Below are 71,855 nucleotides of genomic sequence, written 5' to 3'. Positions count from 1 at the left end.
GAATAAACCTGCCAAAATTCACCTATCTTAGTACCAATTCTCCAAAACAAATGTATAGGTTTACATTGTACTAGCAATGTAAATCTTACATGGTAGACCAAACAAATGCATACTATGTAAATTAAGAATCTTCATTTTTTGGTTTTTTTAAAACAAAATCCTAACCTGCGAAGAAAGTGGTAGATATTCAAAACAGTGCTACAAATCATGGATAAGACAAGAGGGCTCGAACAAGTCCCGTAGTGAATCAAATGATGAAACAGGTCGTCTTGAATCATCCTCAAAAGCTTCGAATGCCTCCCAATTTCTTCTCCGCTCAATTCAATGGCAGAATTGATCAAAACCAGCGCGAAATGCTGAACGTCTTCATCTGGGTCCTGAAATGTAGACCCTTCCATCTCCACAACTCGAACAACATTGAGCAGAGAGCACAAGAAATGAAAGATATCAACTGCAGATCGAATGCCATACCCGGAATTCAAATCAGCATCAGCATCACCACCAGAAGAATCATCCATACCAGTCTCAGATTCAGATCCAGATCCAGATTCGGATTCGGGTTCGGATTCAGAATCCTTAATGGCGAGATCAGGCAAGCGAGAGAATATTATCTGAATCAGCTCATGCAATGCATACCTTGCATTGCGCTGAAGCAAATCACCTCTCCCTGCCGAATGTTGCACCACTTGAAAACATGTATTAACAATGTTACAAACCACGTGATCGGTTAGCAAAACCGAGGCACAGTGCTTCATTATGGCGGTTAAAACCTGTAAAATCCTCATCATCACGGCATCCTCCGTAGAAGAATCTGTTTTCTCTAACCGGCAGCCAGCGATGGCGGTTACGATAGAATTGATAGCCTCTTTAGCTCCTTTTGTCTTCTCATCGAAGATTTCGAGGTTGAGGATTTTCAACAAGGCGTAGAGAGCCACGCCTGTTGCGGCGGCAGGAACGTCGTCGCCTTGAATGACGTGGAGGAATGGGGAGATGTAGATGGCGGGATCGATGTTGTGCCATTCTTGCTGGGGATTGAAGATTAAGGCTCGAAGGGATTTCAGAGAATGTAATGCGGCGGAATCGAAATGGTCGTCTGAAGAGAAGTAGTATGGAGAGGTCGGTTCTGGAGGACGGCGAATTACGGCGAGAAGGGCACTTACTTCTGTGTTTAGCATGCAGGAAAGTCCCAGCTCTTTCCTTTTTGTTTTTATTTTCTTTCTTTCTCGGTTGTTGTTTTCATATGCGTCTTGATTTTGATCCTCCATTGTAATCAGAGGACGGAGGTGACGAAGAAAGAAAGAATGGAAAACTTTTTTTTTATTTTTTATTTTTTATTTTTTGGAGTTTAAAAAACGGTTTGGGAACGGAAAGGGAGTGGTTTGGGGGGAAAATAGAATTTGTGGGCCCAAGTTTTCTTTGCAGCTAGTTTTTTCAACAGTAATGAATAAAATCAGGATCTTTCTCAGGAAAGAAAAAAAATAAATAAAAAAATTTGACAAAATATTTTGTACTTGTTAATGTGGCATATTGTTAATGGTTAGTAAAAAAAAGTTATGTTAATGGTGAATCCAAATGAAAAGCAATACAAGTTTGTCAATTTAGTTGTAAAAAATTTCTCAAAAAAAAAAAAAAAATGTTGTAAAAAAGATTGACAATTTTGTGTGTGTATATACACTACTCAAAAAGGAAAAAAAAAATAATAATAAAAGAAAGAAAGAAAATAAAACCAGGAGTAATAAATGGTAGAAATATTCTGTTGATTTACAACCATACAAATTAAGTAAAAAGTAGATTAAACCAGGTAAGTTAAATTAACCTCTTGTCTAGAGGATAATCGGGCAATCATTCAATTTCCATGTTCTTGGCCTAAATCCATTCTATTCCATTTCATCTGAAACATAGTCAAATAAACCAAAAAAAGAAATGTCTATACAAAAATACCCCTAATAATTTACTCATATTTCCTCACTCCTCCAAATATCATACTACCAAAATGATTACAATCCCATAAACACACCTAATTTTATGAGTAATTATAGGGTGCTCCTAAAATATAATGACGTGATACTTACTCCTCTCACATGTACAATGGAATGTACTATCCACCATGAACATGAGAGGAATGTGCACCACATCACCATGGTTAGAGATCTTCCAATAATTTTCCTAATTTTACACCCTATTGAGTTATTAACTTATGATAGGAGTTTTCTCAACCAAAAAAAAAAAAGACCTATGATAGGAGTTATTATCAAAATAAATAAATAAATGAATAGGAACTTATGTTTGGAGCAATCTACTATTGACATTATTTTTATTATACACCAATTACAACTTAACATATTTATTAGTTGTAAAATTAAGATAATTATAGAATACCCTACAATAAATACGTACCTATTCACTCACGTTATGCTCAAAATAAACAGTTAAACAACATAGATTGGCGGAAACTATAAAGCCATAATTCATACTGCCATATTTACATCAGTAAAGCCATATTTAAACACACCATATTTTTCGTTTCCTTAAAATGCTTAATGTAATAATCATTTTAAAACTTGATATTTACAATGTCAATCCAACGGTTTTCTTTCTTTTTGGTTACCCGATCCAAATGAGCTCTTTAGTTCATGCCACAAGCTAAACAACGTATCAAGAGCATCAATGTCGTCCAAATTACAATTTCCAGTTTTGGAGACTGGAATTAGCATCAACATATCATTGCCACTTGCAAGTTGCAACCCATAGCTCTCTGGGCATGCTAAAGAGGTAAGCCGGTATAGAAAAACAAGCTCCTGGTCACTTCTATAATAGCAAATTCCTTTGTAAACGGGTGGTATTATGTAGCAAATAGTAGTCAAGTCGACAATTAACCTTTTCGATCATATGGTGGAATACCTAGACAAGTACTAATGATTAAAATTTAAAAAGTAAACGTGCTGAGACACTTCTAAGTCGTAGTTTGGAATGAGGAAAAAGAATGGAATAAAAATGAATGAAAATAATAATAATTTTAGAATATTCATCAATTTCCTTGTTTGAGAGTTTTAATGAAGAGAATAAAAAGTCTATTCCTTATTTGGGAGTTTAAGTAGAAGGAAATGAAATTGGCAGAAGAGAATACTCGTTCTTCTCTATTCTCTCAAAACCTCAAATTTTCATTTCCCCCAAAATTAGGAGAAATTGGAAGAAATGTAGTTAAATTTAATGAATTATTTATTAAAATTTCCAAAATACCCCTATGTATTTAGCCATTTATTTTAAAATAGGAGTTTAATAGTAATATTGTTATAAAATGATTCTATTATTTTATCTCTATATTACTCCTAAACAAAGTTACTTATCTTTCATTCATTTCCATTCCTTTATTTTAAAACATCTAAACATGGTTATTTAATTCAATTCAATTCAATACATTTCTTTTCCATTCATTTCCTTTTCTTAAATACATTCAATTTTATTTCATTATTTTCCAATCCTTTGGGTACGTTTGGTACACTGAATAGGGATTATGACAGGAATTGTACTCTTTATTACTATGAATAAAATGTGTTATAATGTAATAACTAAACTTATTCATTAGTTTGGTTGCAAGTTATAACATTAGAATGAAACTTAACATTTATTTTAGGAAATTTCTTACTCATACAATTATATTTCCTTAAAAATTGTTATTCTTAAATTTAAAAGAAATATGTGTTATTTTTTATAATTTTTTATTTTTATAATTATTAGATGTATATGGAAAGTTTGTTTACATGGAAATATATTAAGTTTTGAAATTATTGTACTTACTAATGAATAGCTAATACAACCTTTTAAAGAGGAATAGCTATTCCTCATTTTGAAGAATAACTATTCATATGGAATGATTATTCCTTGTAATAAAAACATAACCAAACTAAAGAATAACTAAACCATAAGAATAACTATTACATTACAGCACCTATTACAGTCTACCAAACATGCCCTTTATGATCATTCCATTCAATTTCATTCCATTCCTTTACGAACTCCCAAATGAAGCCTATATCAAATAGTTAATAACATAGTGGTATATATAGTTAACGACATAGTGGTATATGGTTACCTAATAACCATCGGTGGCTATACAAAATAGGATGGACAAGAATTTCAGATCATTCTAGGTTAAGGTAATTACATGCTGCCCCAAAAACTACATCCAAAATATGTGCATGTGTGCCCCGGTGTGGTTAATATAATTCCCTTTTTTTAATGTAAAATAATTTCATTTCAAAGACAACTTTGGCATGATACTAATGGTTTCATAATAATTAAGGCAATGAATCAACCAAGATGCTATTTATCAACAGCTTGACCTCAACTCAAGGAAAAAAAAAAAAAAAAACTTGTTTCGTAATTCTTTTTTGTTTTTTTTTTTTTTTTTTTTTTTTTTTTTTTTTTGGGAGACAACCGATAGTGTTTTGTAATTCTTTAACACATGCACAAAACTCTTAAGTTTAAGCTCAACAATTAAACAAGCCAAATTCAAACTTGATAACGTGTTTGTGAACAATTTTGTGAAAATAAAACTCGATAAAATATATATATATATATATATATATATAATATTTTATGTTGATATGTACACATATATAACATATAAAATTATACTTATAGACTTGGTATTGAATTGTATAAATTTGTAAATAAGTTCACAAGATATGAATCAATATTGATAAATCAAATTTTTATAAGTTCATAAACACTAATTAACTTAAATAATATTGTAAGGATGCATTTTGGACCCTAGACCCAAAGTATGATGGGATCCAAGCCCAATACAATGAATTTGTAGAGGGTGGGTTGAAAAACTAGACTCTAATGAGAATAACAGTTAGAATGGATTTTAACAGATAATCAAACAGAAATGGACTGGAGTTATCTAAGTAAATTCATCCTTGGCACAATCCGAAGAGGTTTGCTCTAGTATATATTGATTGAAAATAATTACAGATATGGGTCAAGCTGCTACAGTGCTTTCTCTTACAAATTTTTGATCCCTTCTTCATGAAGGGTCTTTTGTGTTATATAGTTCCCTTTGAACGATCATGATCCTACTCTTGTTGATCATCCAAATTACTACTTGAGTGCTTGTCCCATCAGACACCCCCTTAAGCCCTCTATGAGTTGGGATAGCCAAGACAACACTGTTCAGGGGTCTTCTCCACATTAATGCAGCCAGAAAGTTAGCTGCAGAACATTTAATGCAGTGGCAGTAGTCTTTCCTTAGATTTTTTGAGCTTCCATCTCTTTTGTACGTTCATAATGCACGTCCCTATCAGTGGAATTTCTTGGAAGGTCACTTTGAACAATAGGATATTCGAGGAGATACTCCTTCTTGGACCACCTCACTCAACCTTTCCATTTGCCATATACTCATGGAAGTTTAAAATCCTCACTACTGTCTATTCGCCCTCGGACCAACCAACATCCTCGGCCCAAACCCAATGCCCAATATATAATTTTGGGCCCTTAACTCTACAATAGCCCCTCAAAACTCTGATTTTTCCCTCTTATCCGAGGAGAAAAAATGGGGTTTTAATTTTTATCAGTTAAGGCCACTCATTTCTCTAGTTTACACACATGGGAGTACCGTTTTGCACGCATCATAACTGTCACTAACACTTTGGAGCCCGTGATGCATCATTAATTGCTCCATGTGGCGCTTTGTCCCCTGCATCTAATGGTGAGATGCAGATCGCATGGTTGACATTTCTTCTTGAATTTTGAGCGGGATAACTCCCACTCAATTCTCCCTCCTATATAAGGCACCCGAGAAAGTCATTTTTCTTCATTTCACAACTCTTCAAACTCTCAAGAATTTCTTAGCTCTCAAACCTTCAAGGCTTCCTAGATTTCTAAAATCTCCAAGTCTTTTTCTTTAAGAAATTGAAACTTTTAAGAAGTATCAAAAGCAATACACGTGCTTATTCTTGTAAGTTTCTTCCTTTCTAGGTTCTTTTCTCCTCAACCAGTCTCCTCAGCCTTCCATTCTTTATTTCCTTTCCTTATAAACTTCACTTATTTTTCTTTAGTTGAACCCAATGGGTAGGTTTAAGCACCTTGTAGATTCTACCACCGGTATGGAGGGTTTCGGGGCCAAGTACCGCATTCCACAAGGAGTAGGCCTACGGTATTGTGCTCCAAACCAAATAATTACAAATAGGAAGGAAGGGAAGGTTGTCATTCCCGTGATCGCTTTCATAGAGGGAGGAATTACACTTCCTATGGGTAAGGTGACTCGAGACTATTTAATCAACCATAAGTTGTGTACCCACCAATGCGCCCCTAACCTATTTAGGGTCTTGGGTAGCGTAGCTGCTCTCAACGAGCAAATGGGCTTGGGACTCAGGTGGCATGATGTCGTCCACATGTATGAATGCCACAAACTTGCCGACGCGGGATATTACCTCAAGTCTCAGTCCAACATCGTAAAAATGGTATCATGTCTTCCTAAGTCCAATAAGGGCAAGAAGGATGATTACCTAATCGCATCTAGAGAGTGGCATGACGGTCTTCACTGCCTAACTCGGGAAGGAGACCAGATGGGGTACCCTAGGATTAGGTCCCTTGGCATGGGATTTAGCACTTTTAGTTTTACTACCTTTTCCTTTTAACATTTTGTCTTCCTTTGATGGAAAATTTTGTCGGTCTAACCATGATTTCCTCCTCGGATGTTTTTGCAAATAAAGGGCATATTGCTCTGAGACTCAGCTTGGTCAACGTACTGGGTCTTAACAAGTTGTTGAGGTCGGAGATATTTGTAAGTGAAGACCAACAGCTGTGAGTTAATACTTGATTTTGAGCCTCTGTCAAACGCATTCCAAGACGTGGGCCAAGCAATAAGAGTCGATGATCCCAAACTAGCTTGGATAAACGTTTCTGTGCCCGGCTTCTTGGCCCAAAGAGATCTTCCACCGGTGGAATTGCCTTTTCAACGTTCCCTACAAGAAGTAGCCATTCTGAGGGAGGAAACAGCCTCTTCGCATCTATCCCTTAAGGCCGAAATTGACCAATTTCGCCTCAAAGAAGAAGGAGAGGCGCCAAAAAGGCTTGTAGAGCTATCGGATTCTGAAGCTGAATTTGATAGATCTTCCGCAGCTCATTCTCCCAAATTTATGGTTGCCCGGGTTGATACCAACACCGAAGAAGAGGAAGAAATGGCCTTGAACTCAAGGAGAGGCCTTAAAGATCTGGTAGCTGGGAGGAAAAGGTCGTCATCTAAGAAGACCTCGAAGACTCAACTTCCTCCCAGTCTCCGCCCTCCTCCTCCTCTCCCTGTAACAATGGTCAAACTGCTCCCTTGTCCTGACCTAAAGAAGAAAAGAAAAATGCAAGAGGTGGAGAAGGACGAGGTGGTTCCTCCGAAAGGGGCAAAGTAGCCCAAAAACGCCAAAGACAAACAGGCCTTCTCCAAGGATAGTAGGGAGGACCCCGTTAGGCCTGAGGTGCACCGACCACAGTGCACTTAGGTTCCAAGGTTGGAGCTAAATGGCACTGCCATCCCCTGGGACACCTCGGTGCGGGAGTTCTAGAGAAGGCACTTCGCCTACATTGCTAAAGCCCTGGAGTAGCCTCTTCTCCTTCCTAAAGACATGGATGCTCTCAGGTGCATGAAGTGGCCCGATCTCTTCCTGTCCTTGAAGAGGGACCTCGCTATGGTAAGCTATCCAACACATCTCTGAATTAAATGATAGGTTGCGCTTTTGTTCATCCTTTTTTTTTTTCTTTTTTCTTTTTTCTTTTTTTTTTTTTACATAAGGGATTCCTTCGTTATTTTTATGCAGGTTACTCAACAAGTTTTTGTGGTTGAGGAGTGGGTTTGGGACACCCGTAATGAGGTTAGGGTTGAGACCCACTCTTGCGTCGAGATTGAGAAGGCCCTAGGAGCCCTCAAGCAAGAGCATACGGAGCTGGAAAACAAGTTAATCGCCAAGGAAAGGGCGAGAAAAAGTGCTGAGGCTTTCTTGAAGAGTGCAGAGACCCAAGCTGAGGACCAGCGCAAGCAGCTTCATATGACTGAAATAGAGTTGGCCACCTAGAGACAATCGGTCTTGGATCTCAAGGAAGCTTCCGAGGCTACAGAGATTGCATCTTATGAATGTGGGGTGTTAGACATGAAGGTGCGGTTGGCTGAGGAGGTGGCAGGAATGTGCAGGGACTATTACACCGAGGTTTGGGTAGAAGCGCTCAACCGGGCGGGAGTCCCTGCTGACTCTGAGTTGAGGAGCGCTGAGAGCATTTTCTTTCTTGAAGACATTCGAGAGACTCCAGCAGTGCTCCCTCCTCCTGAGCAGATCTCTACCATCCAAGCCGCTTCTCTTGATGTTAAAGCTTCAACAAGAGTAGGCAAGGGTAAGGAGGTCCCGCCATCGGCCAAAGACACTCACTCCGAGGATGCCTTTACAATCAAGAATGTGGTCTCCCAAGCTAAGGATGCTAAGTCCAAGTCTAAAGATGGGGATGTTAAGCTTAAAGCATCTGATTCCAAGAAGGGCCATCACCAAGCCAAGGCATAGTTATAGGAATTTTTTTTTTTTTTTAATTTCATCTTCTTTTATTTGCTCTTTATGGTACTTAATCATTGCTTGTAATGTACCTTGTTTTTTATTAATGAAAAAACTTTATTTTCCATCTCATGCATCTTTCTTTTCTTTGCAACCTTTATTTCCCTATTGGTGTTGTCACTGTTCTACCCCTTAAAGAGATTTAAGAGTGATAAGACTGCTAACAATAATGGCTTGTTATTAATCACATTTTAACAAAAGCTGATGGTAGTGTATTACTGCTACTTCAGATAGATTAAACGCGCATAAACGATAAAGAAAGTGATCACATACTTGTATTGAGAGTTGGACCTTCCGTAGAGAAAGCTGAATCTCATAGAGATGAACAACATACTTAGTAGAGAATAAATAGGGTAGGCAACCCTTATCCTGTTCAACACTTAGATAAATATCCAAGAGAATTGACTTATTCAGGGCTAATGATCCGAGGAATTGAATTCAACCAGGGATCTACTTTGACACTTAGAACAATTAATTTTCCTGAAGCATGTGGTCTGAGGATCTAAGCATGACTAAGGTTCTGTTTAATATTTAGAAAGATGTCATTAAGTATTAATTTTCTCAAAGCATGTGATCCGAGAAGCCAGGCATGACTAATGTTCTATTTAATACTTAGAAAGATGTCATTAAGTATTAATTTATCCAAAGCATGTGGTTTGGGGAGTCACACATGACTAAGATTCTGTTTAATACTTAAAAAGATGTCATTAAGTATTAATTTTCCCAAAACATGTAGTCCAAAGAGCCAAACATGACTAAGGTTCTATTTAATACTTAGAAAGATGCCATTAAATATTAATTTTTCCAAAGCATGTGGTCCAAGAAGCCAAGCATGACTAAGGTTCTGTTTAATACTTAGAAAGATGTCATTAAGTATTAATTTTCCCAAAACATGTGGTCCGAGGAGCCAGACATGACTAAGGTTTTGTTTAATACTTAGAAAGATACTAATGGGAAGCATAATGTATTACATAATAAATGAGAATACGACGAAGGAAACTTTCATTAATAATAGTATCTTTTCAGGTTGTTTCCATTTAAGGGCATGATATTACATGTTCATTTAGGTTTTCAAGAAAATATGCTCCTATACCAACCACTGAGGTGATGTGATATGGCCCCTTCCAATTGGGCCCCAACTTTCTCTATACTGGATTCTTCGTAGTACCTAGAACTTTTCTTAACACCAAGTCACTAGGTGCTAATGGTCTCAGTTTCACATTGACATCATACCCTTGTTTGAGCTTGTATTGGTAATATGCAAATTGGACAATGGCATTTTCTTTCCTTTCTTTAATCAAGTCTAAACTCTTCTCTAGCAATTCATTATTATCACTCGGATTGAAAGAACTTGTTCTCAGCATTGGGAAGCCAGTCTCCAGCCTCTCCATAAGTCATCGAAAAAGGTGTCTCCCCTGTTGACCTACGTCGATACATCCAGAGGACGTGAGACAACTCTTCCACCCATATGTCTGTTTACTATGACCTTGATAACGGTTTTGACTTGTCCATTTCCTTGGAAATAAGCTGGGGTGGAATATCTATTTGTAATTCCAAGATCACAACAGTATCTCCTGAAGGCTTTGCTATCAAACTGAAAGGCATTTTTCGAGATAAAGGTACGAGGGACCCCGAACTGAGTGAAAATGTTTTTCCAAACAAATTTTTTGGCATCTACATTCCTGATATTTACCAAGGGTTCAGCCTCAACCCACTTGATAAAATAATCCATGTCGATTAGCAAGTATCTCTTATTCCCTGCCGTCTTGGGGAAAGGGCCTACAATGTCCAAGCCTCATTGAACAAATGGCCAAGGGCTAGACAGAGGATTGAGGACTCCCCCTAGTTGGTGTATGTTTGGTGTGAATTTTTGGCACTGGTCACACTTCTTTACATATTTTTGGCCTTCCTTTTGCATGTTTGGCCACCAATAACTCTAAGTAATGGCTGTGTGAGACAAAGATCTGCCCCTAGTGTGGCTTCCATAAATCCCTTCATGTAACTCCTCAATGAGTAATTCTGATGCCTCGAGGTGTATGCATAGCAGGTATGGCTCAGAAAATGAGTGTTTGTATAATTTTTGGTCCTCGAATAGCCAGAACCGAGGAGCCTTTCTACGTACCTTGTCAGCTTCTGATTTTTCCTCAAGCAAGATATTCTCCTTCAAGATAGTACTATGGGGTCCATCTAGTTAGGACCTACTCTAACTTGGTGAACATAGACCACATCTCTCTTCACCTCTGTGGGATTGTACAAGTCTTCTACAAGGATGACCCAAGGTAGGCTTTGCGCCAAGGAGGTTGCAAGTGTGGCTAGGGAATCAGCATCTATGTTTCCACTTCTAGGGATATGCGATAGATTGAAAAATTCAAACCCTAATTGCAAATGCCTTACTTGACTCAAGTACCCTTGCATTCTCTCATCTCTCGCTTCTAACTCCCCCTTTACTTGGCCAACGACCAACCTCAAATCCGAGAACATTTCTACTGCCTTTCCGCCTATTCTTTGAACCATGGTCATTCCTATCAGTAGAACTTCATATTCAGCTTCATTATTTGTGGCTAAGAAGTCCAGTCTCAAAGATTTCTCAATGGTAATCTTCTCGGGGGATACTAGAATTAGTCTCACTCCGGATCCCCTCTGGTTTGCTGTACCATCAATGTATACTCTTCAGGATAAGGGATCTTGTAAGGAGATTATGCCAACTGATTTTCCATTCATGCCTTGCTTCTCTGCTTCTATTTCCAATGGGGATTCAGCAAACTCAACTACCAAATCGACGAGGACTTAACCCTTGATAGAGGTACAAGACATGTATTTGATGTCAAAAGCTCCTAGGATTGTACCCCATTTAGCAATCCTTCTCATATAATTAGCACTTCGGAGCAGAGCTCTAAGCGAAAGTTGAGTTAGGACAACGACCATGTGTGCCTGGAAATAATGGAAGAGTTTACATGTAGCATGTACTACCGCCATAATGGCCTTCTCCAGTGGTAGATAACAAATCTCGGCCTCATATAATGACTTGCTCATATAATAAACTGACCTTTGTATGCCACTATCAACTTGTACCAACACCAAACTTACTGCATGAAGGGCTACAACAATATAAGCGAACAGAACCTCATCCATCTCAAGGCTGGACATAATAGGTGGCCGAGAGAGATATTCCTTAAGCTGTTGGAAGGCTAAAGCGCACTCCTCGGTCCACTCAAATCTCTTCCATTTATTCATCAACAGGAAAAAAGGTCTGCATCTATTCACTGACTGAGAGGTAAACCGGTTCAAGGCAGCAGTCATTTTGGTTAACTTTTAGACTTCCTTGGGGTTCCGAGGTAGTTGTAAACTGTTAATTGCCTTAATCTAATCGAGGTTAACCTTAATTCCCCGGTGAGTTACCATGTAGCCCAGAAACTTGCCTAACCCCACACCAAAAGAGCATTTGGAAGCATTAAGGCACAACTTGTGTTTCCTCAGAATTTCAAAAATGTTCCCAAGGTCTCCCACATGCTCGAACACTACCTTACTTTTTACCACCATATCGTCTATATAGACCTCAATACTCTTGCCCAATTATGGTTCAAACACCCTAGTCATCATCCTTTAATAGGTAAATCCTGCATTTTTCAAACCATAGGGCATCACTTTGTAATGGTAGTTTCCGGTGGGAGTGACAAAAGCTATCTTTTCCTGATCGCCTAGGGCTAGTGGTATCTGGTGGTATTCTTGAAAAACATCTAAGAAGCTCATCCAAGGATGGCCTACAGTTGCATTAACTAACTGGTCTATCCTAAGCATAGGGAATGGATCTTTTGGGCAAGCTTTATTTAGGTTTGTGAAGTCCACACACACTCGCCACTTCCCACTCTTCTTCTTTACCTCCATAGTATTGGCCAACCACTCAGGATAGAATACCTCATTGATAGCCCCTACCTGCTTAAACTTCATCACTTCGTCTTTGACAACATCGAAATGATCTTTGGATGAGCGTCGAGGTGGTTGCATTTTGGGGGTGACAGATGGATTAACATTTAAATGATGGCAAATGAAACTCGAATCCACCCCCGAGGCTTCATAAGCGTTCCATGCGAACACATCAACATTTCTCCTAAGAAACTCTATCAGTTCTTCCTTCTCTTGAGGAGGCAGCTAAGCTCCAATCTAAAAGAACTTCTCCAGATCATCACCAATGACAACCGTTTCTAAATCTTCACATTTCGCCTCCTCGGCTAGTCTATTAATAAGCAATACCGGAGCTTTTGATTGCTATAAGCCCCTTTCAGCAGAGGCCGAGAACTCAGTTTCAGGTTGATGTAAGATGGCAACCACCAAGCACTGCCTAGCCGTGGACTGACTCCCAACAATCTCTTCAATCTGACCCTCCGACGGATATTTTACCTTCTGGTGCAGAGTACTCTTAAGGCATGAAGCCAAGGTCTGGCCACAATAGTCGTGTAGGGGGAATAAGCGTCCACCACGATGAAGTCCACCTCAACCACTTCTGAACCAGCCTGCATAGGTAGTCTAATCTGATCCTTCAAGATGACAACCTTCCCATCAAAACTCACTAAAGAAGAATCGTAGATTGTTAAGTTCTCGGGTCTTAAGTTTAGCCCCTTGTACAGATCGGGGTACATGATTTCAACACCACTGCCCTGGTCCACCATCACTCTCTTCACGTCATATCCCCCAATCCTAAGTGTGATCACCAAAGCATCGTCGTGTGGCTGAATGGTTCCAATCTTGTCCTCGTCCGAAAAACTTAGTGCCAGTTGGATATCCAATCTAGCCCTTTTCAACTCCGAATTAGTATCCTTGGCAGACAATCGAGCCACAGACATCACTCTGGAGGGATAAGAATCAGTCCTCCCTGGGGCAACAAAGATGACATTTATCATGCCCAAGGGAGGTCTTAAAGAAGTATCTCTCCGGGGTTCTGAATTTGCTTGGCCCTGCTGACCGTTGGAATGATGTAAAAACTGCTTCAATTTTCCTTCCCAGACTAGCTGGTCCAAATGATCCCACAAATTTCTACAGTCCTCCGTAGTGTGTCCCTGGTCCTAGTGGTACTGGCAACAAAGGCTCTGATTGCGCCTCATGGGATTTCCTACTATCTTATTTGGCTATTTGAAGAATGACTCATTCTTGATTTTCTAGAGAACCTAGGGCACCGGTTCTCAGAATACCACATTAACTACTTGAGCATTGGTAGGCTCTAGTTGCCCAACAAAGTCTCTCCAAGGTCAGTTGTTATTGTACTGGTCCAACCTGAAATCCCTCTTCTTTTAAGAGATAACCTTAGCCATGCCTTTCTCTTACTATTGGTCTTCCTCAACCCTCTTATACTTGTCAATCCGGTCCATGAGTTGGCGCACATTGGTGACAGGCTTTCCCTTCAAAGACTTCCTTAAACCGTGCTCGGCTGGGCGGCCAACCTTGAAAATACTAATGACCACGTCATCAAAGTCACCATCTATCTCATTGAACATCTCCCAATATCGGTTTGAATATGTTTTTAGCATTTCCCCCTCTCACATGGATAAGGACAGTAAAGAATCTAAGGGCCGAGAAACCCTGTTACAAGTAATAAAACAAGAGCCAAATGCTTAGGTGAGCCCTTTAAAGGAATTTATGGAACCTGCCTCCAAGTCATCAAATCATCTCATCGCCACTGGTCCCAGATTGGATGGGAATACCTTACATATCAAGGCCTCATTCTTGATGTGGACGTCTATTCTCTGGTTGAAATGGCTCACATGCTTCACAAGATCTGTTCGACCATTGTAAATGGTGAACGTTGGCTGATTGAATTGTCGAGGAAGTCTTACCCCTTCAATCTTATGCGTGAAGGGCGATTTGGAAATCTAGTTTAACGCCTTGCTCATAGCGTCATTGCCATTGCCCAAGCCTTTGCGAGGTGGGTTCTTATACCTACGTTATGATGGTGCTCCTCATCATAAAGAAAGACTCGCTAAGCGGGGTTCTTAACCTTCGTCTATAACTAGCATCCTCTCCACCATCAGAGGAAACGTTAGAGTTGGAGGGGGTTCTCTTTCGCCATGCATGGCGCAATTTCTTCTTTAAATGGTCAATTTCCAATTGCGTGGCTCTGTTATTCTACTCTTGAGAGATGTGACTTCCAACTCGAGAGTGGTTTCTACTTGTATGTGTAGTATGCACACTACCCTCTCGATCTCTCCTATGTTCAAGATTAAGAAAATCATCTCGTTGTTGGGACCCTGTGGACTCTTACTGATGGGGACCTGATCCTACCATAGTTAACTATTACACTCACTATCACACAAGTAAGCCCTATGATGGGCGCCAATTGTAAGGATGCATTTTGGACCCTAGACCCAAAGTATGATTGGATCCAAGTCCAATAAATCCAATACAATGAATTTGTAAAGAGTGGGTTGAAAAACTAAACTCTAATGAATGGGATAACAGATAGAATGGATTTTAACAGATAATCAAACAGAAATAGCCTGGAGTTATCTAAGTAAATTCGTCATCGACACAATCTGAGGAGGTTTGTTCTAGTATATATTGATTAAAAATGATTACAAAATGGTTCAAGCTGCTACAGTGCTTTCTCTTACCACTTTCTGATTCCTTCTCCATGGAGGGTCTCTTATGTTATATAATTCCCTTTGAACGATCCTGATCCTACACTTGTTAATCATCCAAACTACTACTTAAGTGCTTGTCCCATTAAACACCCCCTCAGGCCCTCTGTGAGTTGGGATAGCTAAGGCAGCACTATTCAGGGGTCTTCTTTACATTAATGTAGCCAGAAAGTTAGCTGCAGAACATTTTATGCGGTGGTAGCAGTCTTTCCTTAGATATTTCTGAGCTTCCATCCCTCTTGTACGTTCATAACGCACGTCCCTATTAGTGAAATTTCCTGAAAGGTCACTTTGAACAATAGGATATACACTTGATCCGTGCTTCATTGATCCGAGGAGATACTCCTCCTCGAATCACCTCTCCCAACCTTTCCATTTGTCATATACTCATGGGACTCTTAAGTTTAAAATCCTCACTACTGTCTATTCGCCCTCAAACCAACCAACATCCTCAGCTCAAATCCAAGGCCCAATATATAATTTTGAGCCCTTAACCATACAAATATAATTTCAATTATACTTTGATTTAATTATTACCAAAGATTTGTGAAGGGTTAAAAAAAAATTAATTGTGGCATTTATTACATATGAAAAAAAAAATTTAATTAACTAGTAAACAAGCTTGAACTTATTCAACAAGAAAATAAATCAAGCTTGAACATAGACCTAATTTATTAATGATTTGACGCTTAACTCATGTTCAAAATAAAATTAAATAAACACTCATGAATTTTTAATACTCAACTCTAGCCGACTCAGCTTGTTTATAGCTTTATCGAGAATACATGTTTGCGAAGCACCAACATGCAACATTAGTTGAAGCACTAAAATGTTTATCATGTCCAACGAATAAAGAAAAATTATAGTAACAATAATACAATAATTTCTTTATTTTCTCTATTTTTATTGGATGAAAAAGGTGCAATTTTTTCAATATACTGTTTATGTTATATGTCTGCTTTCTTTTGGTGGTTGTCACCCTTTAGAATAAACAAGTACTGGAACATTTTATATATGGTCAGCATGATTTAATTTCCCAGGCTCATGATTAGGAAGTCTACAGTCAAAATAAGCCTAAGTGCTCAACACATGCATATGTTTATAAGTTTGTAGAACAAACATATTACAAGTCTCTCTCAAGTAAATATATAGAATGGTCTAATTGTTTCAATAGAACCAAAGCTGTTAAATATAATATAATTGGAAGTTTGAAATGTAGATGAGATGACCAAAGAAATGTGGCAAAAGACTAGTCATCAAAGAGCAAAATCTCACCACATATGCAATGGCATATCCATCAAGACTTAGTTATCCAAAATAACCAATGAGTGGCATTTTGAAGAACTAATGCTGTTACTGTGCACTCAATATAGAAGGTACAAAAGATTCTGAATGTTTCCACAATCACACTTTGCAATTCAAGAAGTCCATACACATGCAAAACCGTGTCCATGTGCGTGAGACTGAGTTTCAATCTATGTTGCATTAATTTTTCTAAAGAACAACAATTGGATTTAAAGTAAAATATACTGAAGGATGAGCAGCCCAAATCAGCATACCCCTGCTTCCTTTAACAGGCTAGTACACAAGCTACTAAAGCTGTAAGCATTTTTATTTTAAGACCCTCAAAATGATAGCCCATGCATACGCAAGAAAGCCACTTTACTGAAATCCAGTAACTGACAGTTCAGTTTAATAGAATGAATTGTTGTACAACAAATATTTTTACAATCAAATAAGATCAAGTAGCTGTGAAGCATTATTGGGTAAAAGTTTTTATGCTCTCTCTCTTGCAGTAACCAAAGCCTATTATGCAAACACAAGATATAAAGAGCCTGCCATCAATTGGACCAAAAGACGTAAGCCTCACCCCTTGAAAGGTAGGATTTTATCTTCTGCAAATATTTGTGACTTATTTGGCATATTTTAAAAGGTGGGGCTCATGTGGAACCCTTTTTGATAAGTGAGGATTGAATAAACAATATATAAAAAGCCAACTTTTTGCTTAGACAAACAGAGACTAAGTTGTACCACATTGCAGACATAATTTCTTTACACTGATAGGATTATACACATATCATGGAAACGACAAAGAATTTGTTAAGTGTGTATGTTAGTGTGTTTCCACAGAATGCTTTACAATATACTATATTCATATGTAACCTGGTATTCAGAAAAGCTAACACTATTCTGACCTGTTAATGAGTCCTTCTGAGTGCTTTCTGAGCTATTTTGGACAGCCCTGCAGCAGTTGAATATTTAAGTTTCAAGTATGAAGTAATTTTCATGTAAACTTCTGAAATGGAACTCTGCTCAGATCGCAAATACCAGGGCAGAGAAGAATGTTCACCTCTACCCTCATATATTACTTCTTTGGGCAACACCTAAAATCAAATCCGAAGGAAAGAACAAAATTTTTATTTGCAAATTTGATAGATTTCCCATGAAAACATATTACACAAAGGTCACTGTACATTAACCATACTTGCATTAGTAAAGCCCCTAGAACAGAAGAGGACACGTCATCATTGATGGAGCCAACCCAAATTCTTAGAGCATCACAATCAACAAACACCAAGCCATAAACAACCGAAGCATTATTCAGGCCACAATTTCATAAAGATAAAATTTAACAAAACACAGTGTTAATATATTAAAAAAATATTTAATCAGAGCAAACTTTATGAGGAAAAGATACAGGGGCATGCTATAAAGTCAACTGCCCCGTCACATACGATTGAAGAGACAATATCTTTGTCAAGTTCAAGGTGCCCATAAAGACTGGGAAAAGAATCAATTTTTAACAATTTAGGAGCTAGGTTGGATGTTTTCTTCTAACATCGGTAATAATTTTAGGACTTTCACAATATACTATATAGCTTCAAATCATGCATTTTTCGGAAGCATAGAGATGAAGAGTAGGAAAATATCTCAAGCTAAATTCTTTATGCAATTGTTGACTGTTTTTATTGATAAGATCAAAAGATGAACTTCCATCTAAGACAATTTTAGGAATGTGCATTGAAGGATAAATGACAAGCTTATTCCCTCATGTAAACAACAAAATTTAAATTCAGTTGATGTGAGAGAAACCAAAATGATGCACAATAAAATAGAAGAACAGGACAACAAAGATAGGGGACCTAGGAGTCAGCACCTAAGCTTGCTTGGAGTTAACACCAAGTAAGGGAAAACCGGAGTCAGCACCTAATATCAGATAGAGTCAGCACCAAACCATTGAAATAATATTAAAAGAAATTTGATTATCAATCAAACTCTGTCTTACAAAACTGAAAGGGAAAACCTCTAGGAGTTAGCACTTAATATCGGCTGGAGTCAGCATCAAACCATTGAAATAATATTAAAAGAGATTTGATTATCAATCAAACTCTGTCTTACAAAACTGAACCCATGGGTTCTTGAATAGAGTGCCAAAACCTTACTTTGCTTGCAAGAAAAGAAATTAAACTCCTAAACCAAAGAGTTAAAGAAAATAACAAAATTCTTAAAAGAAATCCTAATTATTAAATGATTAGGCTTAGTAGCAATTTCAGCCTAATTACTGGTAGGCTCCATTCATAAGGTCACAAGTTAGGTCATCTTCTTTTTACGTCTATGCCCATAGGCCTATATTATTGGAGGTCAGTATCTTGTGTCCACACCATTAGTATAAAATCAAAGATCAACATCCTGTTTGTTCATATAAAAACATAACTGACTAGTGGCAATCAGACCTCTTTTATCACAAGAAGATGAGATGAATAGCATCAAGTCCGATATTACCGTCAGTTTCAGTTAATGGTGTGATCACCTGAACCAATTTTCTTTTAATTACGTATAATCCAATGTTTAAAGTCAAACCACGAAACTCAACAATAACTCAAAAAATAATATAGAATTATAAACACCAAGACAAAAGATGCAAAAGAACACAGACATACAAATTTAAATAAAAAAAAACAAATTCTATGAAAGCACATAATAAGAGAAAAAAGAGTAAGAAACCAAAATAGAAAAGATTCATCACTCTCAAATGACAATTTGACAAAGAAGATAGTGCTAGAACTTTTAGTACAAGTTAAATGGGGACAGAGATTCAGACTCTAAACCAACCACTGCCAAGTGCAGCTTTTCATCTATCCATGCTTTTCTTGAAACTTTTGAGTGACTCTGTCAAAGAAACAAAAACAGGAAAATGTCCAATATCACTTTCTTAGACCAAAACTTAATCAAACAAAACAATTCTTGAAATGAAATGTTTCTTGACATTTTCCTACAGGCTTCACACTTTGTCACTTCATTTAGTAATGGAATTATTTCTCCCAATGTAATTCTTTAGGCTACTTCGTGCTTATTTTCACTGAGTAGTCTCGTTTCAATAGTATTATTTTACCTATCGAGCAAATCAAAAATTAGTAATTGAATTATTCCAAGAATTTTGTTTTAGCAGAAAGGAAAACATGTGTTTTTCAAACACATAGCAAATAATGGTTATATCTTAAATTTAGAGATGGATCACAAACAAATTAGATTTGACCCCACCATCATTTGATTTATGATTACTTCAATCATAAATCAAATTGTTTCTCTTTTGAACCTTAACTCTTCTTCTAAAAGGATTTTAAACCAAAATCCACAATTCTCCTAACCCTAAACCCAACATAACCACACGTAGACAATTTCACCTAAATTGTCCTAAGTCACTTGTTTACACAATCCTTCCCTCTCACTTTATCTACTCGACGTTGTATAAACATCAGAGAAATCACATGACCTTGGTTGCCACAAAAGTTTAGACAAATATTACTAGACAATGCAAACGCAACCATACAAATGCAAAGATATTGCCCAATAGTCTTTTATACTAGATAATAGCTATGATCCTATGACATATTCAACTTGCAAAAAAATTTGTGTTCCATGACAAAATCATAAAGCTACACCTATCACTAAGCAGCAATAAGCTGTAAAAAACAAAATTCCTTCGACTTCATAAGTTTAGAGTTGGACACCCAATTACCATTAGTCACTTCCAACATTGCAATTATATTGTGCAATCAACTACTGAGTGATTAGAATAATCCATTAACATCTCCAACAACTAATCTGAGCTTTTCTTCCCTTCAAAGCAACAGCATGGAATGTGTCATCAGATTTTTCTTTTGTTGTCAAATTTTCTCGGCAACCAAACAGTAGGTAATATTTCAAAAACCCTAACATTTTCAAAATAAAATAAAAGAATTAATAAAATTTACTACCTCTCTCGGTACCCATTTCTCTATCATTGACCTTCACTACATTATACTTGAGAATAGTTGAAGAGAAGAGTCCATAATAGTATCAATGGCAGCATCATTGAGAGCGGGGTGGTTTTGTTTCTCTTGCTTAGCCAGAAACTGACGAACGCGAAGGCTGCCGATCATATATCCGGCATCGGAGCAATTGTTTGACCTGCTAGGGTTTTTTGAGCGGTATTTTGTTGAGATTTCTTGCTCAGGAAGCTTTGTGAATAATAAATTTTGCACTCATAAATAAATAAATGGTTTTTACTAAAAAAATTTTAACCTCTATCAAATACTAAAAAATTAAAAAAAAAAGCCTTTATTTTTATAAATAAAGTTTAATTTGTTGTTTTGGAAGAATAAAAAGTATTTAAAAATATGCTAGTTGCAGAAAATGTATATAAAAATGTCATTAATTCTTATATTTTAAATGGTTCTTTTGTTTTACTTTACTTTATATTTTTCAACTTCTCTATTTTTTGCTATTCATCCACACTTTACATCCCAAACAATTTAACTTTTTTTTTTCTTTCTCAATTTCTCTTTTACTTACAAAATTGGGTAAAAATGGCTAAATACCATCTTTGGCCAAATAATTTGTGTTCTACCATAGTTTACAAAATATTTAGCAATTTACCACTTTTTTAAAATTCGAGTTCATGAAACTCGAGTTTTCACAAAAAACTGTCACGATGGCACCCACTGACCTAAATTATTTTAATTTAAAAAGGCCACATGGAACTCAAGTTTATGAAACTCGAATTCTTTAGAATGTGTTACTCGAGATTATAAAACTTGAATACCATAAAAATTGAAGTCCATATCTCTAAAACTGAGGTGCTCATCTTTAATGGCAACATCATACATTTATCATAAAACTTCTCCTTACCAAAATGGCTAAATAGCTTTCATTTTCTTTAGTTTATTTCTTTTCTTATTTTTCCTTTAACTTTTTTCTTTTACTTAAGCGTGTCCCACACGCATAAGGCCACATCTTATTAGGAGATGTCTGACATGAAGTAAAGCTTGTGAGACAAGCTCCTTAAATATGTCTTTGACTTGTCTACTTTAACGACCACATGTCTTCAAAGACCACATTTGCTCTTGAGGGATGGTGTGGTTTCAATCATGACTTGGGTAAAGACAAAGAAATGGAAAAAGAAAATGAGAGGTCCAAAGGCATAGGAATTTGAGCTTATCTCCTACTTGTTCAAAATTTTTAAAGAACTCGAGCTCTTAGAGCTCGAGTTTTATATTACAAGGAACTCAAGTCGAGTTCCATGTATATTTTTAAATTATAAAATGTCAAATCAACTTTTGCCATCGTGTCACATTGTTTTGGAACTCGATTTTCATAAATTCAAGTTCTGTGTAGAACTCGAGTTTCATGAACTCAAGTTTTAAAACAGTGGTAAATTGTTAAATATTTCGCAAATAATGGTAGAACACAAATTATTTCGGCCAAAGATGGTATTTGGCCATTTTTGCCTTAAAAATTTATTGTTTATTTATTTGAGCACCTTCAGGCTTCAATGATGTCTTTAGCTTTTAGGAGTTTTTAAAATTTATATTTTGGCTCAATAAATTCTATATATAAATGTTACCAATTTATAACAAGACCAAAATACCCACTATTCATATATTCTTTCTTACTTTACATTTTCAACTTTTTCCTTCTCATCCATCCACACCCAATATCCTTACTAATTAGGCTATGTTTGGTTTGTGTATTTTCATCACTTATTTCTCAAATTTGATAACTCAATTATCAAATTTTGTGGGCCTCACCATGATTCAGTTTGTTGGGATTTGTTCCCATAACTCAATATTCAAAAACCATGTTTGGTTAGAATGATTTTTATCACTTATCACTCAATTGTCATCACCCATAACTCACTTTTTGTGTAGCCTACATCCATTCCAACTGTTTGGCTTGATTTTTTTTTCTTAGTTTCCATCACTCATAACTCAAAAAATGATTTAGAGTAATTGAAAATGAGAACATCTTTTCCTTCTTTATAGATTATGAAAACAAAGTTACTATGACAATCTTGTAATTTTGCTCAATTAAATGGGTCTCACCCATATGTATTGTCACCATCAATTGCAAAGGAATAATGCACACCAACAGCTCTTTCATTGTGCAAGTACTAGCTTTTTGTTTTTTTCCCTTTCTTTTCCTTTAGTTTTGAAAGCTCAAAATAGTGTGAAAGCACTATAGCTTGTTTAGACCCCTAATTCTTAATTACGGCTTGATTAATTTTAATCTAAACACACTTGATGCGGAATATACGTGATTAGCAAATTAATTAATCGAAGCACTTAACAATTGAATGGATGAACAAATAAATGCAATGCTAAAATGGAAAGGGCAATTGGTAAAAGAATAGTAAACCCAAGATAACACGACGATGTGTTATTGAAGAGAAAATTGAAGAACTAACAAAAAACCTCTCCGCGACCCTCTAAGTTGAAATGATCCACTAATAAATAAGTTGAAGTACAAGGATACCAAAAAGACCCTCAAAGCCTAATCTACCCAAAGTACTTGAGCCCTCCAAGCTCCAACTACCAACGAACTTCTCGGAGTCTTGTCTTCACTAACTTCCCGGATCCCGCAATACTACCCGATTGCATCCGTCAAACCTCATCGGCTTCTTTAGACAAATACCAAATGCTTTCCAAGTTCCAAAACACTCTCTACACTATGAATAGGTGTTGGTTGTGTTTTGGTACAAATCTCTTCTCAAGGTATAACAATGGGAGAAGGGAGGGGAAGAGACTATAATGATTTCTCTCAGTAGCTCTCTCTAACAAGGTGGGTGTGTTGTAGAAACATTTCTAAAGTTTTCTTCTGAATAGCCTCCTCACAATTTTTGTGGATAATGATGGTATATATTGTATAGGTGAAAGGTATAAGAGTCACACTTAAAATCATTTAGGCAGAGAGTTTCGCGGGTCACTCATAGGTTTGCCAAGTCGCGAAGTGACTTGTGAAATACCTCCTGACATTTGACTTTTCAGTTTCTAGCATATGCTTCTCATGTGACTTTTCGCAGGTCATCCACTCGCAAGCAAGTTGCGAGCTTCACTTTCTTAAGCAATTTTTACTAACTTAATACTAAATCCATTACAATAAATTTCACAAAATACAAGGAAATAAATTAATGCAATTACAACACTTTTTGTCATGGAATAAAGCCAATATAAATGTTATGTGAAAAACCATTACTTAACAGCATGCATATGCATGTTAGGGTTTTAGAAACTATGAAAGGCAAGTTTTCTGCATTTAAATTTGGTTTGGAACGAATCCTACATCGTTTAGGAGTCGTCCCAAACTCCTATTTTTCAACTATATAAAGCCATAAAATGCACTACTTCAAGGAGGACGGATTCCGGTGGTAAAACACATAAGATTCACTAGAAAATAGTGAATTAAAAATGAAGTTTTTCAGAAAACATCCTCAAGTCAAATTTTGCTTGATTGGGAAATTTTCTAGTCTTGATTTTTGAGTTCTAAGTATACTAACTCATTTTTGAATTGGTTGTGACTAGATTGACTGAGGGGAACAGTCAAAATCAAGCTTTAAAAAATTCTAGTGTTGAGGTAAAATTTCTAACTTTGGCTCTTCATTTTTCTTTGCTTTTCTTTGTTTCTTTATGCTTGTTTTATGCTTAAAGTGTTATAATATGTTTGTTTAGTTTATGTTTACTTTGTGCTAATGTCATAAGCATGTTAGGTTGTTAGATTCTTTGTTTTTCGTGTTTCTGTTTTGTAGTTTCTGGGTTAGGGTTCTTGGTGTATATACGTGCGCATGCAACTTGCATGCATACGCATACTCGTAGTATGTGTACACATACAATTAGGCTGCATATGCATGCCCTATGTATGTGCACGCATACTCTTGCCCAGAAACTCTAATTCATTTTCTGTTTATTTTCCTTTTGTTTTATTTATATGTCTTACCTTCTGTTTAACCTGTTTTGTTTACCCTTAAGTTTTTGTTTAACCTATTTCACTTTGTTTTGTTTTATTTCTTTAATGCTTATTAGGGTTTTCATTTTATTTGAATACCATGAACATGCATATGAATATGATCATGTATTGATGTATAAGTGTTGCGGTTTAGTGAGGTAAGTCATGCATAATCACATGAGCATGCATTCTCTTGGATGATGAACATGAATATTTTTGGTCAAATGCCATGTGTTTGATGCTTGGATGTTTAAGACATGTTTATCTAGATCTGTTTTGAGATGTTCTACCTTTGGTGATATATGATTAATGCCATGATAGATGAATGCTAGCCTTGGGGGTGATTATGTCATGTTGTATGTTTTAGATGCATGTTAGAGTGTGTGTGAGTTAGAATAACATGTTAAATCCGTCTTTAACTAGATTAAGACGTGGAACACAATGAGTGGAAGCCGACCCACGGGTTGGGTGGGGTTGGGTGCCTAACACTTCCCATCCCCATACCTGAACTCTAGATATGTGTTCTGGTAAAAGATCAGTCCTTCCATGAAGGATACTATATTTATGGTTCCTAGACTTAAACTAGGTGGTGATTCCATTTACATCATCCACCATGGTCCACTCTAGGCCAATTCGTACTTCTCGAAGGAGAGAGACCTGTCACCGGTGCTTGCACCCACAGAGCCTAAGAAAAAAAATTTGTTCATGAACAAGTTCGTGAGCTATAAGACTTGATACAAAACAATTTAAGCAAAAACTCATTTATAAATTTATGTGTTTGCTAAATAAACTTATTATACATATCTTAATAATGACATAGAATTTAGTTACATTTAAAAAAAAGTTAAGAGGGCCACGTATGATCCTTTACCATCAACCATATAATGTAAAGTTATGAAACATGTTAGTCTTTTTCCATTTATAATAGTTACAAACATGTATTTTTCTAATTTTTCACCATTTAAAGTGAATGTAAAATTTGTATTTTGAACAATTGTTGAAACTGTAGACAATGAGGGATGAATGAATGGATTTAATTATGTAAAATTTAAATTTGAATAATGGCTAATCATAAGTGGAATTAGAAGCATGATAAAATGAGTATATTATTATTATTATTTTTACTTGATTTTGGAGATTTATGCTTTTAATAATGTAATTTTTTAGATCTTAAACTCGAAAGTTTGACTTGAGTTCAAATTTGAGCTTGAGCTTAAGTTTGATTTGACTAACTAATAAAGCCAACCCAAGCTAAGTCAAAGCTTTTTAGCTTTTTTACAGGCTCAAACTCAAATATAATTTTAGACTTATCACGAGTTCAACTCAAGCTTAAGTTTTTGACTTTTACTAACAAGCCAAATTTAAATATGCACTACTTGATAAAGCTTGACTTGTCTACAGCCTCTTAGAGCATTCTCATCAGCTCTCTAAAAAAAAAATGCCATTTTGACACACCAAAAACCCACTTTATCATTTTAGCACATCATTTTACAACATATCATTTATCAGATGTTCTATACTTCAATTCTATACATTAAAATAATATTCACTACACATTAAAATAATATATTACCTCCTCTTCCCTATCCCTATCACTATCATCATCACCAACGGCCACCACCGGCACAAACACCGACGGCCACCACCTCAAAAAAAAAAAAAAAAAAAAAAAAAAAAAACACACACACACACACACAACCCGTAAATGTCTTTTTCTCTCTCCGTTTTTGTCTTTTTTTTTCTCTCTCTGGTCTCTGCTTCTTTTTCCTTCTCTCTTTTTTTTTTGGTGTACTTTTTCCTTCTCTTTTCTCCTTCTGGCTCCAACCCTCGCCAATCTCTCAGCTCCTATGGCAGCTCCGACTGGGAGCGCCACGTCACTCGCTCGGCTCACCGTCACTCCGACTCCGGCCTCACTGTCCTCATCACCGGTGCCGCTGGCTTCGTCAGAACCCACGTCTCCATGGCCCTGAAGTGACGAGGCGACGGTCTCGACAACTTCAATGGGTCTGTTCGTCGATCGGGGTAGGTGATGATGGTAGCTAGGTGTTTGGATTGAGTGGGTTTCGGCTTGAATGGATTTGTTCGCCGATCAGGGTGAGTGATGATGGTGGCTGGGTGTGGAGTGATCGAGTGATGATAATGATGATGGTTGGGTCTATTCACCGATCGGGTAGTGATGATGATGGTGGTTGGGTCTGAGAGAAAGAGCCAGTGAGAGAGAGAGAGATGGGTTGCAGACGGAGAGCCGAAGAGAGACAAATGATGGAGGAGAGAGAAAAAACGAATTAAATAAAGCCAAACAGTAATGGCATTGTTGTCCGTACCATCTCATATTTGAGACGGTACTGTAGACATGTTTCAAATTTTTTGAGATTTAGAACGGCTGATGAGAGCTTGTTTTTGTGTTTGGTGTGTCAAATGTGCCAAATATTTGACATTTAACACATTTGGCACACCTGATGGGAGTGCTCTTAGCCTCTTATGTAGCAAACGTGTCGTTTAAACTTACAAAAGATATTTGTGAAGGATTTCTGTCGCTTACAATCTGAAAGGTAAGAATTGGAAACAAAGACTGTCTAAAAACACAAATCGTACTCGAAGTGTACAAAAACCTTTGAAACTCGCTCCCACAGACATAGAGACTGTCATCCAGATCAATAGATTGCACTGAATAGCGAGTACCATATTTTTTGGGGTTTTCTCTACACGACCAACAGACTTTAGCGGCAACACTGTTAATTCCCAAACAAAGAAATGGAACATATGTAGAATATGGAATAATTATTGTACGTTATAAAATACCGAAATTGGCAAGAAAGAAAGTCGTTGTGATTTGTGAGCTTCAGGACATGGCGTCACGAGTGTTATCATGTGCAACAGCACCCATGGTGTCACGAGTGTTATCTGATTCTAGCAGGATGACTTGTTACCCTTCACTACAACTACTACTGTCTTCAACTTCAACAGTAACAGTAACTAAGCTAAGGCTTCGAAATGGTTCGATAAAGTGCAAGGCTCTTGGAGAGAGCTCTCAGACTTTTTATCAGGGAATCTACGGCCCTTGGACCGTTGATTCCTCCGACGTTCGAGAGGTACATGATTTTTTTTTTATTTAATTTTTTAATCTTATTTATCTATTACAGTATTCTTTTTTAGTATGTGTATGACCATGAGTCTCTGTGCCTACGCAGGCTGTTCCATCATCTATATTAAGATTGTTTGTCATTCGAGTGAACTATTTTGTGGGATATCTGAAATGGGTTTCTTCATTTGGTTCCTTTTCCCTTTGTTTTTTTCTCGTTACTTTTAATGATTATGCTGTAAAGGGTGTTAATCATTAAGGTGAAAATATTTTATAGGAGATCTAAAATGGGTTTCTTATCATCACTTTTGATGATTATGCTGTAACTGTAACTAAGAGTCTAAGAGTTTGTTACATCTTTACATGGTAATGAGGCTGAGATGCCTGTATCTATGGTTAAAACAAAGTAATTTGAGCTCTAGGAACCTTAACAAACAGAGGAATTCACGTGATTTTATTTTTAGAGTTTGGATATTAAACAATTAGGATTAAACAAGAAAAGTATAAGAATTTACAGAATTCAATTTCTATAAGGTTTTACAAGATTGTCTTCATTTATGACCTCCTTTAGCCTTTTTATACATAATGGTAAAGGGGCTTACAAGATCAAATTGCTTAGAACTACAAGTGTGTTTATCTGTAAGTTAATATAAAGATTAGAAACACAAGGTTCATGTCATGTAAGTCGAAAACTTAGTCATTAGTAGATAAGAAATGTAATAATGTCTGAATCTGGATAATGATATCAGGCCATAGGGCTTTATTTTTGAGTATCTTGGTGATAATTTGCTTGCCGTGGCAGGTTATTTTATACAGATCGGGATTGGTGACTGCTGCTGCATCGTTTGTAGTTGCTGCATCATCTGCTTTTTTACCTGAAAACTCTTTGTTAAGTGATATAATTAAGCAAAATCTTGATCTATTTTATACAATTGGAGCTGGTGGGTTGGGCTTGTCATTATTTTTGATCCACATCTATGTTACTGAGATTAAGCGCACTCTTCAAGCACTATGGGCACTCGGTGTTGTTGGATCTTTGGCAACCTACACAAGCCTTGCTCAACCAGCTGGTGACAACTTAATACAATATGTTATCGATAACCCATTGGCTGTCTGGTTTATTGGTCCTCTCTTTGCATCACTGACAGGACTTGTCTTCAAAGAAGGTAATCTTGAAGTCAGTTTGTGATTTTAGCATATTTTCTGATTTAATTTGTTATGTTTGAAGTTAAAGAAGCCATAACACAAAACTGCAACCTGCCTTCCAGTCCAGGTTCCTTTTTCAAATGGTTAAAGCAAAAAGGGAAGAGTTTGGGTTTAGTGTTTCCTTCAGTTGTTTGGAAAGGAAAAAACCATTATCAACATAAAATAGTTTACTTTTTGACATAACCCCTGTTTCTTTGCAACACTTGAATCACCATGGCATCATGTTTTTTAAATTCAACTGTGAAATTCATCATTAGAGTCTCTTGATTATGTTCTCCATCATGCCAAAAAAATCAAAATCATTTTATTTGCTTGAGTTGGTTACAACCATTTTTCTTTTGTTCTTTGTGTCATTTTAGTGTTTGACAACTTACTAATATGAAGAAGGATTAAGATGAAGGGAGGTAGGAGTCTGTGTGTTTACTTATTTGCTTGTTGAAAATAAAATTGATAAGGTGTCATAATGTTTTTTCATCTTATTTATCACAGATTATCCTTTCAGTGATAAACAGGTAGTATAGGATCAATATGTAGTAAAATATTCATAATTTGATGTCAAAGTGAAGTGGTAATTTTGTTTTTGTTTTTGTTTTTCCCTTTTTTTATTATTTATTTTTGCCAAGAAAATCAGGATATTGTTTCCTTTCAACATTTTTCGGGTTTCTTGGAAGTAACACCCCCCCCCCCCCCAAAAAAAATAAAAATAAAAATAAAAAACTGTTCTAAGAAAATTCAACCTCCCTTATTCTGTCAACAATGTCAGGACCAATGGTTTAGCCATTAAATTAATTGTGAGAATGCAAGTTTGTATTGCGGTATACTTTTTTTTTGTTTTATAATTTTTATGGCTTTTGAAGTTATATATAATATGGAAAAATTAAATGGTATCCCCTGACTGTTTTAGACATACTCTCCAAACAGGCCTCTGTTATGGAAAGCTGGAAGCTGGAGTCCTCACATTCATCATACCTACATTTCTTCTTGGGCACCTGGTATTCTTCTTGCAATTTATTCATAGTAGTTCTTTTAGCAAGATGATGACAACGCACATATATACAATTATTATTCAAAGAATTGACCAGTTTTTCAATGGGACTATGCAACCATGCTGGTATCTCATTTGTAAATAAATGATCAGCATTACTTCATGTATATGTGCAAAACGAGTTTGGCTTTTTGCTTTATACGAATTCCCCATGTGTAGATACTTCCATGTTTGTCTTGTCTGCTTTATTTGTTTATTCTTCTTCTCTGTGGAAAATAGCTTGATAAAGGGCACTGTTATGATTCTCTCTCTGTCTCTCTCCCATTTTGGTGTTGAGATCATCTAGGTGGCTGTTTGGTAAGAGATTTCTAGCAACGTTGTTTATATTTTTTGGAAATACGTATGGGTAAAAAAATGTGTGAAAATACGTGTAATGTTGTTTAAATACTAAAAACTGTTGTTTAAACAATGGTAACAAACGGGCCCCTAATTTCTGAAGTTCTTAAATTCCTATAAACTTATGCCATGGTTAAGTTGAGGATTTTGTAGTTCCCTTTATTAATGATCAGTGGATTTCTTATCCAAACTTTTAAGTTCTGCTTTCTTTAGCCCTCTAATGGGTTGCACTTGAAATTCACAGACTGGTTTGATGGATGATGGAGTAAAGCTTACTCTGCTGGGTTCATGGATGGCCCTTTTTGTGATATTTGCCGGAAGGAAGTTTACTCAGCCAATTAAGGTAAACTATTAAATGACCTAAATTTGTTGGTAATGACTTTCTGTTTGGTTATATTTACTTTTTTTAACAATAACATCCATCGCTTTCCGGTACACTCCTCCTTTCAAGGATGATATTGGTGACAAATCTGTTTTCATGTTCAATTCTCTTCCGGAAGATGAGAAGAAGGCATTGCTAGAGAAACTTGAGCAAAACAAATTTGATCAGAATCTTGAGTAGGAAGAGATCTGAGCCAAAAATTGCACCTTAATTTTTAGACAAGAAGTTGCATGAAGTGGATTGAAGAGTGATTTTGAGGTAGGTAATTTTAAGTAATTTCTGTGGTTGTAGCATGTAATATTCTTTTACTAACTATGAATAAATTGGGGATAAGGCTGCCTACCAATCATCTCTCCCATACCCCGCAAAAATGGGAGCTTTGTGCATTGGGTATGACCTTATATGCTATAGAGCTTTTCAATTATTGGTGCCTATGTGGTAAGGTTAACATGTTAATAGTTTCAACTTTCAACACTTTACAGTCCCGGGGAATCCACCAAGTCTATTTTATGAGATACAATATTGCTTTTAGCTTCCTTGATTTTCTTGGGGGGAATAAATCAACAGATTTCATCACCAAAACTACTAAACAAACACACAGCAAAGCTGCAAGATACAAGCAAGTCAAGAGCAAATCCAGCTCAACAAAAGCAACACCACTCTACACAAACAGTAACCAATCTAAATCCCAAAAGGCTACACACCCCATCAACCTGATCACAACACAAAGCTATAATTACAAAACCAAACTCAACCAGTAAGAACTGATGACGGATTTCCCCATCTGCAACACGGCCTTGTTCAGGATGGAATTCATAAAATCCCCTATAAACTCCACTCTGGAGATCACTTCCCATTAATTGCTTTGACAATTGACTCCTCAAGACTTCAGCAAACCCACATGAACCCTAGCATTAGGTTGAGTCCAAATATTATACATTGCGGCATGTCAAGCTAACTTGCAAATGAGAGCTCTAAATCCAGCACCCTTCAAATCCTGCAACCCCACTCCTCTCAACACGTCTTTGGATTATTAAGCAGCAACCCACCACTTCCTTCCAAATTGGACCAGTGAAAGTGCACCAAAGTAGAGATGATCTCGACTTCCCAAGACCCTACCACAGAATAGATACAAAGAACTGCCATTATATTTATACCCCCCCACTGCAAATAGCCTAACTATTGTAGTCTTTTTTTTTTTGGAGATAGTCAATTTTCTTTTAAAAATCTACCACACAATGAAGGCATGTCTCAGTATAGCTAGTGAAACTAAACAAATTTCCACCATGGAACTTCAGATTTTATATTCCAATGGAATTCCATGTTTCTGCAGCAGTAAACTTCTCTGTTCTGGACAAGACCCACAGAAGGTGGTCTTGATCACCAATTTTCACGAAACACAATTAACTTTTTTTCCCTACTAACAGATTTGATCATATAGGCTTTTTCCAATTCCAAGCTCTGTCTTTTAAAACACTTTCCACCTTAGCCTCCAGTGAACTGGTAGCCTGATAGATAGGCTATTACCCATATTTCTCATTCAAGATGCCATATAGGTGCCAACCATCATACCACAAAAACGCTTGTGATCTTTTCCAATGGAAAACTTAATATAATATCTGGCCTCATTCCTGAGCTTAAGTAGTTCCTCCAGCCCCAGGAGCTATCATGGGGATACTTTGATACATCAAAAGGTCTTATGAGATTGCACAGTAGCCACCCTGATTCATTTATCAAACATTTGCAAATAGATTCCAAATATGCTTAAGGCAAGTCACCTTATTCCAAATTTCTATCCCTTTAAGACCCAATCCACCCTCCTTCTTAGGAGTAAATACAAATCCCCATGCCACCTTAGCACAAGCTACACCTTTATGAGAATCTCTCCATAAGAATTTAAATAAGATTTCCTCAACAGTTCTTATAACCTGCTTAGGCAATATAAAGATACCAGCCTAAAAGCTTGAATGCTATGCAGAACTGATTAAAGCAACTGTAACCTCCCAGCAAATGAAACGTGCTTAGCAGTCTAAGAGCTCACCCTAGCCGTGAACCTCTCAATTATAGGGTTACAATCTCTATAGCTCAGCCTACCAAGTATCAGAGGCACACCAAGGTACTTCACAGGGAGATTACCTTCCTTATATTACAGTGCTTCTAAAATATGGTCATTAAGCCAGTTGCTGCAGTTGCATAACCTGCACAAAAGTCCTCACTTTTCTGCTCATTAGCTTCCAGGCCAAATATCAACTTGAACTCATCCAATACTCTTTTTATCAAAATTTTACAGGAGGTAGATCAGCAGCAATGAATATCATAAGATCATCAGCAAACCACAAATTGATAAGCTTTAACTGTGCACACTTTGGATGGTACATTGATACTTAATTTCTAAAAAACCAGGTCTCTCTTCTTTAGCAACTATAAGTTAAAACCTCCATGGCTTTTTTTTTTTTGCTATGGGGACAAGGGATCCCCCTCTTTAAGCCCCTCTTACCTCCAAAATAGCTTGCTAGTCCCCAATAATAGCCACAGAAAACTCTGGTGATGTGGTAAATTCCCTCACCCAACCAACAAACTTTGGAGGAAACCCACAGCCCAAAGAGATTGCAGAATAAAGGGCCATTCTACTGAATCAATAGCCTTTCTAACTTTACCTTTATGGTATACCTACCATTCTCCTTATCTGTATGGTTATCCTTGACAACCTCCTGAGCCACCAAAACATTTTCTGCTATGTTTCTTTTAGGCACAAAAGCCATCCGATTTGGGCTAATAATTTCATTTAAGCAAGCACTGGACCTATTAGTCAAGATCTTTGTAATACATTTATAGATGGTATTGAAATAGGAAATAGGCCTAAAATCCTTCATGTTAAATGGATAGTAACCTTAGGTACCAATGTTATGATGGTATCATTTACTTCCCTAAGGAGCTTACCTAACTCAGAAAGACTGGATGGCTAGAACCACCAAAGTTTAAATGATAGGCCAAGCTCTCTTGAAGAAACAAGCCATGAATCCATCTGAACCAGGAGCTTTATCTCCTGCCAAAGAGAACAATGGTTGCTAATCTCACTGGCAGAAATAGTTCTTTGCAGATTCACTTTATGCCTTTTAGCAATTTGAACATCCATTATCTGTGGAACTACCCCCATTGCATCTTGAGATACTTACTCCCTCAAGATAACAAGCAACTCTTGGTAGTAACCCATGGCTATACCCTTAACCTGATTAGGATCAATAACCTTAGCATTCCTCAAGTTTACTGCTCTATGAAAACTTGAGTTGTTATTATCACCTAGGTTCAACCATATATTCCTTGATTTTTGCTTCATTTTTTTGATAAGTAATGAAATTTTATTAAAATAAAAAATAGTTTATGTTCACGATGATGAACACAAAATGTTAAAAAAGTACTTAAGTCTCAAAAGGAAAATCTAAAAGAAACTCGAAACTCTAAAAAAGAAGAGCAATATGTGAAACCCCAAATCCACCAATCAAAACGAGTGCGAGCAAACAAAGTTGTCAATTGATCCAAGGAGCATAAAAGACTCCTTAACCTTTCTCAAGGACTGATACTCTCGCCAATGTTCCCTCTCCCTAGATATCAGCTCAGGATTTCCTGAAGGTTACAATATGCATTTCTGGATAGCTTCCAGCTTCAACTTAGCACACTCCACTTTATGAGCAAACCCCCCATACACTTCATTATTCATTTTCTTTGAAACCTGCTTCACAACTTTTAGCTTATAATGAAGTCTGAACTTTGGAGTTCCATTAAACTTCACACCCCAATGTGCTCAACCCATTCTAAGAAGTGCTGGTTATCAGCCCAAAAATTGAAGAAATTAAATGGCTGCCCAATGTTCTTCTCACCCATAGACACCAATGCAAGAGAGTGGTCAGACACTCAAGAGCAAGAAATTCCACCAAACTATAACCAAAGTCAGAAAACCAATGTTCATTCGCTGTAACCCTGTCAAGCTTCCTATCCACCAAATCATTCCCTCCCTCTTATTACACCAAGTATGAAAACACCCAACAAATGGATGGTCCAGGACTTCAAATGTTGTATAAGCATTGGTTGAATTCCTTGTCATGGCCCAGTTTCTTCTCCACACGTTTGACTACACTGAAATCCCCTGCAACAGCCCAAGCTATGTTGCTGATCTGAAGCTTGAAAGATTCAAGATCCTTCCACAATTTTCTCCTCTTAATACCCTTGTTGTCTGCATGTATAAAGCAACTCTTATTAGTTAAGAAACAGCTATAGATAAAATGAACGACCTGGTCTGAACTCTGAAGCCTTGATCAGTTGCACAGTACACTCCAATCCCACAGTATCCAGATTCTTCCCAACTTATAGAGCATAATTATTGATGAAACCCACCCAGGAACCATAAACTCCTGAATAGCACAAAATTTTCCTCCCTCACTCTGGTTTCAACTAGGCATACCAAAGACAATTTCAGCTTCAACACCATCGCCCTTACGTCCTTCTACTTGAGAGGGTCATTAAGCCCCCTCACATTCCACTACCCAATTCATGACAATGTGATAGAAGTTAGTGTTCCTTTACCAACCTCTGAATCACCTCCACTCACACCCAACTTCTACCTACCCTTGTCTCTCTAGTATCTCCTTTGCCTACATAATTTGTGTTTAGGACCATTGCATAATGTTTTTTTTTTTTTCCTTGTACCCTGGTTGAGTCAGGGTATAAGCATTTTCTATGTTGAATGAGGCATGCAATAGAATATCGGTTGAATCTAATGGTGTATGAAAAGAATGTATGGGCCGGGTTCAGAGTATCTTCTTTTTTCTTCATCTTTTTAATCTTGAAGATTATATATATTAACAAGCTAGCAACAATTAGGGGCTGTGCTTGTTACATGTTAACCACTTACTCATACAGACTATACAGCACCATAACATTATATAAAGGCCTGAAGTATGTGAAAAGCTGCACACTTAATATCTTACTTGCAGGTGGAGCTTGTCTGCTTTCCGTTTTTTTTTTTTTTTGGGCCCTTTTTTCAACAGGAGCTTAAAATTATATCGCACCTGATCCTACCTAAACCAAACCCCCAAGGAACAAACTTGTGTAATAATCCTTTTTAATTGTTATCAATAACAGAGCAAAGTCAAATTGAATGGTTGGACATCCCACATAAAATAGCATTTGGGCAGATCAACTCCTGGTTTATGAGGAATTGGTGACTTTTAATATAGTATTTTTTTTAATTTTGATTCCAGGATGATCAAATATAAACAACTTTTGAGAAAATAGACAAATTGACATAATTCAAATGCTATTAATAAAAAATGAAGCATCTATTGAGGTTTCAAAACAGAGTTGTATTTTTAAGGATAACCTTATAAATGCATTGAACTGAAATCGTTTCCCATCTTTCCTCAATAATATTGCAAAATTGCTAGTCAATTTCAGAATGAGAACATTAAAAAGATATGTCTCCATGGGAAATGCTGTCAACATTGCCGGGGAATAAAAGCAGGATTCATGTCAAAAGAACATTGGAGCTAGATTCATTTCAAGTACTATGTTACAAAGAACATTCAGTGCCTCATTATTCTTAAGATATTGTTTTTGTATGGTGGTAACAGCTCTGCAGGCATGGCAAAAAGAATAGGGTGATGACTGAGGCTGGGGTTCAAATCTACTAGGTGAATGAGTTTTTAGAGCGGGGAAAAAAAAACTATATGAAGCTTTCATTGTCCAAAGCAAACTTGATGGTCCGTTAAACTTTGCTCTCTGCAATAGGATCTTGTAATTCTTCACTGGCAGCTTTTTCAGGTTCCAAAGGATCAACGCCATTTTTTCCATCATCAAGTCGCTTACAAGATGTGCTGCCCTTCTTTTTACCACGTTTTTGTGTACATTTGCAACTGGTCTCTTTCATCTTTTCTGTTAGCTGGATTTCACTTTCAATCTGACCTTTCAAGTTATTTTCTTTGGCTTCCTCCACAATTTCATTACTCACATCGACTCCTTTTGGATTCTCATGGATGCCATCAGTTTCTTCTTTTGACTCCTTATTTTCCTTTGCAATTTCGCGTTGTAGTGATTCTATCACCTCCATCAGTTCTCTGTTAACCTGTGACAGAAACTTGGACATCATCAATAAGATCCTGTAACTCCTTGCAATTTCAATCAGGAATGCAACCAAAAGAGATGGATCACAAAATGTGGACCGTTCATGATAACACGTTAGTATAAAATGACATCATTTTTTTTTTATCAAAGGCAAAAATGATGTCATCTTATAATAATAGTTTTAGTAACAAACAACTAAAACTCGTTCTGAATGTCACATGACTTGTCTCAACCAATTAAATATAAGATCCATCTACTAGTGTTCTTATTGCATGCTTTTGTAATCAACACACAAATATCACATGCATGTAAATTGAGCCTCAATGCAATGCTCAGTTAATATCTGCATCGCAAACCTGGGGGTTCTGAAGAAACTCAGCTATGTCATTTGAACACGAAGGGCATTTCATGATGTTCTTTTGTGCTCGTAATGTTCGTCTGCCTTCACATGTCCTCTGTCTCACGAAACTTTGACCATCAAAGGCACTCTCTAGGCAGCTTTTGCAGAAGTTATGAGCACAAGGGGTAGTAAGTGGAGAAGTCATCACCTTCTTGCAAATGTAGCAGCTACACTCTGCTCGGTCAATTACACAAGAGCACAATTTTACTTTGTAGATAGCACAATATAGTGAGGTAAGAGAAGATGACAATGACCACATGAAAATTAGGGAGGAACATTCAGCTTATAAATGTAAATTAGACGAGAATAGAAACCTTTTAGAAGTTTCTCTTTTACAGACTTATTTTGTGCTTGCCGTTTAACTTTCTTCGTTCTCTTCCCTTCTTCTGAATGTCCATTATTGGCCCGCTTTCTACTACATGGTGGAGGTTTCTTCCACATCCAGCAAACTTTTTCCTCCTGAGAATCCAAGTGGAACATTTTAGGACATGTGAAAATCAATCTCACAACTAAGTTACCAACCATAAGAACACAACAGGAAGATTTGGAGACTCCTAGGAAACCATATTGTTTACTTAGATAAAACTATATAGATATCATGGATGGCAGAAGGAAAGAAGAAATGCAATCAATGGAGAAAGAGCATTAGCTCACATCATAGTCCCAGGATGGAGATCCCTTCCTTTCAGTTATGTCAATCGCAACATTTAACTCCTCAATGACGGGCAGTGGTCTTGGACGGTCTCCATGAACATCACTGTTGATTCATGTCACATTCACAAAGTCACAAATCCACAAACACTGAGAGAGAGAGAGTGAGGTATGATGGAAATAACAAACCTTGTCCATGGGGCAGGATCATTGTCACATCTAACAAAAAGATATCTACATACCTTAAATCCCTAATGCAACAAACACTCATCAGTAAACAAGTTCACCAAGAACACAGCCCTTACTGGTTATCCTAGTGAGTTTTTTTTTTTTTTTTTTTAACAATCACAAGCATCTTACTTTAATCCCAGTTTTCCGCCAGCATTTCTCAACTCTGTAAATCCCATCATAACGTAACCTATCTTTAGGGGCATAGGAAGAGCGTTTCTCCTTGTGAGACCTGCCCGACCAAAAAAAAGAGATAAACGTTCAGCTGATAGAAGTAGAAGAGCATACCTTCGGAACAACCTCATGCAATAGCAACAACCAACAAGTTTCAAGCCAAAAAAATAGTACCTCATAAAATAAAATAATCTTCACCTAGGAACTGATCGTAAACAATATCGACAATTCCTAGTCTATCTACTGTTAACAAAATTTTGACTAGTAACAAGGGTTTAGTTGGCCCGACCCTATAGGGAACTTTTTGCAAAGAGAAAATACATCACTAACTGCCTATTTAGGGAAAACAAAATATTCATTTTGTATATGCTACCAAAAGTCATTGGTTGAAATTATGATTATTTTGACTTTGAATCAACAGACTTAAAAGAATATATGATTACGATGCTTTGACATCCAGAGCAATTAGCCATTGTATTTCTAAGTTCACTGCTTAATCCATAAGAAATGAAGAAACCAAGATTTGATATCCAAGTAGGTCATTACATAGGTTTTCTACATGCAAGATAATTCAATAAAATAAAATAAAATAACTTACCAATTACAGTCCCAGATGCAGTTGCATACTACCAATTATATCATAAAGTTCATTAACACGACTCACCTCACCACACGAACAGGATAACCCATCCGGCAACTTAGTCGTAATGCCTCATTAGAATTTTCAAACTGCTGATCAAAAGAATGTTCCTTGTTTGTGCGTTTATTGCCACTAAGGTCCCTTCCACCACTGCATTAGAAGAAGGGAAGGGTTGGGATAAGAAAATGATCAATCACATGTTTAAGACCTAAGGCTAGATAATCAACCATCCTAACTTGACAATTTTAATTTCAACTAATATAACCAGGTACTATCATTTAATTATGTGACCAAACTATGAAAAAATTTTAAACATAGACAAACAAACAACTCCAAACAGATGCAATAAACTTGCTGAATTGAGGAAATCAATATTACATTAAGAATACACTTCAGCTCATTAAATTTTCTTGTGAAAAGCAAGCCAATAGTAAAGCTAGAATTCAAGTACAAATGCCAATGGTACAAAAAAGAATATACCTCCCTGTGTATAGGAACCATTCGCCATGATCCTCATCGTCTTCATAGCCTCCAGAGAGGGTCACTGATTGGGCACCATGCTTCGACTGCCCAGCAATACCTGAAATATGAGGATTGTGTACACCCCATTGCCTACACTCAAGTCTACTTGCCCAAGTCTCCCCTACCAGCACACCTTGATTTCTCTTCGGATCATTTTCTGGGAGAATTGGCCCAAAATGATCCATAGGTGTAGTCACAAATATCTTTCCACTAGCTGCATTAGCATTTCCCGATTTTACTGATCGTTCAGTCGAAAATGCCTTATCCGGGCGATCTTCGTTACGGATAACAGGATAATCCCTTGACGGCCCAACTGCAGCATTGGCTTTTGCCATCTTGGCCATTCGTATGACAGTGACAAGTGTAGAGTTTATCAGAGGAAGTCTTGCCATCTTCGGTGGGATTTGCTTGCGACAATTCGCACAATTGCGTTTTCCTCGCCCTATCCATTTTGTGAAACACTTCAGGCAGAAGTTGTGACCACAAGGAGTCTGAAAAAAAAAAAAAACTTGAGATCATTAACGTGCACCAAATTAATACAGAAACATCCATCAAAACCATTTCATTTTTATTTTAACCTAAACACATAAATAAAGGAGTTAATTTATCACCAGCTGACATTTATAAAACCATAATGCTGAATTCAAATATAAGTAATTTTAGGAATATTATAAAATTTACTGCATATACTTTACATTTTTTTTTATTATAGAAAAATTTCATAGACTTTACATATCAACGTAAATACAACACAAAAAAATAATAATTAATAAACTTATTTATTATGTTGATGATACAAGTAGGGGTGTCAATTCGGGTTAGTGTGTTGGGTTCGTGTCGTATTGATGTAGGGGTATTCGACTAAATGACTCAACCCTAACCCGACCCATTTAATAATCGTGTCATGATCCTTCAACTCTAACCCGACCTATTAATAAAGCGAGTTGACCTAACCCAACCCATTTGACACGTTTAATAAATGAGTCATGTTGGGTTGACACGAATGTAACACAAGTCATTTCAACCTGCATAATATTAAATATAACATCCATCTAGAAATAATTTTTTTTACATCCCAAAAAGCAGTGTATACACTTTAAATCTTCAACCCACATTCAAAATAATATAGTTTAACAAAAATATAACATTCCTCTTGAAATAAGTTCTTTATACTTCAAAAGAAGTGCATACACTTCAACCCAAATTCAAAATGACAAAGTTTAACAAAAATAAAATAACATAGTTCAATAAAAATATAATATCTTTGGAACTCGCCAAATGCTAAGTATCAATATTGAAAAAATTGAGCAAACAGTGAACTAATCATAACTATGACCACGATTATCATCCATAGATAAATTCATAACATCTTCTACAAGCTCATCCAATTTTATTTGTGCAAGTTCTATGCCAAAAAAAAAAAAAAAAAGTATTAGCAGTTCTAGGGTTTGTAAAGTTTCAATTTTCAATTATATCTCTTGTAAATTTTTGTAATTACTCACTTTTCTTTTTAAATTTTAAAATATATGTTGGATATAAAAGGTATTTGACATATCTAAAATAAAATAAATATTTATTTGTTATATGAGTTAAACGGGTTGTATTAAGTGGGTCATTTCGAGTTGACACAAATAAATTGGCGTGTCAAATGTGTTTATTGTGGGTTACTCAGGTTTACCCACTTATGACACGTTTTTTATCGTGTCGCTTTCGGGTCGACCCGTTTATGACCCAAACTCATTAAGGCCCAACCCTAACCCGAAAAAACCCGTGTTGGGTTCGTGTCGTGTTCGCGAGTTGGGTCGAACATTGACACCCCTAGATACAACACTAATTATATTCATTGAGATAAAATCGGCAATACCATTAGCTTATTTTATAGGTAGTAGAACTAGTAATACTGTTTTTTTTTTTTTAAATTTTTTTTTAACTAGATAGAAATTATACTCTAGTCTAATTTAAGTGTATATGTGTGTGAAGTTTCCTCCTGGAAACTTGAACGACCTTTGCTCCCCACACCCCACAAGCACTTATAATTGTGGAGTAATCACCGCACCAAGGGTGTGTGGAGGTAGTAATACTGTTAATATTCTTTTGGGAGTAATTCTTAGGTACTGTAAATGATGTTCTATTCTCTTATATTCATGATGAGATCCACTCATTAAATTCATGATAGGGTCTATTATGAGTGTGAGAGGAGAGAGTACTATTGCGTAATACTTCGAGAGTACCTAAGTATTTTTCTCTTTTGAAGGTAGTAAAACTGGTAATATAATTGGCATTGTTTTCTCTCATTTTTTTAGATAGTTAAAACCAGTAATACCATTAGCAACTTCATCAACCCTAATGACATTTATTGACATGTTAGTTTATAAAGTTTTCATAATAAATACCGTTAGCATTTTTTTTTAGGTAATAAAACTAGTACCGTTAATATTCTTTTGGAGGTAGTAAAACTGGTAATATCATTGGTATATATTTTTTTCCCTTTATATAAATAGTAAATCTGGTAATACTGTTAGCATTTCTTTATAGGTAGTGCAACTGGTATTACCGTTAGAAATGTTTTATAGATAATAAAACCGGTAATACCGTTAGCATTTCTTTTGTAATAGATATTAAAACTAGTAATATCGTTAGCATTTTTCTTTAAATATGACATCATAATTATGAAAGGCAATCTAGAATCTAGATTTGATTTATTCTTGAACATTTAGTAGATTGAGATAGATATGGCATTATGATTGCTCATAAAACTTGATTCTAACATTTACTTTTATCTACGGTACTTTCAGTAAAGGAGTTTCAATTTCAATAAAATAAGCGGATTCTAAACAGACCTTAATATAGTAAAATCCACTTAAAATTGGGGTTTCCTAAATTCTGAATCATTTCTATTTTAAACAGTGCCCATAAACAAAAGTAAACACGTTTTACCACAGAAATTGTCAAAAGTATACATGCATGTACTCTGTGAATTATTTAGGTTTACCGAGCAGAATAACCAAAACTAGATGATCAAGCATGTGCAATGACACTAGTGAACAACTAGTAAATAATTAAAATAGAATTATGAGTATATGTACTAACCGACACAGGTCTTTCCAGTAATTGCATGCAGAAGGAACAGTTCAGAAGACCATCGAGAATACTGAAGAGGTTGTTATCACCGTTAGTCACCTCCTTATGATCTGACGGTCCCGCGTCTTTACACAGCAGCTGCTGCCTTCTCTTAGCTTTCTCACGATCAGTCAACGACGAGTCTGACTCGATTGCGCAAATCGCGGCAATAAGGCCGCCGGAACTTGACGATTCTCCGGCGTCGGAGACAGGAACCGGGGTAGCAGAGAGCAGAGAACAGTCAGGGCAGTCCCATTGGAGAGTATCGGCTAAGGAGCTGGGACGAACAGAGAGGCACGTGACATGCCACGGCGTGGCACATGTCTTGCACGTGACAGATTCCTCAGCCGTGGGCTTGTTCTTGCAAGCCATGCAAATGCCTTCACCATCACAAGGAAGGTCGTAAACTTGTTGAGCCATTAGGATTTGCGAGTGTTTGGACTTTGGGGAGTACTATGTAAGCTGAAACACAATAGATTGTGATTGGGATTTTCAAGCTTGAGTGGGTGTGGGATTATATGGTAGGAGAAGCAGGTATTTGTATGAAACTAGAGTAGGAGAATAGAAGCGTTTTTTTTTTTTTTGGATAGACTTTGAAAATATTCACTTTTCCCTCTACTTTCTTTTTCATGCATAAATGGGAAATTTTCCTAGCATGGCAATTGGGTGGAAAGGTGCTGCTTAGCTCACTCACCAGAAATGCTTGACCTGTAGTGCATGCATGTACTCCAAATGTTAATGTGTAATATGGGAGGTTACACACCTGGGATTAAATTAGTTTCCAATAATGTTTGGATTCCATATCCAATTATAAAATTTTATACATGATTTTTTTTTTATTAATTGATATTTACTAAATTATGTAAAAAGAGATGAAAGCTCTCTCTAAATAAAACTCTCTGTTTTATTGAAGAAGACTAAGCAATACAACTCTCTAGAATGAATAAAGTACAATCGCTTAGCTATGTGCCCGTTTGGGCTGAGAGTTTTCCAGCGTCTGCGTTTTCTGTTTTTTTTTTGGCAGCCGCATAATATGACCAATTCAATTGTGAACAGTGCACAGATGCACTGTTCACGGACCCACATATTCCACTTTTCAACAACTTTTTTATTAAAACTGGGTCCCACAATACTATTCACATATTTAAAAATTATTTTGCTACAGTGTTTTCAGTTTCAGTTTTCAGTTTCAGCAAAAATAAGCTCAATCCAAACGGACCCTATATATATATATATATATATATATACATATATACAAGAGATATCTGATAAAATTGAAGAGAAAAAAACAAAACTAATTTCCACTTTTGAAGGGACAAGTGGTTACAAGCTTATACTACAACTACCTATGATTACAAGAATTTATATCATAGCCTTATCTCCCTAAGCCACGTGGCAGCAATTCCTCATAACTATGTATAAACATGTCCATTAAGTAACTCATGTCCATTATCTCATGCTCTGCCTTTGGGATCGTGGTCTTGCCTTTCACTGCACTGGTATCAATTTTGGACTTATCTTCCACAGCACTAGCATTAGTCCTAGCATCACCAGCATTGAGATTGATCTCATCAAGTTTTACACCCCCCTCAAGAGCAAAGTTCTTGCTGCTTGATCATCCACAATATACTCTGGATATTCAACTTGATGAGCAAAAATATTAATCAATTCCAATTTCTTAACCATTCTAACATAGTTGTCGACACCAAGTGCCTTAGTAAAAATATCTGCCAATTGATTCTTGGATGCAACATGGAAAGTCTTGATTGTACCATCTAAAACTCTGTTTCTAACAATGTGACAATCTGCTTCTATGTGTTTTGATCTCTCATGGAACACTGGATTTGTAGCTATATGCAATGCTACCTGGTTGTCACAATAAAGCAAAACTGACTTCTCATGCTTCACTTGCAAATCTCTTAGTAAGAATAAAATCCAAGTAACTTCACAGGTGGTGCTAGCTATAGATCTATACTCAGCTTTAGCTGAAGATCTTGATACCATTGACTGCTTCTTTGATCTCCATGAAATCAAAGCATATCCAAGAAAAACACAATATATAGTAAGTGGTTTCCTTGTGTTTAGGCATCCTACCCAGTCATCATCACAATATGCTCTCAATTGTAAATCTGAATCACTAGGAAAGAAAATCCCTTGTCTAGGTGTACCTTTGACATATTGCAAGATTCTTGTTGCAGCCTGCATATGAGGAACTCTTGGTTTGGCTAAAAATTGGCTTAGCTTGTTCACAGCATATGTGATATCAAGTCTACAAAGTGTCAAGTACATCAATTTACCTATGAGCCTTCTATACTTGCTTGAATCTGATAGAAGTTCACCATTGTCCTTTGACAGTTTCAATTGTTGTTCCATTGGAGATTTAGCAGGCTTACAACCCATCATGCTTGTTTCCTTTAAAATGTTTAAAGCAAACTTCCTTTGGTTTAATCCTACTCCCTACTTGCTTCTAGCAATTTCAAGTCCTAAGAAGAACTTAAGTGATCCAAGATCCTTAATTCCAAATTTAGCATCCAAAACTAACTTCAAAGTTGCTACACAAGTAGGATCATTTCTTGTGATGACCATGTCATCCACATAGACCAATAAAGCTGTGAACAAAGAGCCTTTAGCATGAACAAAAAGAGAGTTATCAGCAGTAGATTGAACAAATCCAAGTTGTTGAATAGTGTATGACAGTTTTGTATACCATTGTCATGAAGCTTGTCTTAAACCATAAAGGGCAACTTGTAGACAATAGGAGGAGCAGATGAATTTGAAGAAGAAGAGGCAATTGAAGTCCCCCCCCCCCCCTTTACTGTGAAAACTAGGAGGCAATGACATGTACATTTCTTCATCTAAATCCTCATGTAGAAAAGCATTGTTTATGTCCAATTGGTGAAAGGGCCAACACCTAGCAGCTGCTAAAGCAATAAGGACTCTAACAGTGACTGTCTTAGCAACAGGAGAAAAGGTCTCAAGAAAATCAATGCCCTCCCTTTGTGTGTAGCCCTTAGCCACAGGTCTAGTCTTGTATCTCTCCACTGTTCCATCAAGATTCAACTTAATCCTATACACTCACTTACACCTAATAGGGGTTTTACCAGGAGGTAAGGTGGTAAGCTCCCAATAATAAGTCTGTTCAAGTGCCTGAATTTCTTTGTCCATTGCTGCTCTCCAAAGAGGATCTTTAACAGCTTTGAAAAAGAATTATGGCTCTTGAGGTGATGTGCTAACTGCCAACAGATATGATTGATAACAAGGCTCCAAATGGGACTAAGTAAGCCCATCAGCCACATCATAAGGTGCACCAGAAACATGAGTAGTAACACAAGCATAATCTTGTAAGTAGACTAGTTTAGTGGATTGCCTAAATGATCTTTTGATAGGTGTTGATGGTGGTTCAAGAGTTGATGTAGAAGTAGGTACAGGTGTGACAGAAGTAGAAATTATGGACATACGTAAAGAAGGAACTGAAGAATCAGTAGAATCAAAAGTTGCATGAGAGGAATCAGAATGGAGAGAAGAAACCTGAACTGGAATAGGATCAGAAACAGGATTTGAACAAGCAATATACTCATCTTGGATAGTAATAGGAGTAGCAAAAAAGTCATTACCTGAGCTGGAAGATGCAAGACCATCAACTTCAGTAATTGAAGTAAAAGGGTCTGAAATTGAGGCTTTACCATTGTGAGAGTGCCTTTTTTGTGACACTCAGGCCCAAGGATCCCGGGCCTAAATAAAAAAAGTTTGGTGAACCGGGCCTTGACTCACCGCAGCTAACGAGCTGTTTAAGAATCAAGTGGTATACAGAGGATGCTCCTGACAATATAAAAAAAAAATGACAAGCAAGGATATCGAAGAGTGCCAAAAATTAACAAGGTAAATTCAGAAGGAAAGAAACAGGATTAGCGAAGCGATAAAAATTAATGCTGAGGGGATCCTGGGAAATATGAAGCAATATTTCATTAATACATTATCTGTTTGATTACAGAAAGCTCACTAGGACGTGATACAAGGTTCAATCAAGCTCAAAAATTGCAGTCTTGAATGGCTATTTCAGCCTTCAAAACTTGCAAAGTTTGATTCTCGTTGAATCCGAGTATGTGCAATAGTGGCTTTTACAGGATACCGGGAAGCAATGTTTGTTTTTCCCTTAGTATTTTCTCTTCACTCTAGATTTTTCTGATAGTTTTTCTAGAGAATCTCTTCTTTCTTGTGTTTCTATCTTTTTTCGCTGTCTTTTCTTCGCAACCCATCCCCTCCTTTTATAATGGAGTTTTTTGGTCTTTCCGGGGAACCGTTAGTTCCACTGTTTTACCCTTTTGCAAACAGAGCACGTCCTGTATCCATCATCTTAGTAAGTCCCATTTCCGTTTTTTCTCATTCTTTCCTTCTTTCAGCTCTGATTCTTTTGAAAGTTCCTGATTGGCCATCTTCTTTGGGATGTGCTGAGGTATGCCCTTCTCGGCATCCCCGTTTCTAGCGTTTTCCACTTTTCCCTTTTCTTTCCCATCTGGGCGGAATCCTGTTCTGCCATTTTGAAAGCCGCTTGTTATCATTCTTTCTTTTATGCTTCTCTGTTCTGGTTCCCCGAGACTTTTTCTGTCTGTGCCATGAGAGGTCGCTGGGTTCTACTGGCGTTTGCGTTCTTTTTTGCTTTTGTTTCTTGTTTTCTTCTTCTGTCTTTTTTCTTTCGAGCTGTCCTAGTCTTCCTTTATCTTTGTGCCTGAAGGGATCCGCACCTCTTGATGGTTCCTGGGGATCTTTGCTTCTTATCCCTTGCCGTGGTCCTCTTTTTTTGGATGCTTCTTTTTCTGGGCTTCAGGATCCTTTGGGCCTTTCTTTTATTCCCTCATGGGTCTCCTGTATCTGCTACTTTGGGCTTTAGCTTGATTTTTCTTTTTGGGCTTGACTCATTCTTTTTGGGCTTCCTTCACTATGATCCCTTTTAGACCTCAACAACCATCAATAAAAGGAAATATGTTTTCATGAAAAACCACATCTCCAGATATGAAAACTGCATTTGTGGACAAATCTAAAACTTTGTAACCTTTTATGCCAAAAGGATAGCCTAGAAAGACACACCTCCTTGCTCTTGCTGCAAATTTGGACTTGCTATGTGCAAGTGTAGAAGCATAACAGAGGCAGCCAAAGATCCTTAAATGAGCATAGGAAGGAGGATTGCCATAAAGGGCCTCATAAGGGGTTTTGTGAGATAGAGGTGTACTACAAATCCTATTAATCAGATAAGAAGCAATTAAAACACTATGCCCCCAAAGATGTAAAGGCAAATGAGAATAGAACATGAGTGACCTTGCTACATTCAAGATGTGTGGATGTTTCCTCTCTACAATTGCATTTTGTTGAGGAGTTTCAACATAGCTCAAATGATGCAAAATGCCCCTTTTAGCAAATAAATCACTCATGATGAATTTAGTTCCATTGTCAGTTCTAATAACCTTTACTTTCCTAGAAAATTGAGTTTCAACCATAGTGCAAAATTGCTCTAATATGGACTGAGTTTGTGATTTGTGCTTCAACAAGTGAACCCATGTACATCTAGAGCAATCATCCACTATAGTGAGGAAATATTTGCAAGAATCAATGGTAGATACAGAAAATAGACCCCACAAATCACAATGAATCAAACCAAAACAATTCTCAAAAATATGTAAACTTTCATTAAAAGGCAATCTTTTCTGTTTGGCAAGAGAACAAACATCACAAAAGAAATCTTTATTTGAATCACAAATCTGTACATTATTTGACTTGAGTAAATTCAGCTTAGCATTGGAAGGATGCCCCAACCTCAAGTGCCATATATGTGGCTGAGTTTTATTAACAGAAAAAGCAACTGAAACAAAAGAAGAGACTGAATTGCTATCTTCTAGCAGGTAGAGGCCATTGCATTCTTTACCCAAACCAAGTGTGCTCCAATAAGCAAGGTCCTAGTTGAAACCCAAGTTACCAAAGAAAATAAGGCAACATAAGACAGATTTGGCAAGTTGGCTAACTGATATGAGATTGAAACTAAAAGATGGAACACAAAGAACATTATATAAGATGAGGTTTTCATTAATTTTGACAGTCCTAATATGTGTGACTAAGGCTACCTCACCATTGGGCAAATTTACATGAGTGTTCAATGTGGCAATTATTGTGGTGAAACAAGACACAGAATGCACCATGTGGTCAATAGCACCTGTTTCTATGACCCAATCAGTAGTTCCAAAACAGGTAGTATTAACCAGTTAGGATGAAAAGATGGAATGTGTCAAATTTGGACTGAAAGCAAGATTAGAAACAATACCTGACATAGTTTCAAGGTAATTGTTATGAGCTTGAGGATGTGGATTAGTGGCTGCCACACCAGCAGTAGCAAGAACACCAACAGATGAACGCACATCAACAGCTCCAGAAACCAAATTAGCCAATCCATTACCAGTACTCATATTGGCTGCATGATGATTCTCACCAGAGTTACAACTAGCATTAAGGAAGGCCTACAATTGCTCACACTGAGCTTTAGAAATAGGACATTGAACTGAACCACTCTCAGTTACTGTTCCTCGATTGCAAGTGACCTGATTAGCACTTGATCTTCCTTTTGGTTTATATCCTGGTGGATAACTGTGCAACTTGTAACATTTATCAATTGTATGTCCAAGCATGTTGTAGTGAGTGCATAAAGGTCTCTCCTTTTTGTTGTTTCCTTTGTTCCAAGTAGGATTACCAGAGTTACTTCCCTTTGAATTACCATACATTGCTACTGAATCAGGCTTTGCAGTGTAAAATCCTCCATGTCCTAAACTCTTGTGAGATTCTTCTTAAAGAACCAAGGCATAAATCTTGCTAATCAAAGGAAAAGGCCCCTGCATCAGAATCTGAGTCCTTTTAGTCTCAAAATTCTCATTCAAACCTATAAAAAACCTCATAGCATAAGTCTTGTCATGAGAAGCACTTAGGGTTTTGATTGCTCCACAGGTACACTTTGGTAATGGCTCCAAATTGAGCAATTAATCCCATAGCTTCTTGAATCTTGTGAAATACTCTGTGACCGTCATCTGGTTCTGAGAGATGTTAGAAATCTCCTTCTGAAGATTGTAGATCTTGGGACCACTACCCTGTGAAAAACGTTTTTGCAATTCAAGCCACATCTCTCTTGCAGTTTGACAATACATTATGCTACTAGATACATCAATGTGCATGGAGTTAATCATCCATGAAATCACCATTGTGTTGCAGCTTAACCAATCTTCATAGAGAGGAGATTCTGGATCTAGCTCAGTAATTTTGCCATTAATGAAACCTATCTTCTTCTTGGCAGTGAGAGCTAAGATCATAGCCCTTGACCAAGAGTGATAATTCTTGATTCCAAGCAGTGGTTGTGTAACCAAGATGTTGCTTGAATTTTCATTGGAATTGAGAAAATATGAATTTGGAAGATTTGAAGAATTGATTTCAGTGTTTGGTTGAGAGGTACGACTGGTTTGATCACTCGATTTAAGAGACGCCATGGATGGTACTCAAAAACTCAATTGAGGGAGACGAAGATCAGAGACAATGAGATTCTTTCTCAAGAGAATTCTTCAAAAGTTAAAAGAATAGATTTTCTCGGGAAAATATCTGATCCAAGAAAGAAAATTGAAGAGAGATTGGCTAGGAAATCAGTGAATCTGTGCTAGCCAAAGCTTTGATACCATGTAAAAAGAGATGAAGGCTCTCTCTAAATAAAACTCTCTGTTTTATTGAAAAAGACTGAGCAATACAACTTTCTAGAATGAATAAAGTACAATTGCCTGGCTATATATATATATATATATATATATATATATATACAAGAGCTATCTGATAAAATTGAAGAGAAAAAAACAAAACTAATTTCCACTTTTGAAGGGACAAGTGGTTACAAGCTTATACTACAACTATGATTACAAGAATTTATATCACAACCTTATCTCCCTAAGCCACGTGGCAGCAATTCCTCATAACTATGTATAAACAAGTCATGGTAAGGTATGGCTTCTATTGTCTCCATTAAGTAGCTCATGTCCATTACCTCATTCTTTGCCTTTGGGATTGTGGTCTTGCCTTTCACTGCACTGGTATCAATTTTGGACTTATCTTCCATGGGACTAGCATTAGTCCTAGCATCACCAGCATTGAGATTGATCTTATCAAGTTTAAAAAATTATAAAATTGATTACATATCACGTCGTAATTGATTGGTTCATTATTATTGTTTTTAAGTTAATGAAAAATAATTAATAATAAGGCTCGGCTTTCAAAAGAACCTTTCTCAATTAATAAAAATTAACTAACAATCGGTACGATTTTTAATATTTAAATAGACCTAATAAAGTAGGTAAGTTAGTTTGATAATCTGAACTTCTTTTAATAGAAGTAATTTTTTGATCATAGGCTCGGTTTCTATCTTGTGCTTTTACATACTAAATAGAGAGATGTTATGTCCACAATATTTTTACAACAAAACACGGGCGGTTAGTTGTTATTAGTTCAAATTTGAATTTAACACTAAGATTACTTTTTTACCCCAACAATAACAACCAGTAGCAACCTGCCACTTAAGATTTGTTGTAAAAATGTTGTGAACATATCATTTCTCTATTGAACATGTTACACACGTCTAAACATAGACAAAGCGCGTCCATTTCACATTCATGCAAAGGTGTGTAGACTAATGCCATGTCTTTTGATCTCATAATTCTCATTGTCCTTCCTTTTTGGGTTTCTTAAGCTTTTGAGGAATACAAATACTCTGTAGCATTTTTTATATTCAATTTTATATTCTATCAATCACAATTTGTCATGTATTTGTTTGACTTTACTTATAAAATAAAATAAAAAACTTAAAACGAAAAGAAAAACAAATCAATCCCTTTCCCACAACATACTATGATTGATAGAACATAAAATAATAGTAGTACAAAAGATTTGTATTCGCATTTGAGTGCCCCTTTTAGTTTTTTTCTTGATATCATAGTTCTTTTCTCGAACTGACTTGACCATTCTGATCGGAAACTCGACACCTAGACTAGTTTTGGTGATTAAATGGACACTTTATGCACAAGGCTCGGTCAATTTTGGCTAGTTTGTAGCAACCTATGTAACCCATATAGGTTTTTATCACCCAGTTGGGTTTGTGAAATTTGTAAAATTACATCTATAAGTCTATTTTATTGATTTATTTACTATTTAATGTGTTATAATATGGTAATTTAAAGAGGAAAAAATCTAAAGAATTAAATAATAAAAAAATGTTCTTTGTTTTTCTACCCACCTCCAAGACTCTCTTCCTATCAAAAGATTACTTTGTTATTGTGAACCTTGATTTTGAATTATAATGACCAATTGGCCAGTTTAATTTAGGCATATGCTTATTTTTTGAAATTATAACATATTTATGTTATAATTTCTCAATTGGCCACTCCAAATTCTCTACAAAATGGACCAAGCCTCAACAAACCAAGGTATGTTTCACTACTCATCCATTGACAAAGCTTGAGTCCTAGAAAGAAAACTGACTTAACCGTTGGAGGGTACTTGGCCGGTTCACCCTAGTCACCTTCGATTGTCTCTTTCTTTCCTTTCAGGTCATCCAACCACCGTTGAATCCTGGAGTATTCAACCTACTGATTTTCAAGCATCATCAGTTTATATCATGTCCTAATTTAGATAATGAGATAGAAAATATTTGTGGGCCAATGGGATGAAAAATATTCATAAAGGCCCAATATAATTTATGAGTTTTATTTTGGTTTTTTTTTTTTTTTTTTTGGTGAATAAATAAATAGGATTAAATAGGATTGGGACACGTGGTACGAGTAAAATAATTGTACCGTAACGCTAACTAAAAAAAATTTCGACTTTCAAACAACCTATTTGGTTTTAAACATTTAGAAAGACCTAACAATATAGATATGATTAGTAGCGTAAAAAATAGATATGATTAATGAAAATTAACTAATAACTGCCATTTGTATGTTAATCTACAATCAACCTAGGGAGTGTGTGAGCAACCAAAAAAATGTGAACAAGTAATAAGCTACACATACATTAGAGCCCATAATCCCTGACACTATTAAATTCGTCCATTTATTTGGGGGGGGGGGGGGGGGGACTCAATTAAAAGTAAAACCATTTAGTAGAGCTTTTAGAAGTTATTATAAATATTACAACAAATTATGTTCAACTTATTTTCCAAAGAATTTAAAAACTTTTACAGGGTAACATTAAAGTATAAAATCAACTTGCATTTAATATATATTAACATGTACGTAAACGTAAACTTTCATCTTTAATGAATTTAATACATAATATTTTTTTATAAACATTAACATGTACGTAAACATAAACTTTCATCTTAAACATAAGAAAGAAATTGAATAAATTTATACATTCATTCCATATATGCATGTTCTTGTACTTTGTTGTATACATAAAAAAGAAAACATCAAGTCATTTTAAGGAACAAGCGAGTTTTGAAATTGATATTTGCTTGCATATCTGGTCATTTAATGCAAAAGAAAATAGTTGGCATAGGTAAAATAACCAATTTTAGCCCAAAAGTAATGCATTTTGTTGAATACGATTCGGAGGCAGTGCTTGCAACACTTTCATATATTATAATGACTTTTGGTGTCATAATGTTAGTAACAAATGTGAGTTTGGTGGAAATAAATTGGAAAGAAAGATGATAATCTTGTGTTTGGTCATTATCTTAGAAATAATTTTATACATTAATTTCACAATAATATTCATATTGCCACAGAACTTGGCATACTAAAAGCAAAAGAGAAATGTCCACTGAACACATAACCATCAAACTCATTAATCAATGCTTCAGTCAAGCACATTAAATGTATGCTACTCATAAGAATTTGTTTTTTGTCTATTGGCAATCGCTCTCAGAATAGACTTAACTTCGAATAGTCTTTGATGCAATGAAGATGTAATTCAAGTGAAAGTATTCAGGAGAAATAAGATATGGAAGAAGGAAGATGATAATCTTATGATTTATCATAATCTTTGTAAATAATTCTATACATTCATCTATTTATGCATGTTTTTGTAATATGTTGTACACATAAAAGAGAAAATATTAAGTCATTTAAAAAAAAACGAGTTTTAAAAATGATTTTAAATGGCATATTTATGTATTTAGTACAATAAATAGTAATCATAGATTCAAATAACCAAATTTAGGCCAAACATAATGCATTTTGGTGAGCACGATTTTAAAAAAAAGAAAAGGTGAACACGATTTGCATGCAATGTTTGCAACACTTTTACATATTAAAATTACTATTGATGTCATAATGTTAGTAATGAATGTAATTTCATTACTAACGTAATGCCATCAAAAGTCATTGTAACATATGAAAGTGTTATGGTGCCATGGAATTGTATTTAGCAAAATGCATTATTTTTTAGCTAAACTCGCTTATCATATTTGCACTAAATGAACAAATTTGCAAGTAAAAATAATTCTCAAAACTCACTTGATTTTTTTAAAAGGACTCAATCTTTTGTACAACATACGACAATAAAATGCATGTATAGAATGAACATGTACAATTATCTAAATTCTTTCACATGTTTAAAATGTAGGTTTATGTTTAGGTACATATTTATGTTTCTTAAAAAATGGTTAAATTTATTAAAGATAAACAAATAATTAAATGCAAGTTGATAGTTTTATTGTTTAATGTTGCCGATTAAATTTTTGAATTTTTTAGAATATAAGTTGAACCTCATTTGTTCTAATGTTTACAATAATTTATAAAAGGAATACTCAATGGTTTTACTTTGGAAAATGCATTCCCCTATGTTTGGTATAGTTCACAATTCCCCGACCCCCTACCCTCATTTTTGAAACCAACCAATTTTTCCCTCTATGTTTGGAAAATAAGCAAATATTGCCAATCCATTACTTTTTCAGTTAAATCCAACTAAATCTTTTTGAAGATATTATTAGTCATACACCATAAAGAAGAGAAAAAGTTAAGGATTGCATTTTTGTTTTCTTGGTGTTAGCATTAGAAAGATTCCTTGATCCTGTTAGTTTCAAGCTATCAACTTCCTATTAACGAACCTCCTCTAGAGAAGTTTTCTTGCTTGGAGTGCTTGGGAGTGCTAGTGCATGCAGATAATGTTTCTAAACATTTCTTTTAACTATACCCTAATTCTTTTTTTTCTTTTTCTTTTTTATTATTATTTTTATTTAAGCATGTTCTTCACATGTTCTTGATTGATTAGCATGTTAGATCTATGTTAGATCTAGGTTGTTCTTAGCTTTGCATTAGGGTTTATCACATAACACACACATATTCGCCATGTTTTCAATTTCAATCTTTTCTCTATGTTTTGCATGCCTAGATTAAGGTTTTCACAATGCTTTTAAATGCTCATTTCAATCTTTCGATAAAATGTTATTGGATGATATAAATTATTTGAATTATGTGATATGATCATTGGCCACTAAAGTCTAAAATAATGATTTTACTAGGCAGGGTGGGTGCTTAACACCTTACCATCTTGTAACCTAGCCTCCGAACTTAGATCCAAGGTTAGTAGATTAAGTTTTTCCTTATACTTTTTTAACTTCTAAATTGTAAGTAAGAATTAAAATTTTGTACTTTTCTTATATTGTATCTAGGACCAAAACCATGTAATTTTCTAGTTATTTTCAAGAGATGTATAGTTTCAATTCAATTTATCAATAAAGATATTTAACCTTTCAATTTGGTTTTCTTATTTTTTTCAATTAAATAAGTGGTGGCTCCATGTAAAACCCTTAATTTAGGGGGATGATAAAATCAATACGGTTCCACTCTTGAGAGGCACTAACACGACTCCACGTATTAACATAGGTTAATGCCAAACCATCTAAAAGTGTTAGGTAGGGGGTGTGGTCTCTCGCGGAGGTACAACCAAGCACAAAGATCCAAATAAGAGTTGCAAATCTAGCTATTGAAAATTGGCTTGCAGGGGGGGGAGGGGGGGCAGGAGCTTATATACACATGTTTAAACTTACAATTAAGCAATGTGGGACACTTGGAATGTAACATACCACCATGCTTTGTAGCCAACATTCAAAACAACTCACTCTATTGACATTGACCTGATGGTAGGCCTTTTTCTTTTTGGCAGCTCCACTCACCTATCAATTATTCAATGACTTATATACAAGACCAAAAAAAAAAAAATGCCATGATAGATTGACAGTAAACTAAAAGTACCACAAAATATATTGTATACAAAAAATAAAAGAATAATATTAAACTTTTTAACATTTGATTTTGTGAGAGTGAGAGTGTGAAATGGAAAAGTGAACGATGTTTTGAACTTTTGATTTTGTATTTAACTCAAACAAAGTCATTTTAACGTGAAATTGGAATGCACTAGCACTAGGTTAGTCACTGTAGATATTGTATTTTGTCTGCGCTCAATTTGCGTGCTAAACCTTGAAAATTCCAAAAATATTAACTTTCTTCCATGGGGCCGTGGAAGCATCCAGATTGATGTGGCGCAACCTGTTTGGGTATCGGAGCACTCAAAGTGCCATTTCAGGTCAAATTGACCAAAATGCCCCTGGCCAACCCTAGGTTGACTAGAAGTCAAAGTTGGTCAAAATCATTCCAAAACAACATTTTTCATGTTTCTACAACAAACCTGAGCTACTAAATGATTTTCGTCAACTTTGACCAAGTTTGAACCGAGGTTGACTCTAGGGGCTCTAAAACCCCTAATTTTGATCTAACTTTAGAACAGGTTGGGATCAGCATTATTGCAAAGATTATTTAATTCATTTTCCAACAACTATTCATGGGTTGAAATTAGAGTTCAAACGGTTGAAATATCCTGAAAACCGTGCAAAGTGCATCAACTCGCTTCCTGAGGCCATAACTTTTGATCCGACCATCGAAATTTCAATTTCTTTAGTGTTTTGGAAACTAAACATCCAGGCCTTCCCAAAGACACTAAGATCAACTCAATCAAATCCCGAGAAGGCCTTAAAAATGGCCTCCCAAGTCAGAAGCCACTAAGTGGCCACCGGTAGTCGAAAGGTCACCTTTTTGCTATAAAGACCCCTTAACCTCCCTCAAATAATAAATAATAAAAATAAAAATAAAAAACCGATTTTGGGCATTTGGAGTATTTTTCTAGGCAAATTCTCTCTCTTTTCCTCTCTAAAGTCTCTCCCAAACACATAAAAAAAAAAAAAAAAAAACCTTTAATTCCTCTCTCTTCTCAACAATCTATAGGTAGTGTTCTTGCACTCTTTTTCCTTTCCTTGATCTTAGGACCTTGGATTTGAGGTTTTAAGGGTGTAGATGTAGCTTTTTAGCTACTATCTACACCCTTTACTTTATCTTGCTTCATAACATGTTTTATTGCTTTTCATAATATATCTTTGCTTTATCTTGCTTCCTAGCATGTTTAATAGCTTTTCTAGCACGTCTCCTTGTTTCTTATCATGTTTTACCGCTTTGATGATGTGGGCTAGGATATGCCTAAATATTGTGTTTGTGCTTAGATCCATGTGCCTAGGTGCCTTTTGCCATGCTTATGCTTAGATCTATATCTTTATGTGCTCCATGCCATGTTCATGTGTCTATATCTACATGTTGGTTGCTATGTCATGTACTTCTAAAGCCTTTTTATCTTTTGTTATATCTCTTTCTTGCGTTTTGGCCCCTTTGGGTAGAGTGTAGATCTAGATCTTGTGATCTATGTCTTCATCCATACACCTAGGCCTATATCAAAGGGTTTGGATCATTTCCTTTGCATGTTTATGCTTGCTTGATTCTACACTTTATATCCATGTTTGCCTATCTAGATCTAGGCTTTGCCATGCTTTGTGCCCTTCGTGGGCTTGTGCTTGTTGGTCTTTGGGGCCACTTGCTTCTGTGGTTGCATCCGCCCCTCTTGTGTCTTGTTGGATGTGACAACTTGTGAGACATATCTCCCTGATGTTGGTGTACTTGATCATACCTGCGTTGTGCGATGATGTTATTCTTGCATTGCTTGCTTTGTGCAACCCGTTTGGCTTTCTTTGCTTCTTTGCATTTTTGCACACTTTTGTACATGTTCATGCATGAGTATGTGTGTCGTCCATACTCCAATCTTATGGAACTATGGACACCTAATCCAAACCTACATATGTCCTCTTAGGACACCCTCTTTTGTTTGATAACATATTTGTTTGCCCCCATTTGGCTCTCTTTGATAGTTTGTCCTTTAGCATACTTTCCTTCTAGTTGTTTCTTTGTTTGTCTGCTAGCTTGTTTCCTTTGTCATTGCATGTACATGCTTGGAGCATGGACACTTGGAGTAAGGGTGCGACCTCCTAGGCACGAGCAAAAAAGGGCAAGGATGTAAATAAGAATATGCAAGCCCAAAAAGGGTAATGTTTAGTAGATTAGAAGGCCTAGCCTCCCCGAGTGGTTAAATATTTCTCCCTCTCTCTTAGCCTCTTCTCTAGAGCATTGTATTAGGGTTCCTCCTATCCATGTACCTTTTATCTTTTCTTGCACCTTGCTTGGTTCGCGTTCTCTAGGTATGGCAATGTCTGTTTTACATTTCCTATACCTTGCTGGGCCATATCCTTGGGACGTCAACAATGTTTGATGTTTGATAGCATTGTGCATGATATATATATACCTATATATGCTTGTATATGGGTGATTTTGCACTTTGTATGATAGACCCTCGTGGTTACGTGAGCGACCCTCTCTAGCCATGAGTGCTCTTGACTTTGTAATGTGAGTATGTGCCCAAGGTAGTTGTTGTAGATGCATATTCATGCTATATTGTGTGCACAATTATTGCGGTGTGACCGTCCTAATCCATGTCACCAAGTGACATTGGTTTCCCCGTGTATGCGATGTGCATACTTTGAGGGGCTCCAGCTCTTCCAAACATGAGCATGTTGGCACGCGTTGTATACACAGGCATGAAACCCTACCGATGCGCCACCAAACGCGAAACTCTGCCAGATTTTCACCATGAAAATGAGGCATCCTTGTTGCCGTATTCTCATGGCGAAAGCTTAGTGAGAATAGTATTTTGTGTGGTATGATGCATTTGAGGCGCAGTGTTGCCAGATTTCTACCACGAAAATAAGGCAAAATGCTGCCGGATTTTCGTCATGAAAATTTGGCACTGATTCCAAGTACATTAGGGAAGCATCGATCAAGACCACACCCTTTCCGAAACCAAACCTTAGAGCCCAATTCGATTAAAGCCCTGAAAGTTAATGCCAATAGCTTGATTTTTAATTGCCAATGTCCTTAAATTAAGAATTTACTAAAACAAAGGACTGTCTATGGATAGGCGATTTGGGGTGCCTAATACCTTCCGCTCACATAACTAGACTTCCGAATTCAAGAATCAAGATTTTTTATCCATCCATATTAGATTAGGAAAAACGACATTTTTCTTAGCTTAGAATTGGTAATTAAATCAAATAGAGTCAAGTGACCAATCATACCTTAAAAAAACCCAATGAATGGTGGTAACTTCACTTACCTTTGGTAACTCAATTAAAATTGACTCATTCTCCAGTCACACACCAGAGGTACGACCCTCCTCCACAACACCCTTCAAGCTCCCGAGCCTGATCGACACACATTTTTCTGGCGCGCGCGAGTGTTGCCGCGATGGGTGGTCGAACCGCCACGAGGCATCGACAGTCACTTACTTTATATAACATTAAATTATTAATATATGTTTAATATAAAATAAATTAATATATCAGTGCGATTTTTATGGTTTTCTTATTATAAAACCATACTTTGCACCACAACGCGGTGTGGTTCATTGTCACTTGCGGTGCAATGCGGTTACTTTATTTTGCGAGCGATTTTGGCCGGTTTGGATGCGATCATGTTGTTTGAGTGGTTTTGGTGAACATCCCTAACTATGACTTGAAAATGTATGAAAATAAATAATTTTGTTCAAAATAAAGGTTCACACAATTCATTTAAAAGTGATGAAATTAAAACAAATGGATTAATATGCCAAAAATATTTGGTCTTTTTTTATTACATAGAGTTTCAATCTATGATGTCTATTTCTAATGATTGTCCTCTTTATCATCAAACTAAGATATCAATCGGTTTTTGGTGTCTTGGTTTGATAATAAAGAAAAATCATCAAGAGTAAACGTTTGGTGATGGCCTCCCTTTCGCAGCAACTCCCACAAGCCTACTGCCCTTTGGAAGTTGAAGCTTTGGCCGTTGCAAAAGTTCTCCAATTTGCATCCGAGATATCTATTACCAATGTTGTCCTAGAAGGAGATTCTTTGGTGTTGATTCTAGCTTAAAGAAGCAGTAATGAAAGCTTAACCCCTTATGGCTTGCTACTTGAAGATGTACAAGTATGTTCTAATTCTTTTACTAAATTACGTTACTTTCATATTAAGAGAGAAGGCAATAAGGTTGCTCACAGTATGGCTAGATTTGTTGTTAATGTTCCAGACTTTCTTGTGTGGAAGAAGGATGTTCTTCCACAATTTATTTTTATACTTGAAGCCGATTTAGCTGATTTTTCTTAATATATGCAAACTTGTCTTTTCCCTCAAAATAAAAATAAAAATAAAAATACACTAACGATATATTTGTTTTAAAGGAATTTAATGCGTGAAAACTAGAAAGACTTTGCATGTACATAGTTTAAAATGTTCTCCAAGTTCTGGAGGAACATAATTATATTCTAAATTTGCTTAACATACTCTCCAAGGATAAATAATAATAATAATAATAATAACAATAATAAAAGACTCATTTCACATCTCTTATAGTTTTTATTTTTTAAGAAAAATATTTTGAACTACCAAAAAAATTCTTTAAAATTAATATAATGTTCTTTAAAATCTCGTTCTCAATATCTTTTTCGTTCATTACACAAGTTAACAATTAATTTACTATAAAGAAACGATGATAAATAAATCTTTTGTTTCCTTTTTTTTTTTTTCTCTAGCCGAACGAGCCAAAAACTAACTTAATGATTTCTAAACCCAAATTTTTTTTTTTTGAAACAATTTCTACGACGCAATTAAAACAATAATATGAGAAACAAAGAATTGAAACCACAACTGACTCAAAATATTTTGCTCCCTTGCATTACAAAATGAGAAACGCCGTCGTATCACAGTTAAAAAAAAAAAAAGAAAAAAAGAAAAAAAAAAGAAAGTAGAACAACAATATAAATATTAGTACAAACGACATCGTGTTAATCCACAGCAGTATTCTATTCTATTCTGGCTATAGGTTTCCCAGATCAAAGAATAGTTACCGAGAAACCATCTTTAACCCCCTCAGCTCTCTCTCGCTTCTCAAACTGAAACCTAAACAACAGAAGAAGAAGAAGAAGAGATGTTAAGAGTTGCAGGGAGGAGGCTCTCATCTCTATCATGGAGGCCGTCGCAGACAACCCCAGCTTTCTTCTCTCGCTCCCATAATCCCTTCTTCCTAAATGACACCGACGAATCCTCCGATCAATCTTCCAGATCCATCATATCTTCCCATCGTTTTACAGATCTCATCAGAGGTAAGATTTACGCTTCTCCTTTTTTTTTTCCATCACTCACATCTTTGACCGTTATTTTGTTTTAGCGTAGAAAATTATACGAACGACGATGTTTTGCAATTTTAAATTTTAATTTGGTTGTTGCACTTTAAGGTAAGATTTTTATTTTTTATTTTTTATTTTTATTGTGGCTTAGTTCAGTTCAGAGATTCGTTTTGGAACCAGAAATGTGGGAAAATTATGTGTTTGCCTTTGTTTTCTTATTGGGTAGAGGTGCACAAGTTGAAATCAGATTAAGATTCTGTAGAATATCAGTTTATAATTACTTTCCTGGCAACCGTGTTTGGAATTTGGGATTTGGGATTTTATTGTTTGAATCTCTTTGAATATGTGAGACTTTTATTAAGAATTGAAACTTTTATATAACAAAAATGCTTGAAATGCTTCTTTTTATTTATGTTTCTGTGGCTAAAATGAATACCGTTCTAGATTGAGATTAGCTTTTGTTTATTTATTGGAGCCCTTGGGTGATTTTTGAACTAGCTTTACGACGGGTGTTCATTTGATTAAGATTGTATATGTGCACTGCACGAATATCGGGCCTTGGTGCAATGGCAATGGCAAGTGCCTTCTACCAAAAGCGATAGGTCCTGTGTTTGAGTATGGGAATTAACCTTTTTAAATAAAAGAATGAGGTTAAGGAAGCCTATCAACTACCATCCTAGTGGGACCTTTGTGATTGGGTACAACCTTTTTTCTGTGCACCGCACAAATATGCTATATGTTTGATGGTTGAAGCCTAGGGAGATCTATATAGGTCTTAAGGGGGTTACTTAAATATGGTCTTTTGTGATTATCCTAGAGACCATTTACATTTCTTACAATAACATTTTGGCAAGGACCATCTTCTTTTCTTGGATGAATAAGTAATTTATTCAAACCAGAAGAGACCTGTGAGCAGGTTACAGGAGCATACAGCAAGCTGCGACACTTAACAAACAATTGCACAGCTCCACAAACTTCAAACAAAAATCACTAATACCTCAGAGCAAACAGATCCAACAAAACAAAGCAACATTAGTGGCTAACTAATAATTCCCTAATTGACAAAATCAGGAAGACTCCACAAAGCAAGGTCCATTTTCTTATACTAATTAAATCATATGCTCAATTTTGATGTGAACTCTTAAAAGGATTGAGATTGACATGATGCTCTATTACCAAGTTGGCATTCAAAAATGTTTCTATGGGATTCAATAATTTTTTATGCTTGTTCCTTAAATGCTTGGTTTATTGTTCCAGGATTTTCTACTGAAGCCCTCGCCCCAGGGCATGATGTGGGCATGATCTCTGATATCCCAGCCACAGTGGCAGCTGTGAAGAATCCTACTTCAAAAATTGTATATGATGAGTTCAACCATGAACGCTATCCACCTGGTGACCCCAGCAAGCGTGCATTTGCCTATTTCGTACTGACAGGTGGCAGGTTTGTGTATGCCTCTTTGATCCGTTTACTTGTCCTTAAGTTTGTTTTGAGCATGTCTGCCAGCAAAGATGTCCTTGCCCTTGCTTCCCTCGAGGTTGACCTATCTAGCATTGAGCCTGGAAGCACCGTTACGGTGAAGTGGCGAGGGAAGCCAGTTTTCATTAGGCGTCGAACTGAAGATGACATCAAGTTGGCTAATAGTGTAGATATTGGTTCTCTTCGAGACCCACAAGAGGACGCAGTGAGGGTTAAGGATCCAGAGTGGCTTATTGTTGTTGGGGTTTGTACTCATTTAGGTTGCATTCCCCTGCCAAATGCTGGTGACTTTGGTGGTTGGTTTTGCCCATGCCATGGTTCACACTATGATATTTCTGGACGGATTCGCAAGGGGCCAGCACCATACAATTTGGAGGTACCCACTTATAGCTTCTTGCCTGAAAACAAGTTACTCATTGGTTGAGAATTGGTGAGGGAGTTGCGTTTTTGGAATTGAATTTTTACTGCAAGATTTCATAAAGATAGTTTCCTCTTCTCTGGGGAAGTCTGATGACTTAATTGGAAACGGAATATTTTTTTTTGAGAATCAATTGGAAACGGAATTTGTTTTCCTTTTCGTCTGTTCAGTTATGTTTTTATATACTTTTAACGTTGTATCTGCTGCCAGTTTTGGACAAGGTCCCAGTGTTCTGAATAATACAGCTGGATTTTTGTTAATTTTTTTTAGTTTTAGTGGCATTTCCAATTTCATTCTTTGAAGAAAATAAATTGTGCGTGCTGTTGGTTAGGTATTTTTTTTTTCTTTTTGTCTGTTAACATATCCCTTATATACTTTAAACCTTGTATCTGCTGCCAGTTACAGAGAAGGTGCCAATGTCCTAAATAATACAGATGGATTCTTGTTGAAAATTTTTGTTTTAATGGTATTTCCAATTTCATTCTGGCTCAGTTTGTTTCATTCTAAAATGTTTTCCGACATAAAATGTTCTCGGCTGAAAACTTATTTTTTGGTGTTTAGTTGTATTCCTAAAAATGCTGTGGAAATCATTTATTTGGTATGACATAAAATATGAAAATTTTCCTTCATTACAGCACGTGTATGCCTGTATATCCACAACCAAATTCCATTTCGAAACTTGAAAACACCCAAAGAGACCAATACTCATTACAAGAGAGGAGAAGGATTATACAGCCAAATTCCATTTCAAAACTAGAAAACACCTAAAAAGACCAATACTCATTACAAGAGAAGGGGAGCGGGGTTGTGCGGGAAAGAGAGGAGTTGGGGCGGGGGTGTTGTCCACTTGTCATGCTTGGATTTAGAAATGTTAAATATATGATAAGTTTGGATTTAGAAATGTTAAATATATGATAAGTTTTATCGTTGTATTTTCTGGTCAACAGGATATATTTTAAGGTTTGATAAAGGTTTTACAATGAAACAATCACTTGAAAATACTGAAAATGATTTTCGGAAAAATTTTTACAGGAAAACAAACAGAGCCATTGAAGAAAGTAAATTGTGCACATTGTTGGTGCACCATCTTATAATTAAAGATTTGCACCATTATTTTAGGGAAAATTATACCTTTTTTTTAGCAATAGAGAAAATTACACTTTTGCACCCTAAATTCACATCGTTTATAATGTCTTTCAAACTATCACTTTGCACAATTGACACTCCAATTTGAAAGAATTGTATCAACGAGTCCATCGTCATTTAAATTAGGCATCAGCTGAGACCAAAAAATTGGATGTAATTACTAAAATACCCTTATTGGTTTCTAAAAACATTACAATTTCTATCTAATTAAACTCTCAATTCCAACGAAGGGGATTTATTTTTTATTTTTTATGTAACTCTCTCAAATTAGGGTGTCAATTGAATGAAATGATAGTTTGGGGAAGAGTGGGGGAGGAAAGTTCAGTGTGATGTGTAATTTGCTCTAATTTATGTAATAACAAATAAAAAGACACGTCCTTTTTGGACTGGTTTTTATGCCACAAGCCGAATTGCTACTCCATCCGTACGTGCTTGAAATATTTTGGGCCGATGTCTTTTAGGGAACAGAGTGCTAAGTATTATATACATGCATTCTTGAATACCCATTGCCACCAGTACAAGCCCATGGTGGCTCTTGATTAGCATGGGAGGCGTTTCAAGCATATTGTAGTCATGCTTGCTGCAACATTCCGTTTTGGAGTAAAGAGCATGCTTCTCAACTACCTTGATGTAATTCATTGAAATGAATTTGTCATGATCCATATTTAATATAATTCTAAATCGGCTGACAGCTTGTTATTTCAAGAATGAGTTCAATAGAGTAGCAATCACATTTCACATGTTATTGCGACCCAGGTCTAATATAGTTGCAGCAAACAAGCAAAAGAGTATATGTATAATCTCATATAATAGCGTGATAACCGCATGCCTTCTAGAGTAGCAACGTCACAAAAAATGCAGATTTGCAGCAACTATATGTTGTGTATAATCTTCTACTAAGCCTATGAGCAGTAGGGACTTAGAGAAGAAACAGAAACCCCATTTACCATTGACCCAAACAAATTAGGTGTCCTGGATAGGGACCAATGGCAGTTGGCCTCCATATGTATCCGGCAGCTGGCTCTCATCAATATCACTCAGCAATGTGGATTTCAACTTTTTGTTCTCAACAAAAATTATCTGCAGAAGCATTGTAGACGTGTATACAATTTAATTAGTTGATCGAATACATACCAAAGCTTTTTCCTGAAATGTACCATTCTAGTATGCATGCACAGTGCATTTTGGATAACATGTGCTCTTAAACATTTAAAAGCCCACTTGTAGAACTTTGACATTTTGAAAATAAGGAGCAATGATGAAATGTTTAATACTTATATATATATATATATATATATATATATATATATTGTTGTTTTTGTTTCAAAACATAATTGTAATATATAATTGCTTCTTTGTCTTAGGGTTGATTTACATGCTTGAATGTGTAGTTCTTGCAATCAAAGACATCTCATACTTTACCTTCTTTTTGGTTTTGCTGTCAATGAATGGGTAAACCATCTTCCATGCAGTCATGAAAACGTAAGGCACATGGACTATAATTAACTTGCCTAGCCTCTCTGGGAAGCAATCCTGTCATTAAAAAATCAAATTAAAGATAACAAGCTTTTCTGGTGCAACCCTGTTTTGTACGATTAGTCTATGAAAGTAAAATTTTATCATTGCCTACATTTGGTTTATCATGCACAACTAGAAAAGCAAGTCCCACAAATGGATTGGTGAATATGTGGACTTCAATTGCATTGGTTTATTTAGTTGAGTTATACCAGTCAATATGGCATTTTAGATATAGGAATAGATCAAACCTGCAAGATAGAGAGAGCTGCTAGGTATCCTCGAATGTCACTGTTCGAGTATCCCCATCCTACAAGATCTCCAATGCACACAAACTTTTCCTCCCCTCTTGGCATTCTGAAAGACCAAGACAGCATACGCATGCATAAACTACAGCCTATTAAAATTAAAGACCGATGTCTACAAAATAAAATTGACTCTTTATTCGTCAAATGTAGGACACATAAGAGATCACTCTAGGGTCTGCTTGGCTTAGAAAACAAAAGGCATGTGAAATGTTATATAAAATTCCAAAAAACTTTTTGCTCAAACCCGCAACTACTATTGCTCTAAATTGTCATGTATGGAGAAAGCAGATTTATTTATTTTTTTGAAAATTAAATTTGGGGAGGCTGCTTTCTAGGAGATAGATGGGTTGGCAATTTATATCTTATTTTGTGATGATATAACACCTCAAATTAACACAGCATATCAAATTAAAAAATATAATGATTCTTCAAAGACAATGGTATTCCCTCTCCAATGATAAAATAGTAGAGATGGGGAGAGCAAGTTACCTAGAACATATTTTGTCTAAGCTGTAGACCACAAAACCTGCAAAAAGTAAAGACATCTCCATTTATCTAATCACCAGCTCCTATTTGCAGCAGGGAGATTGCACAAATTCAATTTGCTAGAGAATAGGAAGGAAACTCAAGAAATATAACATACGCTTGAACTCCTCTAGATTGTTCTGCTTATGCCTGCCACCAAAGCAAACCACGATGGGGCGTCCCTTCTTATCCAGGCCTTGCATAAAGAGCTTGTTATGGGCTATTTCATTTGAGATCTCGGATGCGGCTACGGAGCCATTAGGGACAAATGTACGCCTCCAGCTTAGGTACTTCAGGAATAGGTTAGAAGCCTTCTCGATATCTAGATCACGAGCCCGCAGAAATCTCCGAATCATCAAATCATCCACATCCTGCATAACCATAACAAACTATATTCAAATACATATCAAACACATTGTAACTTGAGTCTACACATGAGCTGAGCTTTAATTAATTAAGATACAAACTGGTTCATTGAGCTGAGATTCATAAATGCAGAAATTGTGATTAAATTTTCCATCACCTTTTCGGGGAAGGATTCTCTCCATTTGAGACGGATCCATTTCACCGTTCAAATTATATGTTACAAATCTAAAAGTATACATACTATATACAATCACATGTATTTAAAAATTTGAACTTTTTACGCTCTTAGATCCAGAAAAATAAAATCGAAATGGAAAGGATCCTGTTCTGACATTTTTCCAATATGGAAGTTCGATGTCCCAGACATGCAAATTGAAAGCTTTTTATATTGCTTTTTTTTTTTTTTTTTTTTTTGCAATAAATGCGGAACAAAATTTGCAATTTTTTTTGGGTTGTTGAATAGATTGTTGAAACAAATTTTATGCTATATTTAGTATATCACCAATTAAATTGATTTGACCCGCGGCCTTCTTTACTCTCAAATTTGTTTATCTATCATTATAATTGGCACAAGCACAAAACCCCATTGGAGACAAAAAAAAAAAAAAAAAAAAAGAAGCCGATGGGGAAGAAAACGAGAACAAAGATTAAAAAAATGATCATAATTGAAAACAGGACAAAAAGAAAAGAAAAGAAAGAGAAAGTACCTTGGCAGAGGGATCTTCTCTTTCAACAAGGGCTCTCATGATACCCACTTTGCTTTGCTCTATTTCATTCATTTCCATTACATTATTATTTCCCAACCTTTGCTCTTCTTCTTCTTCTTCTTCTTCTTGTTTTGCTCTCAACTCCTTCTCCATTATCAACCACTTTTTTCCTTCTTTCCTTTCAATCAAAACTCACTCCACAAATTAAATGTAAGAGTCTCTCTCTCTTAAAATATTAATTTAAGAGAGAGAGAGAAAAATAATGAGGAGGAAATGAATGCATAGGCCATAGAGTTAAGCTGATGTAGATGTGGCGCTGACTTCTGAGTCATGAGATCTAACGGAATTTAAATCATGAGAAGTGAGAACAGAGAAGAGCTTCCTTTTTAAGTAAAGATGTAAAAAAAATGTTTAGACATTTCTGGTGAAGTTTGAAATTTCAACATTTCTTTCACCCAAAAAAAAAAAGAAATTTCAACATTTCATGCTACTACTATTGTTTTATTATTATTTGAGCAGAAACGATTTGATTTTTTTTAATTTTTTGATGAAAAGTAAACGATTTGATTTGATTTTTGATTATATTGAATTGACGTAGGCATTTTTTTGGCATTCCATTCCTAATTTTCTGTGGTTGTTGGAACTTGGAAAAAGCCTTTCTTTTGGGGTCCTGTTCCTCTACGTCCAATCCCATTCCAGTACCCTCTACTAGCCTATATGATTGCGTCACGTCAGGACAAACAGCCTGTAGCAGTTTATTTATTTTGCTAACGTGTAGCCTCTAGAGCGTTACAACTTACCAACCAAAAAGGCCTGTTTGGTAATGTGCATTTATTTATTTATTATACATTATAGAATTTTAAAGTATATGTGTGTAAAGCCCCCTCCTAGAGATTTGAACTCCGACTTTTGCCCCCATCACATCAAAGGTGTGCGGTGGTCATTTGGTAATATTATTCTAATAATGTTGTTTATATTTTTTGGAAATACAGATGAGTGAAAAAATATGTAAAAATATATATAATGTTATTTAAATACTGAAAATTGTTGCTCAAAACACCCTACCAAACCGCCCCTAATAACTACACTTACCTGAATCCAGTTTGCACCAAGCTCAACAACCTTCTTCTTTTCTTTTTTTTCTTTTTTTCCTTTGACTTGATATTTAGAGATAAAGATATTTTTTTCGAAACCAGATATAAGATTATTTGAACCACAGACAAAGTATCACTTGAGCTATCAGACAAAAGGCCCAATAACTTATAAATCAAATTAATTTGTCAATAATATCTCAATACAAGTATTAAGACAATGTTCATCATTAGAGCACCAAAAAGTATATTTTCTTCGTCTTAATTTGTTAATTCTCTATTTCATTTCGGGATAGCTCAAAATAAAGTCTTTTTTCTTAAATTAATAAATAAAATTTATATCTTATCTTTTACTTTATGAACAAAATTTAGTTACAAAATTAGTTGTAACCTTAGATTATAACATTTCTTAATAAAATAAACATTACTTCATATTTTGAAAATCTAACCATTAAATTGCATAACATTAGAGCACCAAAAAGTATATTCTCTTCGTCTTAATTTGTTAGTTCTTTATTTCATTTCGAGATATCTCAAAATAAAGTCCTCTTTCTAAAATTAATAAATAAAATTTATATCTTATCTTTTACTTTATGGAAAAAATTTAGTTACAAAATTGGTTATAACCTTAGGTTATAACATTTTTTAATAAAATAAACATTACTACATATTTTGAAAATCTAACCATTAAATTGCATGTTCTTTATGCTCTTAATACACATCAAATTTTGTGTCAATAGGATATTATTTACTATATGATCTATAAGTTTATATTTTATGCATAATTTTAAACTACAAAAACTTGCAATTTAAATAATTTATTGATAACATAGCTATTGATATTTAAATTTCTAAAAATTTTGCAAGCATGGAGAATATAATGAGAAGTTGTAATCCAATGGTGGATTTGTCAAAATTCAACTCCAGTAAAAAAATATTAAGTAAGGTTATAACTTTATATTATAACCAATTTTATAACTAAACTTTGTTCTTACTTTATTTAAAAAGTCAATGCTATTATTTTTCTATAATTTAAATTAATGAGGGTAGTTCTTGAAACTTATACCATTTTATACAACAGACAAAATAATAAATGATATTTCCTTGAAAAATTGAATTTTTGAAACAAAACAAAAAAATTGAAATGGAGGGAGTATTTTATTTCCTTTCTATCTAAACTCTTTCTCACAATCTCTATTCATACGCTAGTCCGCACATGTTGGCAAAGATGGAGGGTGAGGATGTTAGTTGAGCCATTCATGTGGTTTTAATTTGTTACGCCCCTTAAAATATATTTTTTAAATTGTAATTTTCTATTTTATATAATTAAAACCACATGAATGGCTCAACTAACATCCTCACACACACACGCACAGATATATATATATATATATATATATATATATATATATAAAGGTAAAGGAAGACCAACTAGGTGGCCTAAAGAATTGCATACATTTTCTTATTAGGGGTTAAGGATCAAATGATTTTAGGTGATGAGAAGTAATATTCTTGAGTCAAAACAACATTACATTGTCACCTCTTAATGTTTGAACTTAAAACCTATCCTAAAACACTAACGACTAAGGCCATGACTAATTGCAAGGGAGTCAATATCAACTGTGTATATGTTTAATTATAAATGTCTATTAGGAAAATATGAATTTAGATATAAACATCGTTTAAAAAAAAAAAAATCAAATTAATTGACTCTTAAAATGGATCTATTGATGAATTAATTACAAGTAATAAATAAATTATAAAAAATTTAGATGAAAATATTGATGGTTTGTAATTTTGTTTAGAACTAAAAGTTTTTTTTTTTTTTTTTTTTTAAGAAGCTTTACAATTAGAAAAAAATGCTCCTTGACTAACTAAATTTATATATATATATATATATATAATTAATTAATAATAAAAAAACCTAAGATTGATTGTGTCAAAAAAAAAAAAAAAAATGGATTAGTCATGTTATCAATTGAAAACAAGATATTAGCCAAGAAAAAGTCTTATTATTAATTTTGAATCTCATTAAGCATAAAATGGATTTTAAATAAAATTTTTTATAACATAGGTATTTAAATATATATTTTTTAATAGTTTAATATCGGAAAAATATTACTTAAATTATTGCCTATTGTTGCAAATTTTATCCTGCTAACCTATTTAGGTCGAATGCAAATCCTCTGTACCACTTTTTATGTATCATTCTATGTTCCACCAATCATTACTTACCATGTGTATGATTGCTTTCCATTTTAAAATTCAGTTATATTATAAGGAAAGTAAAATGAAAACATGGCAAGTAGTGATTAATGGAATATAGAGTGGTACACAAAAAGTGTACAGAAGATTTGAACTCATTTAGGCCACACCAAAAAATATTTGTTTGATTTTAATAATTGTATCATGGCAATAAACACGTTTATATCCCACTCTCTGTCACTCTTTACTCTTAGGAATGCATTTTACAATTATCTACACATGATAATGTATTTTGCAAATTTTTTTTTTTGCCTATTTATTATTGACTGTTGTGGGTCCGAGAGGTCTGCAATCCGGCCCAAACTCTATCTGGGCCCAGGGCCCGTGCCGAGGAGGTATCTTGCCAAAGACGAATGATCAGTGGCCGAGGTAGCAAGGGGAACGGCTAAGAACTTACCCTATCCTCGGCATTCCAGAGCTTCAATGGGAAGACCAACACCATGGTGTAGGCAATCCCCAAACAGCCCCCTCAAGGGGATGTGAACGGAATGGGGCCCATAGGGAAGCAGGGTGTGAGATTGGACCAAGGAAAATGCGTCCCCTCTTCAGTAAATGCACCTGCCAATACCCAGAGCTGATTAATGAGAAAAGATGTTTGGACGGTGTAAACTTCGATCCATGCAACTAATAAAAAGTTAGACGGGACGGTTGATGGGATGGATACAGAAATAAGCTCTTGCCTGACCTACAAGTGGAGGGTCAGGATCAACCAAGACGGACTATATAATAAAAAGGAAGGTGCACCAACAGGGGGTTGGGAAAAATGGCCAAAAACCAGAGCCTCCCAGCCCACCTCCAGGAGAAAGACTCCAGGGGTGAAGGAAAACTTAAACTTGTACGAACACCACGAAAAACCCACCGCCTGTCGATCAAGGCTTAGCCTTCCAAACCCACGCTCTACAAATGATATTGTTAGGGCCTTTTCACATGCGAACCCGACACCATTACGGTCCGCCACGAATCGTGTCCTTACAATTGGCGCCGTCTGTGGGAAAGGCTTGTGTGTTGGTATAGGAGGTGGGTCGATAGAGTTTCTTCGTTATTTCTAAC

General features: G+C 35.8%; 7 protein-coding genes across 8 annotated transcripts in view; 2 read left to right on the top strand and 5 right to left on the bottom strand.

The window, feature by feature from the left end:
• LOC115981000 (ARF guanine-nucleotide exchange factor GNL2) overlaps positions 1-1,298 on the bottom strand; it is a 5,155-nt gene extending 3,857 nt beyond the window's left edge. Inside the window, exons 1-2 of the mRNA XM_031103190.1 lie at positions 166-1,298; positions 1-8 (exon numbers count right to left, since the gene is read on the bottom strand). The exon at positions 1-8 is cut by the window's left edge and continues 2,994 nt beyond it. Of these exons, the coding sequence (XP_030959050.1) occupies positions 1-8; positions 166-1,265 (1,108 nt within the window). The 5' untranslated portion in view covers positions 1,266-1,298. The remainder of the gene's footprint in view (positions 9-165) is intronic.
• An 11,690-nt stretch (positions 1,299-12,988) lies between these two features.
• LOC115980999 lies at positions 12,989-13,435 on the bottom strand. The gene has a single exon (XM_031103189.1). The coding sequence runs from the start codon at positions 13,433-13,435 to the stop codon at positions 12,989-12,991; it is 447 nt and encodes a 148-aa protein (XP_030959049.1).
• A 13,615-nt stretch (positions 13,436-27,050) lies between these two features.
• Positions 27,051-36,245, top strand: LOC115982032. 2 transcript variants are annotated; one of them, XR_004089500.1, is made up of 6 exons: positions 27,101-27,576; positions 28,369-28,732; positions 29,694-29,764; positions 30,398-30,496; positions 30,605-30,793; positions 36,163-36,245. XR_004089500.1 is itself a non-coding variant. In XM_031104503.1 (5 exons), exons 1-5 carry the CDS (start codon positions 27,334-27,336, stop codon positions 30,713-30,715), a joined length of 888 nt encoding a protein of 295 aa, XP_030960363.1. In that variant the 5' UTR covers positions 27,051-27,333; the 3' UTR covers positions 30,716-31,009. The 2 variants fall into 2 exon arrangements, 1 of the variants encoding a protein (XP_030960363.1); XM_031104503.1 differs by lacking the exon at positions 36,163-36,245 and having other exon boundaries at positions 27,051-27,576; positions 30,605-31,009.
• A 37-nt stretch (positions 36,246-36,282) lies between these two features.
• LOC115982033 (E3 ubiquitin-protein ligase ORTHRUS 2-like) lies at positions 36,283-42,863 on the bottom strand. Its single transcript, XM_031104504.1, has 9 exons — positions 42,358-42,863; positions 39,226-39,758; positions 38,770-38,895; positions 38,064-38,163; positions 37,893-37,954; positions 37,707-37,809; positions 37,367-37,511; positions 37,009-37,226; positions 36,283-36,653 (listed from the first exon to the last, which is right to left on the bottom strand). The coding sequence occupies exons 1-9, from the start codon at positions 42,805-42,807 to the stop codon at positions 36,297-36,299; spliced, it is 2,094 nt and encodes a 697-aa protein (XP_030960364.1). The 5' UTR covers positions 42,808-42,863; the 3' UTR covers positions 36,283-36,296.
• Positions 42,864-49,403: 6,540 nt separating this feature from the next.
• LOC115980997 lies at positions 49,404-49,904 on the bottom strand. The gene has a single exon (XM_031103187.1). It carries the CDS (start codon positions 49,902-49,904, stop codon positions 49,404-49,406), a length of 501 nt encoding a protein of 166 aa, XP_030959047.1.
• Positions 49,905-60,648: 10,744 nt separating this feature from the next.
• Positions 60,649-63,223, top strand: LOC115982519 (cytochrome b-c1 complex subunit Rieske-4, mitochondrial-like). Its single transcript, XM_031105139.1, has 2 exons — positions 60,649-60,963; positions 62,245-63,223. The coding sequence occupies exons 1-2, from the start codon at positions 60,789-60,791 to the stop codon at positions 62,886-62,888; spliced, it is 819 nt and encodes a 272-aa protein (XP_030960999.1). The 5' UTR covers positions 60,649-60,788; the 3' UTR covers positions 62,889-63,223.
• A 1,443-nt stretch (positions 63,224-64,666) lies between these two features.
• On the bottom strand, positions 64,667-67,924 carry LOC115982627 (phosphatidylinositol transfer protein 3). Its single transcript, XM_031105272.1, has 6 exons — positions 67,450-67,924; positions 66,495-66,747; positions 66,341-66,377; positions 65,795-65,900; positions 65,451-65,561; positions 64,667-65,108 (listed from the first exon to the last, which is right to left on the bottom strand). Exons 1-6 carry the CDS (start codon positions 67,600-67,602, stop codon positions 64,992-64,994), a joined length of 777 nt encoding a protein of 258 aa, XP_030961132.1. The 5' UTR covers positions 67,603-67,924; the 3' UTR covers positions 64,667-64,991.
• Positions 67,925-71,855: the final 3,931 nt, after the last annotated feature.

Source organism: Quercus lobata, chromosome 3, assembly GCF_001633185.2.
Source record: "Quercus lobata isolate SW786 chromosome 3, ValleyOak3.0 Primary Assembly, whole genome shotgun sequence".
Classification (NCBI taxonomy): domain Eukaryota; kingdom Viridiplantae; phylum Streptophyta; class Magnoliopsida; order Fagales; family Fagaceae; genus Quercus; species Quercus lobata.
This window is presented reverse-complemented; position numbering and strand designations above follow the sequence as displayed.

Coding starts and splice junctions, on each gene's coding strand:
- LOC115980999 (XM_031103189.1), bottom strand. CDS start 13,435: ATGTCTGTGGCTCGATTGTCTGCCAAGGATACTAATTCGGAGTTGAAA.
- LOC115982032 (XM_031104503.1), top strand. CDS start 27,334: ATGGCGTCACGAGTGTTATCATGTGCAACAGCACCCATGGTGTCACGA. Junction 27,577..28,368: donor ATTCCTCCGACGTTCGAGAG/GTACATGATTTT, acceptor TTGCCGTGGCAG/GTTATTTTATACAGATCGGG. Junction 30,497..30,604: donor AGTTTACTCAGCCAATTAAG/GTAAACTATTAA, acceptor CCTCCTTTCAAG/GATGATATTGGTGACAAATC.
- LOC115982033 (XM_031104504.1), bottom strand. CDS start 42,807: ATGGCTCAACAAGTTTACGACCTTCCTTGTGATGGTGAAGGCATTTGC. Junction 37,810..37,892: donor GATCCTGCCCCATGGACAAG/GTTTGTTATTTC, acceptor ATGAATCAACAG/TGATGTTCATGGAGACCGTC. Junction 37,227..37,366: donor AAAAGAGAAACTTCTAAAAG/GTTTCTATTCTC, acceptor TTGACCGAGCAG/AGTGTAGCTGCTACATTTGC.
- LOC115980997 (XM_031103187.1), bottom strand. CDS start 49,904: ATGGCGTCTCTTAAATCGAGTGATCAAACCAGTCGTACCTCTCAACCA.
- LOC115982519 (XM_031105139.1), top strand. CDS start 60,789: ATGTTAAGAGTTGCAGGGAGGAGGCTCTCATCTCTATCATGGAGGCCG. Junction 60,964..62,244: donor TTTTACAGATCTCATCAGAG/GTAAGATTTACG, acceptor TTATTGTTCCAG/GATTTTCTACTGAAGCCCTC.
- LOC115982627 (XM_031105272.1), bottom strand. CDS start 67,602: ATGGAGAAGGAGTTGAGAGCAAAACAAGAAGAAGAAGAAGAAGAAGAA. Junction 66,748..67,449: donor GAGAAGATCCCTCTGCCAAG/GTACTTTCTCTT, acceptor ATGGTTATGCAG/GATGTGGATGATTTGATGAT. Junction 66,378..66,494: donor CAATCTAGAGGAGTTCAAGC/GTATGTTATATT, acceptor TACTTTTTGCAG/GTTTTGTGGTCTACAGCTTA.